The 72,089-nt window shown below is 38.4% G+C and overlaps 1 protein-coding gene across 2 annotated transcripts; it reads right to left on the reverse strand.

Moving 5' to 3' along the window:
• Nucleotides 1-3,607: 3,607 nt before the first annotated feature.
• On the reverse strand, nucleotides 3,608-24,855 carry tmem161b (transmembrane protein 161B). 2 transcript variants are annotated; one of them, XM_081366901.1, is made up of 12 exons: nucleotides 24,410-24,855; nucleotides 18,888-18,991; nucleotides 16,378-16,464; nucleotides 13,447-13,544; nucleotides 13,179-13,335; nucleotides 9,656-9,807; nucleotides 8,740-8,800; nucleotides 8,439-8,579; nucleotides 7,865-7,978; nucleotides 6,624-6,798; nucleotides 5,877-5,973; nucleotides 3,608-5,792 (listed from the first exon to the last, which is right to left on the reverse strand). In XM_081366901.1, the coding sequence occupies exons 1-12, from the start codon at nucleotides 24,410-24,412 to the stop codon at nucleotides 5,527-5,529; spliced, it is 1,455 nt and encodes a 484-aa protein (XP_081223027.1). In that variant the 5' UTR covers nucleotides 24,413-24,855; the 3' UTR covers nucleotides 3,608-5,526. The 2 variants fall into 2 exon arrangements, with proteins under 2 accessions (XP_081223027.1, XP_081223028.1); XM_081366902.1 differs by lacking the exons at nucleotides 3,608-5,792; nucleotides 5,877-5,973 and adding an exon at nucleotides 6,176-6,374 and having other exon boundaries at nucleotides 24,410-24,659.
• Between the last annotated feature and the right edge of the window lie 47,234 nt (nucleotides 24,856-72,089).

Raw genomic sequence — 72,089 nt, forward strand, 5'->3', positions numbered from 1 at the left:
GATTTGAGGGACATGTCAAGTTTAGGCTCACAACCATGGTTAGGTGCTTCTGTTATTCACCTGTAATTTCCCTCTGGCTTTAGGGATAACTTATAGGTAAGGTTAGGTTTAGGAGAAGGGATATGGCTAGGACAAAAATGTAAAAATTTTGTCCTAACTATATTAATAAACTATGTTGATCCAGGAACGTCTCTAACTCGGCAAAATCAGGACGTGCTGCTATTATTGAGGTTTGTTAAATTGAGGTTTGTTAAACGTCTCTGTCAAGTGTATTGTATCCGAAATGGCCAAACATATCACATCAGAGTGAGTAGTTTAAATGATTTGCTGTCCACACAGACTGTTTAAACTAACTATATATGTCAATCTATTTCATGAATATGGTTGCTGAATATTGAAAATATTTGTTTAGTGGTACTGCAGAACAGATATTTTCCACAGTTCTCGTACCATCTACTTGTGCCGTCCTATAAACCACCTACAACTACTGTGTGTTTTCCTAAACTGTAAACTGACAGAAAAATAAATGAATCGCACACCACCGGCAGATGATGAGGTATCTAAAGCATTTGGTTAAAACGAGTTTCTGTCATTCCTGGAGCTTGATCTAAAATTCTCATTCATCACCTTTTTTAGGACAGGAATGTGCCGATGGCGGAACATATTCTTGTTTGATTTGTTGAAACTGACACTCACTATAATTTTGATATAAAGACATAACAATTATGAAATTAATTTATTTTCCATATTGAAATTGTTTCCAGCGGCACTCCCTTATAATGGCAAAGCTTTGTTGAATCATTAGGATAGATACATTTTAAAGTCGCAGAGTACTTGAATGTAAATAAGAAATGTACTAATCAGTTCATGTTAGTTAATGCATTAACTACTGTTAATTAATGGGACCTTACTGTAAAGTGTTACCGCTTTATTTTATAGGTTTTTTTTTTTTATAATAAATAATATTTGATTTTTCCTCTGGCCTGTCCTTCGTTTTTCAAGCTTTAGCAGTGTCCATAGATCACTTCTGCACCCTATTTACGCCTTATTTAATATTCTTATTGGGACACCGAAAAAAATCCTGCATTTAGAGGAAAAGCCCCACCTTGCACATACCATCTTAATTAAATTGTTGCTAGGTAACAGAGGCAATATGTTGGTAAATGGACAGGGTTTCTCAAAGTGAGCAGAGGCCGTTTACACAATGGCGACACATCGCCTCTCTGCCGCACTTGAAATATGTCCATTGCAAACTTGCAGACTATCCCTTATTTCTCTTGTCTTTCAGGCCAGCAAACAGCGGACACAATATGAGTTCCACACCTCCAGTGGTGACCTATGGGGAGTCAGCTCCTATGGCCTTTTGGGATACTATAGGCAGAACATGCCTCCAGCCACTGCCTGGCAACAATTCCCCAATGACAAATACTACTGTATAGGATCATCACTATGGCCACACATATACCAACACCAGCACATGAGAAGGGCAGGAAAGTTGTCAAGACTGTGATTGTGGCGATAAATATGTCTGAATCAACTTCCCGAAGCAAGAAAAAAGTAAAGTTTTTCTTTTTCTGCATAGAGACATTGTATTGATAACACATTCAACTAAGAATATCCTGTGTTTATAACAGTTCTTCACACATTATTTCTCTCTCATTAACCTCCTTAATTATAGTCACTCATTGCATTGGTGTAACAGAAATAATGCTCGCTCATCCTCAGCTAATTACCTTTTCTTTTTTATTACTAGGTTTCTATTCCAGTAGAAGAAAAAATAAATAGAGTATCTTCAGCGATGGTGCTGGTATGCTGGAATCTAAATGCTGGTGTCCCACGAGGGCTTCGGTTGACTGGCTGCTGACCTTTGCTGCCCTCGGACCACTAGCCACAGTTCAAACAAGAGGCACAAGGGACACACCAAGGACAACTATGGGCTAAAGAGGATTATAGATCGGGTCGCTTGACCGAAACTTTGTAAAAATACTGTTTTTTTTTCTTCAAATATATCAACAGACATAGAACATGTTTACTATTGTACTATTTTAGCACATTAAACAGAATGTTTGCTTTTTATTTTTTTCCTGAATGCAATATTAAAGTGACTGATGTGTTCATTATTATTGTATACAACAAAATACACTTAAATTTTTCTTTGACTTTTATGAATTTGTAGGGCAAATCAATATTGCACACTCTCAAGGTTTTAATTAAAAATGTATACTCTTTAAAGGTTCAAAAATACCTTGGATATCTCTTAGATTGTTTTGTTCAGTCCAGCAGCTCTTTCCTTACTCCCATTTTCATTCACTTTCAGTTTTGATGCTCATACCTTCAAGACAGAATTAACGATTTTTAACGAGATATAATAAATTAAAACTAAAACTAAAAATTAATGACAAGGCATACAATAAAAATAAAGCCTCTTTAGAGATCTCATTCATGTTAAGCCTGTCAGTACAAGATGCTTTCACAAGGGGGCAGTCACTTCTGTTCAAATGCCCTCTTGTGAGCGCTTCTGAGTTCAAGTCATTAAGCAGTGTATTTAATTGCATGATTGCACTATACAAATACCATCCATACTCAAATAGCCTACTCCGCTATATAAATAACAACAACAAATACGATATATCATGTGGTAGCTATCTCATTCCCTCGTCCCTCTTCTTAAAACATGTAAAACAATGCATCTGCAACTAACGTGTTCACGCATGTTAACTTACTGTTCCAGTGAGTATTTGCATTATGGGAAATCAAGTAGTCTTAGAAAACAGCTCTAAATAACAACAAATATGATCATGTGGTTGCTCCCCTAGTCCCTCTTCTTAAAACATGCATCCACAAATAGCCTATGTCTGTTCTGCAACTAACGTTCACGCATGTGAACTTACTGTTCCAGTGTGTATGCATTATGGGAAATTAAGTAGTCTTTGAAAACAGCTCTCTGTGGAAAACCAAAGCGCCCAGGGTTCGTTATCTTTCTCAAGCGTTCTTCCTTTCAGTCTATTCATTTCTGGACAAAAAGAACAAGGTTAGGTCACCCATTATTACAAGTTCTCATTATTTATTTTTCTGCACTCAACTGAGCTAACACAATAATGAAACTCTCATTATTTATCACAGACAGTGGATCGGTCATTAAAAAGATACCTTTCGAGAAGATTCGATCGTTCGGGCACTGGGAACGAAGACCCTCAAAAGCACTGTTTGGTGGGCCTCATAAATGGTTTGTGTGAATGGAGTCTTCTTATGAAAAGAAAAGAGCCTCTTCGGCTGTTTGTTTTGGAATTTGTCTCATTGATCCAAGAGCGGCAACTAAAAGAGGAGGCCAGTATCGACAATAGCACTCAGGGCGACGTTGCTCCAGCGTCACTTGAAGGAGCACCATTCATTTTATTCACGATAACTCCGACATTAGACGATTAACAAGACTAAATTGTGTATTTGAGATTTTTGTAAATTGATTTTAAGGGGAAAATCCCCCCAAAACTGTGTAGGCTAACTATGATACCTCAACAAAATACGGAGGAAAATGATTGTGTGAAAATCAAAACAAGAATAGCCTAATGCTAATTCAAAAAATCGAGGGGAAAAAAAGAAGGTAAATCATGTTTTCTTGACAATCATTTATTAAACAAAGTGAAAAGTAATAAATAAAGACAAGTACTTAAAATGTATTAAAGACCAACAGAGCCAGGGTGGGGGTGAATTGTCTTCTCAATTTAATAAATGGATCACTTCTAAACCTCATATACTGTTATTTGGCATTAGGGTTAGAAATGTTTAAAGACATGATTAATGAAAACATCTTAAAAAGGGTGGTACGTTTTTAGTAACATTTTTAATACATTTTGGTCACTTGTTTTGATTTTTAATGGTGGGGGAAATGGGGAGAAAACCCTATAGGTGAGGTAAGACTAAAATGGCTCCGCTTATGATTACCAAAGGTTGTGAATGTTTACAGTTAAAATAAACCCCCCATTGCATCCATCAATCTTCACAGCTTGATAATCAACAACAGGAAGGAGAAAAAAAAAAGAAAAAAAAAGAAAAAACAGTTCTCAAAATTTGAGTTCAGGATTTTACTGCCATGTTATAATAAGAGTGCTGTTGATAACGGACGCACCTTCGCAATATAAATGCCACTGGAAGTCCACAACATACAACATTTATATTTTTAATTTAACTGATATTAGTTAAAAGGCAAGATTATGTCAAATTTGACTGTTTATTAGGGGCCCGAGGGTAGATTTGTTAAAATAAAATTCATCATAACTACAATCAAAAATCAGGCAGGATCAATACATTCATTGTCTGCGTACCCTCCAAAAACTCATAAATGGAGGATGAGAGTAAGACTTTACAGTAGGTTAACACTAAAAAAAGACTAACAAACAAAAAAACTAAAAATTTATTTAAAAAATACTTCAGATATGTCTCTGTGCGGTTTCATGACTGTAGTGCCAAAATGTCACAATATTAAAGTGGACATCATTAAACCCCATGTTTCTTTGTGATCAAGCCACATGTTCTGCCTTTGCATGTGTGCTTTCCGATTTCCAGCAGGAAGAACTGTACACACTCATGGGGGAATACAAGCGTACTTGGCACCTTCACATGAAAGAAATCCTGTTATCCTGTTATTTGATGCATAACAGAAAATCAATAGGCTCCATACAGAAACATGGAGCACTCTTAAAGGATGTGCTTGATGTCACTGGACCCGAAATTCAAAGTGAAACATCTGACCGGTTAAATGACGGGGAAGGGTATCAGAAGAGCGGAGGCCACTGGTTTAGACTTTTTTTTTTTTTAGTTAGCTTTTATACATGATCAAAATGCCCTTTTTAGATTTAGCAGGGGCCACCAGCAGCAGGGGTCACTGGGAGCCTGCAGGCACTGATGTTAACACACGAACCGCCACTCTCACTCACACATGCACACTTAAATTATCTCTCAGTCTCCTACAGTCAAACAAAACTCTCCTCATGAGAAGGCTGGCTTCAGTCTATCTGAAATAAATACACCTTTAATACATACTTTTCTTCTTGATAAATCCCCTCACTATACTCTCCAAGCGTTTCCTCTTCATGTATCAGCAATGAAAACCTCCCCTAGAGCAGAACCCAGTTTCTACTTTGGAGAAGTAAAACATAAAAACACTATTAAAAATCGCTGTTCTTATGAAATTCATCGATCATAATTTTCAACTAAATAATAAAATGTCAAAGACTATGAGTGATCCCTTGCTTTCAACCTTCTGGTGGCTCAAAGATGGCAGAAAGTTGCAGCCCCTTCAAAATCAGCATTATTTTGAGGTCTCCTTCAGACGCCATCCTCCATTCGATGAATATAACAGTGACTGCATTATTAACTATTGTCATTTTTTGAATTTGTTAGGCTAAAACAATGTGTCCATGGGGGAAGCACATCAGAGAAGAACCCGGCTGATATGGTTGCAGGAAAGGGGAATGTTCCAGGGCCTCATCGTGCCGCACAGTTCAGTCGAACAAGCCCTTCCTGATGCTATGCAGCCATCAGATACTGGTGGTAGAAGAGGCCGAAGAGAGAGGTGGTGAACAGGCAGGCGGCGGTCCACCATGTGAAGAAAGACAGGAGCCCTCGAAAAAGCAAGGGGGAGAAAACAGTCCTCAATCCCCCGAGAGCGACCGATAGCTGGGCCACAGTTTGAGAGGCCTGCATCTCGCCTTGCCCCACCTCAGCGGGGCTCGAGTCCTCATTTGATAGACATGGCAAACTCTCTTCAGGGTAAATCGCCCACGAGTATCCACCTGGGGGTGAAACGAGATTATGAAAAATTCAAGAAACCCCACCGAGGCAAATGAGAATGTGTTGAGAATAACCTAATGCCTCACCTAATGTCTTTAGCAGCAAAGTAGTGTGTAACAGCATCACCAGAGGTGCAACATACTGGAGTGCTATTACACACAAGTAGTAAAAGACTCGGGCGACCTGTGTGAGGAAAAACAAATTTGCAGTTAAAACATTTAGGCAAATTTCATTCAAAACAAGCAGCTTGGCTTGGAGAGGAGCTCATCAAACAGACTCGCTGAAGACTCACTGGGAGCTTAAGTACAGAGGGAGGCTGCGAGCGTATGCTTTTGGAGCAGATGTAAGACCAGACACCCCTGCGACTCTACAGCCATTTGCGAATCTCACTTATGGCTTGGAACATCAAACGGGCTCTTTTCCTCAGCTCCAGCTGTGGAGTGCTGTGGGTTTTGATCCTTGCGCTCCACTAAACTCAAATAGCCTCCTCATTTTGGAGCTTTAAGGGCAACAATGCCACGCAGTCCTTTTTCATACAGACATATTTCCACCTTTGAGGAATGTCGACACTGTAATGTAGGCCCCTAGAGTGGATGCCACAAGAGGGTCCCTGAGTGCATTTATTAACCAGTATCAGATCAAACATCACAAGAACAACCTAGTGAAGATGGGATACTTGGGATAGATGGGATATCGGGCAAAATAAAAGGATGGCTTTCCATCACAATAACTTAATTGCATATTATTAGCATTATAACACGACTGCTTATTATCTCAGCGTTTTTTAATGTCAGTAAGAAGACGACATAATAAGAACAAAAAGTGTTAAGCACCATCTTTTGAAGGTCCACAGTACTAATGCGCCCTGCTTCCTTCTTCATCTGCAAGACGCCCTTCTGGGCCAGGTTGAGGTAGGCCTGGAGATGATACCGCATCATGGCTAGTCTCAGCACACACAGAAGCAGGATCACCCACAGACGCAACGTGTCGTATGTCTTCTCAGACATTCTGAAAGCAGATGAAGAGGAGTGACACACCGAATCAGGATGAGTAGAACTTGCCCAAACCTTAGGATGTGACTTGAGCAGAGAAGAATTAACTAAGGTCGCACTGAAATAACATCTCTTTAGGTCAGCAACAAATGGCATTCACAACCCATTTTACAGCCGCAATGTGATGATTTATGAGTAAAACAAATATAGGGCAGGACTAGATTGATTGGATTGTGAAAAGTGGGCATTCCACATGAGAATAAAGCCTGAATGTGAGTTTGAGTGGATTGCCCAAGGATAATTCCCTTTCTGAAATACCATATGAGGCTGAAGGACAACTTCACCCCCAAGAGATCGACTTATCACAATAGTAATGCTTTATACCCCATCCCAAATCTTTATCCTTTATTACTCTACCATTACCTGGCAGTAAATTGCTGTGTTGTTAACTATTGGAATGGTTTTGAAAGACTGCATACAGCAGCCTAATATATATCACCTATATGCCTATTTGATCTCATGAGAAAGCTTAACTATTTTACGAGTTGGAGATTTTGTATGAATTCGTATGATTTGATTTGCATGAAAACGTACGTTTTTTTTTTTTTTTTTTTAGAAAAAAGCATGGCGGTCCACCCCTCAACCTAACCATCAGTGGGGCGTAAGCAGATAGTACAAAAACATACAAATGAGATTATACGAATTCAGCAAGATGTAAAATAGTTACTAAATGTCATAAGAGCATGTGGGCTATTTGTCAACGTAATTTCCACCCTTCATGGCATCGAACAAAGTCATTTCAGAAGCAGAACAAATTGTTAAAAAAAAACAATACTTGAATTTTCTTCTGAATAATTTGTACTGATGAATCATGCACAATAAAACCAGGAATTTGTATTAAGAATCAGGGACAATACAGATTTCATGTTGACATTAAAGTGAATTTCCTTGAGTAAACAAAGGGTCTTGATGAACTCAAAATCAAGTTTTTAATTAATCAAGAACAATTCAACAAACTAGTAATGCAAAATGTCATGTTGACAAAAAACAACACACAACACATTGTAAAATTAGGTACTCACAAAGGCACACCATCTTTCCCAAATGTGGGATTTATTATGCAATCCTTTGTTATGGGCTTCACCCATAGCAGTACCATAATTAAGGGGGCCAAGAAGTTGATATGCAGCAAAATCCTGAAGGATGGACACATAAACCATTAGACATGGCAACACACAAGAGTATCAATGGAGCAGTAAACACCAACTATCACGAAGAACCACTGCTTTAAATGTAGCATTTCACCAGCACAAGAAGCATGGAAGTAATCCAGGCCTTAAAGAGGTCTAACTGTAAGCCTCATAGTGTCATGAGAGCAGAAGAGGATTAGCTATGTGAGATGTGTAATGCCTAACTCTTCTTTTGTAAAACAGTTACCCTAAAGCCCAACGCTGGCTGAAAATGGAGAACAGGTCCATCTGTGGTAATACTGGTCTGCTAACTTGCCGAGGATATAGTCAGACACTGATGCTCCACATGAATTAACATGGGAATATTGATAGTGGCTTCAATATTTCAATACAAATTCAGGTTGACAAATCATATATATAAGGAGGATGAGATGTAATAAATTGTATATTATTTTGAAACATTTACTGTGTGATTTTGCAGTCGTTTAGCGTGAGGGCATCAAGATGCATCTGGGCCAATCGCAGGCCAGGGAAGGTGAGAAAGGCTCCAATGAGAGCGCAGAACAGTGCCAGGATCAGCTTAAAGGTCAGCTTGGATATAGGGCCCCTGTAGAGGCAGAGGAAGAGAGCAAGGCCTGTTCACCGCAGGGAAGCCCAAACCATCACATACACGGTTTAATCCTAACTTACAGAGACATGGTATACTGTATACACACACTCCCCCTGTACTGACAAAGAGGGTGGGGGACACTGGCCATAATACTCACTGGGACTCAAGGCCTTGGTTCTCCAGAAACTGCACGGCACTTTCGGAAAAATTAGCAAAGCCTATGAAAGGAGAAAAACGGGGATAGAAACAGTGTATCGACAGAAATTCTTAAATATAAATAAATGTCACAAAAAATAGTCATAGTAGGGGTGTGCAATATGCATCGCCTATGATAATATCCTCATTAATTCTGTATCGATGTGCGAGCTGACATTAAATGTGAGAATTTGACAAATGGAATGATGCATACATCTAACTAGGATATATGTATATGTATGTATATATGTACACACACAGTACCAGTCAAAAGTTTGGAAACATTACTATTTTTAATGTCTCTTATGCTCATCAAGCCTGCAGTAAAAAAAAAAACGTAATATTTTTTCAGGATTCATTGATGAGTAAAACATAAACAGCATTTATTCATAAAAACAGCATTTATTCAAAATAAAAACATTTCTAACAATATAAATCGTTACCATCACCTTTTATCAATTTAACGCATCCTTGTTGAATTAAAGTACTAATTTCTTAAAAAAAAAAAGTTATTGTTCCCAAACTTTTAAACGGTAGTGTATATTGTTACAAAAGATTTCTATTCTAAATAAATACAGTTCTTTTTAACTTTTTATTCATCAAATAATCCTGAAAAAAGTATCTCAGGTTATAAAAAAAATATTAAGCAGCACAACTGTTTCCAACATTGAGCATAAATAGCTCCCCACGTTTTAGTGAAAGTTTCTTTCATTCCAGGACTGGTTAGTGTATGATGATGTGAGTGATGAAATGGAAATATGCAAGAGAAAATTATTATTATTATTTTAAATAATGTAAAATGGTCTCACATTCAATGTTACTACATACTCTAAAAAAAGAAACCGATACACAAAACACCCAACTTGACACTACTATACCTGTCTCGAGGCCAAATTCCAGGTAGTTCTCTGTGACAATAAGGATAGCCATTGCTTTCACGAAGAAGAAAAAGGCAAAGGTGATGCAGAGGGAACGCTCACCGCCCTCTTCTAGTCTGAAGTAGTGAGCCGTGAGGGAGAAAAGGATCTTCCTGAGAAAAGCTAAAGCTAAGGAACATGGTCACAAAGGGCACTTTTGTACACTATACCTAAAATTGCTCTCCAAAAACATCAGAAAAAGGCATGAATTAATTTTTTGCCTAATTAAAGAAATATTCTAGGTTATAATTAATAATATTATAATTATTGTATACTTGCAGACGTAATTATAATAATTATTGTATACTTATAGACGTCCATTGTAAGAGTATAGGCTAACAAAACACATTTTTACATATTCTTTACATATACATATTCTTTACCTATGCGGTTGATGGATTATGCTGTTGGATTTAGCAGACTTTTCCTTTCAGTGCCATTACTTTGATGGATTCTACATACAACTTTCTGAAAAAAGTTATAAAATCACATTTATTTTTATGAAAAATGCACAAAAATATATATTTTATATGTAATAAATATTTTTTTTTGTATTATACTAATTTGTTTTGCTCTAAAACTGAGGAAAATCAAGAATTGAAGAAAAAGCCATACATCGATACAAGCTGTGTTCCAAATTTGAAGTTGATATCTCAAAAAATGAGCTTTCAGTAAGAATTTGTTTGTGCGCAGAACCAAACGCTTCCAATAGATGAAATTCATCTCCCATTCATTTCAAATGCGCAAATTTTTGACCACGAACAAAAAGTTTGATTCTTTTTTTCAGGGCCATTTAAGTTTTTCGAATCATGTCCATGATTTTGTGTGTGTGTGTGTTCACACAACAAGTGCCAAAACCTTTACCAAGTTTTGCACCATTCCGTAAATGTACAAATTTTCGGTAAAAAAAACTATCGAACAGCACCAGAGGGTTAAAATCGGATTAGATTTTAAAACACTAGGCAATATACACTTGAAGACTTTGTAAAATGGTTCCAGAGAAAACCTGAGCATCGTAGACTAAATAACTGAGGATCATAAACCAAACCGAAAAAACTAAAACAAACTCGAGAATATGAGAATAATGTGCGTTTCAAAATCACCTTAAAAATATCAAACATATTTAATATCCTCCGACTGAATGGGATCAAAGCCTGAAGCTATAAAAAAGTCTGTTTACTGTCTACACTACACAATTTTCTTGTGAAATCTGCCAACCCTGACTGCTCAAAATCTGATGACTAGCATCGGCAAAAATCGATGAAAAAGTCACGGCACCAGTCTTACATTTAGTGTCACAGCAGCAGAGAAACGCATTTAAAACATGCCACATCAAACAGTGTCAAAGCTAATATCCTTACGGTGAGAAACGACAAATTTGAAAAGCGTCAACAGCAGACAGAAAATGTCCATCTGTGCCTCTTTGTTACGACCGCTTGCCTATATGTGCCCGTTTTGATTATACTGGTCTAGGGTCAATCATTCAACTTGTGGCTACGTCGTGCAAAACTGCAAGGCAAGCGGGCGGTCATCTGAGGAAATGTTATAGTGACCATCTCTTTGACAAGGCCATTTTCCCCCACCACACACTCTCCCACTGAGATCAGGAAAAAATGGCTCCCTCCTGTCCACATTCAGCCATTTGCACACATATAGACCTCTCATCATCATCATCTTCATCACCCTACCAGGCACCTTCCTTCGTTCCTCTCTTTTTCCCAGGCAAATCAGTCCGGTGGGCCGTGCAAATTGGGCCTCCAATCTTCTGTGGCAGGCTGAGCTAGGTAAAGGGCAGTGCCGAGCGGAGGGAGATTGATCTTTGTGGACTGTGCCGAGGTTAATGTGTGTGATTTGGTGCGGCACTAGAAGGGGAAAGTAGCAGGTAAAAGGCAACAGGTGCAGCTTTCATCACTCATGGCTAGACTGTCCCTGCATCGAGACGGTGAAAATTGAGCTTCTCCACAAGAGTTGTCTTTTACAAAGGATGTTTTAACATTTAAGGACTATGGACATACTATTGCATAAAGTACTTTAAAAGTTCCTTCTGGAAAGGCTCCCTGTGTAAGTCAAATCATGTTTTGAGAAACGACAATATATTATTGCTAGTGGTGTTTGTTAAGCATCTCCATTACTACTCATGTTTGCGATTGTGGATTTTAAACCCCAAACTGAAGTGTACAGAATGATGATTAAACTTCAAATCTTTTTAGAACTCTCTTTAAAACTATGCTATAGAAACATGGCACATCCAAGCAAACGTATAGCAATACCCTGGCAACTATTAAAACAAATACGTAGTATTGTTGCGTTGATATTTACACAGGCAATAGCAGTCACATTTCCTTAAATGTGTTTAAATGTATACATTATTTTTGATTTATTTGTATTTTTTAATAATGACTGAAAGAGTTGTCGAAGATTGGTGGTGGGGATGTCAAAGTTGAGCGAGTGACCATGGTTTAGTTCGTTTATAGCCTAAGTTTGGCGGTTTCTGGTGATTGTATTTAGGCTTCAAATTTTTGAATGATCTTGATGGACAAAATGTGAAACTTTTGTTGATCACAGAGCTCATTTCTTGCGATAATTCAAGGGTTTGTGTTCACACTTGGTTCGTTTGGCCCAGACAAAAAAAACAAACCCATTTAGTTCTGCTCCGCTTGGCGTTAACATTGGCATTTTTAACACCGAATCTAAGGGCACAGAGATATGTTATTTTATGACGTATATTTCTAGACATAACTGTGCATATGATGGTATTTTGACCAGCTGAGAACTTGTGAAGAGCTTATAAAATGTGTAAAGGAGTCAAAACAGCAGCAGGAATCCCTCCGTCACACACACAAACGAAGATCTACTGCAAAGAGACGCGGTTCTCCTTACCGGACTGTGATGGGCAACCGCGATTATGACGAGAAAAAACTGGTTTGCTTGATAATTCTGTCCTTCTTAGGGTCACATCATGTCCCGTTTTTGGTTTGTTTACATGTCTTTGGTCTGTATTGCTTTTATATTTTACGGAAGCGGACCGAGACCCGTTGTTTGGTGCGCACCAGGGTTCGGAATTCGGATGGTAGCGTTCACACTTATTCAAATAATCCGCACTAACAAAGAGTTTTAATCGAAACAAACATGCCAAGGGTCACACACCCTTAAAAGCCAACGGGAAAAAAATATTAGGTTTTTGTCGAGGGAACCAGTGTTAATGCTGGTCCTATTTTACATCATTAAAAAATTAAATTTTTTAGTGATGTAAAATAGATGTAAAATAGATGTATAATTGATGTACAAAATGTTTTTGTATTGTACATCAATTTTAAAATTAAATCCTGATATAGAAAAGAAGACAATGTTATTTGTCAACTATGCTATTAATAAAATATTTGCAAGAATTAATAGCAATAAAATATGAAAGAGGGAAACCAATGCAAAAGATGAAACGGGAAGAGGAAAAACTCCTTCGGTAGTTCGAGCTCAAAAAGGATACATGACAAAGGCCAAGACCAGCAGGCTCCACACCACACTGATGTTCATCTCTCCACTGGGCTCCGCCACACAGAAGTACAGTTCAGTGATGAGATACACCACTGTGGCGGCCACCGTAAAATCCACCAACCACTGGAATTCAGGAAAATAATGCAGAGCTAGACAAAAAGATAGCCAGACAAAAAGAGAAGCTTTAGAAACCAGACTTTCTAAGAAGATCCTTTAAGCTCCAGGATTCATTGGGCATATAATGACAACAGGTGAGTTACCAAGTGTGTCCACTTCTGCAATGCACTTAGTCTCCAGCTGAAGGTCGATGTCTTTGGGAATAGTCATCGGCTTGTTCTCCAAGTGCCCATTGTACTTCCTGGTAAGTAAAACGTGAACATAGCACATATAATAAATATGCACTGAAAGTGGGCTAAGCTGAAACAAACACACACATATCACAGGGACATTTCAGGCCAAAAACCAAAACCATTCACTTGCCAGTATTACTGAATAAATTGTAATACAGTTGCTTTTTATTTATGCTTTTGAATAAAACTGAATATAAAACATAACAGTTTATTATTTATTTTTCAAAGCGCATTACTCAAAATCTCGGCCATACATAAATAATAATAATTAGCATACTTCATGAATTTGTTTTTTTTTTTTCAAAATGATAACAGTATGTTCTTCCAAGTAGTCGCCGTTATCATCCTCTGCTGCCCAGATAAGACAGAATTTATTCAAGAGCATCTGGGCTACTTTATCCATTCATTTATGATGTTTCAGCACTCTTATAAGTGGCTTCAGTTGTAAGATGATGGGGCTTCTCTGGCATTTAACCTCATTACACAATGCAATGTGTCACATGACTCATATCTTCTTCCTGACGGTGAGAATCCTGGTTGCTACGTGAAGTGGGATGTCATCATCAGGGTGAGAAGTTCAGAAGCTCCCACTTTCAAAAGACATTTGTTTAATTTATTTTGGAACACTCAGCTAACTTTTATTGAATGTCAGAGTTTAAGTTGATTAAACTAATGAAATGATTTCATAAATCTGTCATGTTGACCACTGACCTGCTCTTGAAATTGAATCTACAATACAGACTACAATGAATTAGTAATATTGAGTCTATTCGGATGGGACTAGTTTTCCTAGTTTTCCATCGAGGACATTAGGGAAATTTGTGTTTCACAATTGTACTTTGTGATTTGAATCCCTGTTTTTCTCCCACAAAATTTCAGGGTAAATTAACACGAGATTTCCAGGAAACTCAACAGTCCTCAGAGAAATCTAATCCTGTCCGATTAGAGAGTCCCATATTTTATTAGAAATTATTCTCCTCCATGTGTTTTTTGACATACGTGAGCTACCGTTTGCACACCAATGTTTAATTTCAATAGAGAATCATCTTTAATCATCTTAATATCAGTGTCAGGCAATATACTTTGTTTAGATTTTGCTGCTCATGTATGTGGGTTTATTATAAACAGCTACTTCTATAAACCCATTTGAAGTTAATTTAAATAGGGTTTTGCCCTATTAAAAATGGCAATATAAATTATTCACAGACCTGTACAGCATACGTGATACACGCAACCGCAGCACATGACCTTCTGTAACGCCTACATCTACAAAACACACTTCCACCTTTGTAATAAACAGAGATGTTAGTCCCGTCAGAATCAGTTAATGAAATAACAGTTTAGAAAACTAATCCTGCCCGAATACATTTTTGGAGAACATTGAGTAAAAAGTAAAACACTTTATTATCATTGTATACAGTGCAGTACAATTCATCATCATAACTCATTTGTGAAGTGCTGTGATACGAATTGGTGACCTTTTTTGTAGTCATAATTATGAGCTTTCAAAATAGTTTGGCCAAAAGCTGAAATGTATGTTTTTCCTTAATTTTTTATAAAAGAAATATTTATATTTGACGTAATAACAATAATAGTAATAAAAATTATTTTTTTTTTATGTTTTTGAAAGTCTCTTGTGCTCACCAACTAAAACTAAAAAAAAAGATATATATATAGATATATATATATATATATATATATATTTTTTTTTTTTTTTTTTTCTATTTTAATACATTTTAAAATGTCATTTATTCCTGTGATAAAGCTGACTTTTCATCAACCCTACTCCAGTCTTCAGTGTCACATGACCCTTCAAAAATCATTCTAATATCCTGATTTCTTGCTCATGAAGCATTTCTTATTATAATCAGTGTTGAAAACATTTGTGATGCTTAATATTTTTGTGGCGACTGTGATACATTTGTTTTCAAGATTCATTCGTGAATGGAAAATTTCAATGGTTAATTGAAATAAAATCTTCAGCAACATTAATATAAATGTCTTTACTGTCCTTTTACTGACCAATTTAACTTTTCAGGGCACCTAATTATTATAAATTAAGCTAAATTTAACATAAAGTTTTATGGCGAGCAAGCAAAAGAATAGAAAGAACTGCAAAGTGGGTATCGACGTGTGGGATCGGCAACTTAGTTCAAAGGACAGCAGATTTTCCGCAGACTAACTGAGGGCTCCGTCTCTATTGGAAACCAAACACTAGAGTTTGCACATTTTACTGGGGATTAGAGGAGCCCTCCTCGCTCTTGAAAAAGAGCTAAATCCACACAACGCTCAAATCAAACATATTTCCACCCATCTCCAATGCCGTCTGCATGACAAAGAATAGAGAAATGAATGTCGGGCTCTGCTGGGAGCGGTGGGATATTGGAAAGGGGCACAGGCCTTAGCGTGAACGAGTCTAGTATGCGAGCTTTCTGCCCCGTGGCTCCAAGCCAGCTGAACCTGAGATTCTTGGACTTCTCCTTCGGGTCCCTGTTGTTTACATAGGTCAGTGTGCACAATGGTGTTCAGCACAAAAGCACTGTGGGTACGGTAGTCTCTCTGCGCTGGATTGCTGCATACCTGCCTAACAAAATGGCCCAAGAGCTCCCTGCAGAGCAAAAATGGGCTTTTGTCTGAGAACAGGAGGTAGGTATAATAGAGCTGACTGTCAAAACTAAGCTGCTAGACAAGGGCTAGTCTACCTTTTCAGGGAATTAGCACTGTACGCATAGTCCAAAGCTTTCATCCACAGCAGAACATAGGCAACAAGGCTGCTTGATCTTCACAAGCAGTCAAACAAAAGTCAAATGTGCACAAATCTAGACAAATGCGGTGTTGTACCTGTCCTTTTTGCTCTTTCCTCCTTTCTGCTGCTTTCCAGCCAAAGTCCTCAGCTCATCTTCTGTGGGGTGCTGGTACCAACGCAGACTAGCAAGACAAAGAGAAGCATATCACCACCATCTCTGAAACACACAGAGCTCTAGAAAAACATATGCTACCGTTCAATACACTAGCATTTGGGGTCGGTAAGATTTTACGTTTCTGAAAGAAGTCTCTTAATGCAAGGCTGAACCAAAAATACAGTAAAAAAAAAAATAAGTATAAAAAATATAAAAAAGTATATTTTAAAACGTAATGTAGGCCTATTCCATCCTGTGATGGCATGGCATAGCTGAATTTTCAGCAGTCATTTCTCCAGTTGTCAGTGTCCAGTGGTCCTTTAGAAATCATTCTAATATACTGAATTGGAGTTCAAGAAACATTTCTTATATTAAAAACAATTAAGCTGATAATATTTTTTGTGGATTTTGAAACCATGATGATACATTTTCAAGACTATTTGATTAATAGAAAGTTGAAAAGAACAGCATTTATAAGAAATAATAAAAAAATAACATTGTAATAGTCTTTATAGTCACTTTAGATCAATTTAATGCATCACTGCTGCATTCATTTATTTTTAAAAGTCTTACTGACCCCAGACTTTTGAACGGTGGAGAAAAGAAAATGTTGGTCAGGGGCCGTATTCACAAAGCATTTTATCTTACCACTAGGAGTACTCCTAAATCGCACTAAAATATTTTAGCTAGGAGTTTTCTCTTAAAAAGATATTCACAACGCCTTTCAGACCTACTCTTAGTAAAGAAAAATGACAACTCCTAAACTAAGAGTGAGTCTTCGTTGCTATGGATGACGTCATTATTCATGCACGAGCTTGACTGAAGTGACCACCTTGATTGGCTGATGATTGTAACGCGGGAATGATTCCAAACACCTCCCCTACGATGATGAGTGACAGGTCTGAAAATGCGTGCGCTACACAAGTAGTGCGAAGGATGATGAATAACTGAATAAATAGCCTAAATGAATAGAGAGTAAGGCAAAACAAATAGCCTAGTAGCCTATTGAAACATATGGATTGATGCAATATCTTTGCAACATTATTGAATTAATCTGTCACTATATGCCTCTGCCTACGTTTGCAAAGAGAAGAACATTTTAATTTGATTCACAATGAAATGTTACAATTAGTTAACATGCAATGAGTAGCCTAGTTTTGGTTGTTGGTGGCGTTATTGCATCCCTAGTTATGCCTACAATGCAAAATTGTTCCCTCGCGATTGGAAGCTCCTGTAGCCGCCGCATACGCATTTCAAAACATCGCAACGTGAAATGCCACAAAAAGCGGTTTGTGAATAGGTCTTAGTGAGTTAGGAGTCCTCTCGACTTCTTTTAAGCTGTCCCAGGCTAAGGTGCTACTTTTATGGCTAAAATGCTTCGTGAATTACTCTTTTAGGATTAAAATTAGGAGTCCTAAAGTTACGAGTGACACGCCCATTATTTTTAGGAGTTGCTCCTAAATTCGCTAGTTAGGAGCTACTTTTAGCCTTAAAATTCTTTGTGAATACGGCTCCAGAACTGTTGTTTTAAAGAAGCTTACTAATAAAAAAATGTGTCTGTCATCATTTAGTTTCAAACCATTATGAAAGAACAGATGAAAATATATTTTGAAGAATGTCTGTGTCCATCCAGTGAAAGTCAATGGGGTCTAAAACAACATGCAATTCAACCGATTGACTTTCATTGCATGGACCACTTTCATAATTATTTTATGGTGCCTTTGTGACCTTTTTTGAAAGCTGAAAGCTTCAGTCTGCATTCACTGGAACTGCACGGAAAAGAGCGACAGGCGCAGCCTTCTGAATTTCTGCTTTTATGCCTCACGGTAGACACAAAGATGATCACGTGAATTGAAATTTGTGTGTACACCATTTTTCAAATGAAAAAGGTTGTTTGATGCTAATAAAATTAGCAGATCTTTGGTGGCAAACATTTACCACAACCCCTTCAACTTTGTTTAGAAGCCTGGCCTGTCACGAGCCCTGAGAGGGCTGTACTGCTTTCAGTTTGTTTTTTTGCATGTTTACTTCCTATTGAAAACTTAATTATGAAAGTCTCCTGGGCAACACTTCAAGCCCTGCACTCAAGCCAGAGTTTTCCCAAACTATTTTTACAGCCAAAAACAAGCACAGATGAATTATTGAGCACATTTGGAGGAGCTGTTTACTCTAAACACATATGGCTCTAATTAAGGGGGGAAACAAGCATGGCTTATACTTTCGTTAGCGGTTCTCTTGGGTTGCAGCGCTTTTTGATGATACCCTTTGGTCTTACTGAAACCCCATAATGATGCATTTTTGATGGGCCCTTAATATGAACAATAAAACACGGGATATGCTTGCAGAAGTGGAGCAGGATCTGTGGTTTGTGTTAAGGATTAAGATGCCATTTTAGGTTGACCATCGAGAAGGGATGCCAGAGTGGCACAGTGGGCTGTACTTCCTCATTACCTGCCACTGCAGAGGAGCCATCGTGCAAAGGAATAGTGGGGTATGATCTTCTGAATCATGCTGGCCATTACCATGGTAACCACCAGCTGCACACTGATCACACCCTGAAGGGAAAGAGTGAAATATTAGAACACTTTCTGATCGCACCAGTAAGAACAGAGAACAGCATTCAGAGTAGTTACCAACCTCAATTGCCGTTTTGGTTGGCAAGAACATGGGATTTTGAAACCAAACTAGCAAAATTTGAGGTGAAATTTGCGGTCTTGCAAAATGAGCGTAAAAGGACTCAAAATACTTTGACATTTTCTTGCAGATATGTATTTGAGTAAAATAAAAAGACAGAATTTCTTAAGGCCCCCACACACTATATAATCAGGCCGATTTTGGGCCCAATCCTCCCCTTCTGACAATCCTAGGTAAAGTCCCGATTATTTTGATGGTTCAACAGATTATCTTATCAGATTTTCCTGTGATGCGATTAGGGATGCACCGATATTAAAATTTTGGCCGACCCCGATAACCAATAATTCTTTATATTTGAAAGCCGATAACGACATATTGGACGATAAATCTAAATCCAAATTTTTATATAATTTGAGAGTCTGATTACAAACAAAAAACAAAAGTCTCACTATTAAATCCATGTCCCAAGCACACAATTATAATTATGTTCTCAATTTAATTTTATGCAGCCTATATGACAGACTTGCATTGCACATGTTGCACTTAACTGCAACTTCCTTTTTTGAAGTGATTCCAATCATATTTCAAGCAATAAAAAAACATCATGGCGAACAGTGTGCATCTGAAGTGTTATCAGCTGAAGGATATCGGCCAACGTTAACATGTCTTTAACATATCGGCCGATAACGATAACATTAAAAATGACCATATCGTGTATCCCTAGATGCTATGTGTGTTAAGAGTCACGAAGAACGAATCTGCTCGGAAGAACATCAGGGCCGCATCAATCTCAAATCGTAAATATCCAACATTGAATATTTAGGATCAGATATCCTGTTGTGTGGGGAGAATCTAGCGAGCTGACTGAAGAATGAAGCATCAAACGGCTTCATCCAAATCTTTTTCTAGTGAATTTTCAGTAAAAAGCACACAAACACTATTTCAGTAACTTCTTGTCCTCTGTCTGTCCGCCATGTTTGTTTACTCTAAAGTCACGTTTGAACTTGAGAGATTTTTGCGAGATTTTGCGAGCTGGCCCGTGTTCGCAGTCGGGACTCCAGAGTTTGTGAATGGAATCTGATAGTGTGTGGTTAGCTGTCTTGGTCACATCGTGGCACTCCACACACAAGTCATGTTTGTGGCCTTTCACATTTTGAAAATCTGATTTAGTGTGGGGCAGCCTTTAGGTAAAAAAAAAAAAAAAAGGAAATGGACTAAAAAGTCCACAGAGCAAGGGAAAAGTAATGAATTTAATAACCTGAGGTAATAACCTTTGCAAATGATGCTGACTTCCCCAGTCAAGCACCTCCTCTGTAATTTCCTTAAAAACCCAGGCATCAAACTATACCAGCTACAGCGTGGGAGGACCGCTGGCATCAATGGGCAATCTCACCATCCATGCGTGTAAGGCACAGTGTCCTGACCCTATGTTGAGGATGGTGATGTGCATTCAAATGATCGCTGATCCGCACAAATTGCTATGTGTATAGCTAGCCATTTTCAAACTCACACAAAAGAAATTTACATGGCAACATGGCTGGCGTGTCACTCAGGATCGAAGGAATCATGAATCATATTGTAGAGTAATTCAATCACATGACAGAAAAGCTATGAAATTATCTGCAATATTCAATTTTGAAAGGTTGAAAGGTTGACTTGTTGAGTTCTGTTCCACGACTTTGGAGCCTAATTGTCAAGAGTTGTGGAATGCAATGGTCCCATGTTCTTGAAAATCTAGCAGTTTATTTAGTATACAAGACTTTGCTTTTTGGATGAGCATGAGGGGTACATGAGTGGAGAGCATGGGCCGTGAGCAACTGAGCACACATGCATAGAGTGGAATATTGAGCGGAGCGTCACACCGCAAGAGTGAAACCTGAGCACTGAGAGGCGGCATATATTTTCGGCCGTTTTTTTCTTTCGGACAATTTTCAGCTGACAATTTTCGGCGGTGCATCCCTAAAAAAAGAACTATTGTACATCTTTTTTTCAACTTTTTTTTTTCAAATATACAACTAAAAAAGTTTTTTTTTTATTTGCTCGCTGTATCCGGTTAAATCAGAAAGAAATCAGTTCTTCGAAGCGAATAACCTTTGCTCTATTTGTCTTAAGTTCCTTAGTCAACCACATATTACTCCGTGCTCATTGTAAAAAACCCAGCATCAACTATTCCAGTCAGAGGATCAACAGCTGTGATATTTAAGCACTGCTTCCATTTAATTCACAGTAAAACAATGTGAAAAATGAGCTTCTCGTTATACCTTTCACTATGAAAACCTCACATTGATGTGCAGCACAAATGCAAAGCTTTCCATAACAACTGAAACGTTATATTTCATTTATCCCGCTTTTCACCACTTGACAAATGCCAGTACCTGCACTGAGGTAGAGCCACACAATGGCACAATAGCTATAATGTGCTGGTCTGAAACGCATGAAAGCAGCCACATGCTTATTTTCACTGCTGGTCACAAACATCTCTGAGAGAACACGAGCCAGCCTTCAATGTTTCCCTCACTTTACCGGAAACAGACAGGTATCCCATTGCCATGGTTGAGAATTACATATAGCCCATATGAATGAATGGGAGATTGCCGGGAAAAGTGCTATTAAGTTGAATGAATCAATGAATGATATTAATACGTGGGCTAGCCTAGAATCAAGTGTAGGGTACAATGGGACTAAAGGCACACCATGAGGAAAAAATGTGCCTTTCACTGCTCCCATAGTGTATGATAGCAGAAAAATATTATATATATATATATGATTTTATTGAACATTGATGGAGCAACAGATTTGGTGTGAAAATAAATCATAAATGGTATAAATGTATGAGGTGGCGAGGGAGGCCTTTTACCCTGTGTGTGGGCAAAAGGCACAAAGGATTGATTCAACTAAATAATGTCTTTGATAATGTCTAAGTTAAAACTTGTTCAAAACAATCACTTTATCAAAGTTTGTACTATTTTTGGTTTATTTTGGCTGAAAATCATTAACAAGACCTTTGTCTCAAAATATAGACAATTTTATCGATTCTCATTTGCTACATAAAAAAAAAAAACATTAAATATTACATAAAATTAGTGCAGAATCAACTTTGCGTTGCTGTCCGCGATCGCATTACGGATCAGCCAAATTTCCACGTGCATCCAAGTGCTGAGCTGAGCTAAGCTTAAAAGAGAATAAAGTCAAGTGATATTTTTAGCCCCGTTGTACCCTATATTTTAACATGTTGTTTTATTAAGACACACTGGAATGATAAAAGTGCTCAGGAAATTCAGCAATCAGTTTTATGTGAATAACCCACTTTTTGAAGATATTACAATTTATGGAGAAATAAATATCATTGTATTCATTCAGAAAACATAGAGGAATGAGGATTTTAAAATATGAAGGATTATTTGGGGATATTTCCCGAAGGTAGAGGTGCAAAACTTCCATCCGACTATCAATGTTGAGATGGGTCAGTTTCCAAGCAACTTCCCATTAGTCAACTCAAACCATCAGAAAAGCGTAACACCTTAAGATGCCAGCCTAACATCCTGGACATTCTCTTTAAAAGCGTGACATAAAAAATGTGATGCCTCCCTTGCTGGGGAAGTTTGATCGGTCAGTGTAAGTCACCATGAGAGGTTCGGGCAGAAGAGGTAATTGAAGCAGCATGGGACACTTATCTGCCAGTCTAGCAGTGACCTGGACAGCACAGGGGCCAAATGAGCTCTGAAGGGGGCCACTGAAGATAACCAGCAGGTCTAGAAGCCCAGTCACCATACGAGATAATGGTCAGGAGGAGAGTTGCTCTGGTAAAGTATGGATTTTTTAGCTCTTAAAAAACACCCTGTGGTGACACGTCCAAACACTGCAATTCATTTCCTTCCATTAGCCAAGTTCTCACTGATATGTTGTATATTATAATTTAACCAGTCACAAAGACTAATGCCAGTGTGGAAAGAAACAGACATCAACCTAAAACTGATATAATAGCATTATTATTATTAGATGATATGATATATTAATTACATCACCTTAAAACCACATACATCATATAAAGCAATCTATAATGTACTGCCTCCAGAAGTTCTGCTGAGAGTTAAATATTAATGAAGCATTTACAGAATGTAAAATAACCATACTTGCAGTCTTGGCCTCTAAAGAGTGCGTCCATGTGACAGGAAGTATGTGCGCAAAACTAACTCAGGTCTGAGCGGTATTTGAGGCTAAGCATATTCCATAATTAATAGCATTAAGGTAGCCTACTTGTGTGTCCCGAAATCATACGATTTTGAGGAAAACTTTCCAGTGTAATTCGAAAATAAAACATCAGTACAATGTATTGGTGCAGAGATGACGAGTATGTGTATTTTATAAAATGCTTGCACCTGCTTTTTATCAATAGAAGCAAAACAAAACTGTCACCTGTTACATAGGGGTACTACTTAAACAGTTAAAGTGCAAAGTATTGAAAATATAAATATAGCCTAGCTCTGTAAAAAGTTCTTGAAAAATCTTGAAATTTCACAACACAATGTTTTAAGTGTTTCCCATCATGTAATCAACAGTTTTGCACACACTTGAACACGAACCAAATACAGGAAATACGTCATGAGAGCAGACAAGTGATCATGTATTGGGACAGGCCTATAATTTGTGTCTTTAATTGAGCAGTGACAGGATAGGAGTTTATAGTTAAAGAGATAGTTCTCCTAAACATGAAAATTCAGCCATAATTTCCTCACCCTCTTGTCATTCCAAACCTGTATGACTTTATTTCTTCTGTTGAACATAACATGACATGTTTTGCAGACTGTTTGTAACAGTCTCTGTTCATTTTCATATCACCTTTTCCACACAACATCCTTTCCTGTACAGTAATACATTTTACACCGGTTTGAAACTTCTTGAGGCTGAGTAACAATGATGACAGAATTTTCATTTAGGTTGAACTTGTGGGTCATTTTTTCCGGTTCAGTGGGTAAGAGATCTCCTCTGGTGCCCTTCCATGACGTCACCCAGTGGAGGGCACTCTGAGGTCAAAAGCACCTGCACCAGGTGAGGCACATCCTCCCCCTATGAGCATGTCCTGTCCAGCATTTGCAACTACCATTAAAACGACGCTAAATTATATCATTCTGTTTAAAAACTATGCATACATTTACACCCATACGATGCATTGGCCTCAATCCTAATCTAGATAATGAAATGTCTGCAGTCATGCTTCTAGATCTGGATCATCTATCATCAGAATGAACAAATGAATAAAATATCCTCTTGTTTTATAACTAGCATGCATTAATGGAAACATGACAGTAATAATGCATTCAGATGATGTGCTCACTTACCATATTGATGTTGCAGTGCAGTGATAGATCTCAAAGCCGGTTGACACTCTGAGCACCCCGGAGCGGAGATCCAGCGGCACGGAGCACATAAGCCTGTCTTACGGTGCTGTTATTTGAGAGTACTGTGTTGACAGGTAAAACGAATACCTAAACAAACATCCCACTGATCGAGCCGCGGCTTCACTGTGTTTTCAACTGCAGTAGAGGTCACGCTCAGACTCTCGGCACTGGGCTGTCACCGACAGCCTGCACGGTTCAATGACTGCTAGAACGTTTTAATAATGACAGTCTGTACCACAGTAATGTTCCGGATTGATTATTGACATTTATTTGTGTGTGTATATCCACATTGTTAAGTATATTGGCAATGGCAACGTTTAATTATTCTCATTTTTAAAACAGGCGCCATTTTGGGCGACTTAAGAATCTTGCAGGACCCCTTCAGCGGAAGTAGGGAAAGGAGCACATGTGACGTTTTCCTACCGGTGTTGTTAACCCTGCACGGGACTGAGGAATGTCAGTGCAAAATTACTACCAGAAACCTTTAGCTTTGTGGTGTTAATAAGCGAAATCAGGCGGTGCAATGATAGTAATTAGAGATTCATTGAATTAAATGGTTTTAATGCTAGATTTTTTTTTTTTTTATGTATTATAAATTATTAATTATAGGCCTACATATTTTTCACCTTAGATTTCCCCTTCTTTTTTTCCTTGTTTGTTTATTATTGCATTGTATAATGTTATTCTCTGAATATGTAAGGGGGAAAAAAGCATAGGAACCGAGTCTTTATTTAAAGACAATATGAAGAGCATATTATGCAGCTTCACTATTTTGCATTTCCAAGTAACTTGATTTATTTATAAATGTAAAGCATTAAAACATTGTTCTTATAGATTTCGAAAAGATGTTGAGATTTGAATTCTCTCTTCTAACAAAAAAGGCTACTAAAACTTAGTGTAAATGTAATTTTATGTAATTTATGTATTTGCTGTACGCCTGATATTGTTAATTACTCTTTCTCTATTCACCTAATATTTTATATTTAATTATCTTGAGTTTTAATATCTTCTTTTTCTATACAATGATAATTAGCTATGACAAGTTTCATTTCTGTCTTATGATCATAAAAAAAACTTGATCCAAAGACTTTGAATTTGGACAATTGAAGTGCCAGTCATACATATAAACTTCAATACTGTTTGAAAAGCATCCCAGGAGTCACCTCGTGCGATTTGAGCACATAACAAAAGGTGGTGAACCGGAAGAGTCTAATCTATGGAAAAGTTGTTTAACATTTGATAAATGTAGATAACGGTAATAATAAAGAACGAGGTGTGTCCACACATTTGAGTAGTAGTGTAAATAGCAGTGGGTCATGTATGAATTCACTCTCCCTCCCCTATGTCATTATCATTGTGTACAGTAAACAAGATCTTCTCATCCTCTATTTACAAAAGACTGTTAGTCTAACTGATGTCTATAACTGTCAAATACTAATGGATTTAATGCCTTGTGGAGTGGTCTTATGTTTGCCTTTTGATATTGCAAAGGTTTTTTTTAATGTAAGTTTTAGCACTTTTTTGTTGTTTTGTCTTCCGAGATTATCTGTAAACAGTTGCTTTTAAAACATGAATTTTCCTGCTGATCAAATCACATTTCAGTGCATGATGGTCTTTTTTTCTTTTGTCCAGTAAAAAAAGATAAAGAGCAAACATTCCACTGGTGGATCTGGGTGTAAACAGTGGTTTAGTGGTGAGCATTAACAGACCAACCGGCCTGAAAGCACAATTTAACCTCTACGGTTTCAGAACTGAAATGTTGAGGGGCAGTGCACCCTTTTTTTTTTTTTTTTTGGCCAATGACTAAATGTTTCCTTTTATATAACATATTATGTTGCAAGACATATTTATATGATGTATCACCAAACTATACCTGCAAAAATAATAACATAAAAACATAAATAAATTAACATTTATCTTCAACTATATCCGGATCCGGATGTCACCATGAATTCTGAACAGACTTAACAATGACTATAATAACGGATTGGTAAAATTATTTAACGTTAATTGTTTTGATTAATTACATACTGAAAAAAAAAAATCCTTAATTTACCAAGTGCTAATGATATCTTCGATATATAAAAGGTGGATTCATCTAGTGTGATCTTAATCTAATATGCCCTTTGAAAAAAAATATTTCCTTACAACAATATATTTCCAAATATATTTGTTTAGAAACATGCCTAAGACCAGACATGATAATTCTAAGGAGAAACCTAATGGCAATTAAATAGTTAAAAGTCGGATGTTAATTTAAATACACAAGTGGCGTTAATAAGCGAATCCTTCTCTTTTATTATTTGTACAGTGCAGTGGTGAATTGCCTTCATTACTATATCCCTGCTGCATGTTTTATTTTTGGATGAGACACCATATCTGGGTCATGGGAGATCACAGTCGACTTTCACAGGCATTTCTGCTTTTTATCCAAGCTTTCTCCTTGGTCTGTTCCCTTATTTCCAACTCCCTTGCTCTGCAATAGAAATTCACGCTATGACAATACTACAGCCCAGCCTTTGTATATCCAGTCAAACACCCTTGTTTCGAAATGCCAATCGCTATTTTTACACTGTGTGTTTTTAAAAAAAAATTTAACAAATGGAGACAGCAAGATTTCATCCAGTTTCTATCTTCTATTAATGAAACACGATTTGAAATATGTGCCAGAGGCCCAGCTGCTCTACCCTTGAGAAACACACACACACACACACACACACACACACACACACACACACACACACACACACACACACACACACACACACACACACACAGTTCTGCTGCAGTAGCACACTTGAATTTGACAATTCAAATTCAAAATCCCCCCCCCCCCATTTAATTATTATTATTTTAAACATAAAGGTGCAGGGACTAGACCTTCTCTTATCTTTCACTATATAGCATTCACATTTCTTGTTTAAAAAAAATGCAATTTATATGCCATTGTGATATCCAGTCCACTTAGAAGCATCACACTCGTTCTATCAAATGTCATGCGGTTTTTCTACAGACATAATGTTATTTAAAGGAATTACACTGGAGGTGCTTTTGTTGCATGTACACACTTCTCTCAATGTAAATGTCACCTCCGTGCATTGTTGACATTAGACCCCGGTCGCGAGCCCCAAACATCCCTGGCAGGATGGAATACTATGCATTTTTAGTGAAACCACAGACAAAGAGTGAATATTGTGGCGTGTTCTCACGAACGAACGTATTGAATTCTAAACATGTGAACGATCATCTCTCGTCGAGGCCTTGCGAACTGTAATGCTGCATGCGAGTCATGGTATTTGTAGAGCGAGCACACGGTTAGATTCAATAGGCTTTCTTTACCTATAGTGTCCTCTGAGTGAGGCCTTTTGAACAGACTCCAAGCAGCTCTGAAAGAGGGGTGGACCGTCTCTGAGAGGACCGCTTTGTGGGTCCATTGGGTCAGACAGATCCCCTGCTGTGAACTCCCACACCTTACAATCCATCACTCCCTGATGGTCCCCCCTCTGTTGTCTCAGAGAAGTGCCTATCTAATGGCTAGCGCCCCTTAAACACAAAATGGAGCTGCGGTATTCTTTAAATAAGCCACGTAGAATGACAAACAAAGCAAACACAGTACAATTTCAAAAGGCCATTCCTAAAAATCAAGTCTAAGACATTCCTGGCCAAATGGCCCACTGTGGTTATATGCTGATGGCATTAGTTTGAATAGATTCTGCCACAGCTCTGCAATCCAGAAATGTGATAATTAAAAGAGAGGGGAGGGCGGGCTCTCCGAGAAAGAGAGAGAGAGAGAGAGAGAGAGAGAGAGAGAGAGAGAGAGAGAGAGAGAGAGAGAGAGAGAGAGAGAGAGAGAGAGAGAGAGAGAGAGAGAGAGAGAATATTCTCTTCATCAAGTAATTAGCCAGGCTTTCATACGGAGCCACTCGGCATCCTCATTATTTTGCGTCGGGTTGATGATGGACTTACAGGGAATCACGGACACACGCACCTGAAGTGGCACATCTGAAAAACAGTAAGATCACGGGATGAAAGCTGTCTGGACGCACCATATTCATGCCGTTATTTGCATGTCTGACCGGGTCCGCCCTTCTGTCAAGGTTGCATTGTGAATCTTCTATAGAGCAGTCAGATTCATCATTTTATTTCATGCCACCATTTATGACACCAGAGGATAATATGTACTGACATACTGAATGTTTTTATTCGCATTCTATTCAAGTTATTTTTTTTATTTTTTTTTTAGGTCTTGTCTTGTCTGGTCTTATATTTTCTAATATGTGTCTGTCTGTCTGTATACAGGCCAGTTTTCTGGGTGAAGGCTTTTCATGCACTGTTTGAAACTAAAAAATGTAAAGTTGTTTTCTACATGTTACACATTTTCAGTTTTGATATGGTAGCTGAAATTATTTGACAAAAGACGTTGATTATTCACCACTGTTGACTAATACTGTTAAATGGAGCTGCTGAAGTCTGTAAATAACAACACATGCTTTGGGGATAAAGAGCTTGACCTTTAGGTTAAGGGTGTTTGGCCAGCGTTTGACCTTGACCTCTAGGCATGTTTTCTGCTGACCTCTTCTTGTTGAAGTCATATTGATCACTCTTCCCCAGAGACCCAAGCTTACTGACCGCTCATTATTCTCATTTACTGAAATGAAAATATTTCTAATGTTTGTACTAATATGTAATGCTTTCAAGTGCTTTGAGTAGTGTGTCCTTTTATCCAGTTTTGCTGCAATGTCTGTCCGTCACTGAAAAGAAATAAAATCTTAATAATGAAAAACTCAGCCATTGTTATTTATTGTACATCATTAAATTACATTTTCTTATTCTTCCCAAGAAGTATTTCCCATTCGTTTTTTTTATTTATTTTTTTCTTCCAAAAAAACATGGGCCTGTTTTTCTGTATTTGCATTAGGTAAATGTTCGCTTTATTTGCAATTATATATATCGCCTATAATTATTATATAGTATGGCAATTATTATATTAAGGCTTTTAATCTGCAAGAAAAGCTAACCTATGTTGAACAGTTTTGTTACTCTGTGTTGAATAGTTTTACAGCATGTATAATATAATAACAATAATAATAAATTACATTTAGTTTCCTTTAAAATAACATAAAAATAAAAATGATTTGTATTTGTACATTGCAAAAAACAAATCTTCTGAAAACCTTTAGGGATGATTTCAGGTTGAATGGGACACACTTTTTCCAAGTCATCTTAATGGCAAAAAGAGCCCCAATCACCCTGAATTCACCCTATTTAGACTGTCCCTCTATGATTTACCGTGAATGATTTAGTTAAAATGTAAATAAACTGTTACCATTGTGAAGTGTTACCATGCTTTTACCTGATACTGTGATTTGAAAATCAGGTGTCTTGTAGAACACGTAAAATGGAAGTGAATTGAAATGGAAAATTACATTTAAAATGATCGCATCATACTACATAACTTCACTCATAAAAGAATAACCATAATTCACAGCACGTGAGTTTAACAGCATTGTTCTATGCCTCCTCGTCCAACAGCAGTCACCTCGAATGCTTCTCAGTAAAAAAAGAAATAAAAAAGGGTCTCGGAGGCGCACTGACCGCGCAATGCTGTGACACACCCAGGAGCAACAACCCGCCGGTGAAGTTCTCAAGGAATAGTTTGTGTCTGGCCGTGGAGTGGGGGCTGGACAGGAGCGTTAGCATAACAAAGACCCTGGAGCATGTGAACTTGAGGAACCTTTCGACCCTGCAGCTCCATGTCTGAATGCTGCCAAGGCCTCCTCACAGAGCTCCTCCACCACTCTACTATTCGTGGCTAAATTGTTAATCAGGGTAATTTAATAAACTTTTCAATATGCCCCCATCTCTCATCAGGAGAGGCATTCACAGCCCCTTGTCCTCTTTTTTACACACACACACACAGACAGGCAGCTGTTGCTCATGGTTCTCTGTGCAAATGAAGTGTGTGCGTGTGTGTGTGTGTGTGTGTGTGTGTGTGTGTGTGTGTAGTGCCTCTGTACAATATCTCTGACAATAATAACATCACAATCAATCATTCATGGCCATTACGGCACTGGGAAATTAATCAGGAATATCAAAGTACAATGTATTTTATTTTGATGCTATTTATTTACTCTGAAAAACAAAACAAAAAAACCATTTGAATGATGCATTGTTGATAATGATTTTTGTTTTCCCCTTTCTCTCTATCTAAGGAAAATGTATGACAGTTGCTCTTGTAAAGCAATTCAACGCAGGTCTGACATCTATTTTAACCATCGGCAATGATTCTCACTCTCTATCATGTTAGCTGTGAACGTCCTCCAAACCTCTTCTTGTTTTGATATCATCTCAATTCTTGTCATTTCTTTTACACATTTTGAGGCCTCTCAACTGGACTAGTCATGTTAGCTCAAATGCAAGTGATGTCATGTTTAGGTGTGTTTGTCATGGCAGAGTGATGTCTGTGTGTGTGTGACTCAGAGCGGAGGCTGCTTTATATGAGTAACACTGAAGGTCCAGCTCTGTCCTTCAGACCCCATAAATACAGTAGTGTGTGACTCAATCCTCAAAATGAATCCAGGTGAAATTGTATGTGAGTGTATGTGTGCGTGTACATGAATGTGAGATTGTCCTTTGGACAGCACTTTCAGAAAAGGGCTTTGTGGAGAAGCTGTGTGCAAGTGGAGACCTCTAGGGTTCAGTGCCTCAGCTTTAGGCTAAAGATGCAAAGTCACATCCAACCATAAAGATGCTAACATTTATGTATTTAGTAGATTTTTTTATGTGAGCAGTAATAAATAAATAAATAAATAAATAAATAAATAAATAAATAAATAAATAAATAAATAAATAAATAAATAAATAAATAAATAAATGAATGATAGATTTTATGCTATATATGTGACCCTGGACCACAAAACCAGTCACATGGAGCAATTTTATGAAATTGAGATTTATACATCACATGAAAGCTGAATAAATATGCTTTCGATTGATGTATGATTTGTTAGGATAGGACAATATTTGGCCGAGATACAACGATTTGAAAATCTGGAATCTGAGGGAGCCAAAAAAATCTAAACATTGACAAAATAGCATCCATTTATGTACGCGACAAAACTACATGTTTTATATATTTACAGTAGGGAATTTACTAAATATCTTAATGGAACATGATCTTTACTTAATACCCTAATGATTTTTGGCATAAAAGAAAAATCTATAATTTTGACCCATATAATGTATTGTTGGCTATTGCCACAAATATACCTGTGTGACTTATGACTGGGTTTGTGATCCAGGGTCACATATTAGTTATTTATTTAAATATATTATGTTCTATATATACAATACTGGTCCAAATGGGAAAATTACAGCATATTGTTATGATATTATAAGTCAGAAGCAGATCAATAATTGCACAATGTGTCATAAATAAAAAAATAATAATAACATGAAAAAATGATATATGCCACCATCTCTCATTGGGAGAGGCATTCACTATGGCCATTATGACAAAAATAGATAATGTATGTTTATTAAAGCATTTTCTGTTCAAAATATTGTTGTTAAATAAAATATAATCATAAAAAAAAGTGCATTTTAAATATAATCCAACACAGAAAACAAACAACTTATTGGGGCTTTTTTTTTCCTGTCTTTTCATAGTGCTTCAGGCAAAGCAGACATATGAAGAGGATGGAGGGATATATTATATATACACAGACATATCACCACACACACACACACACACACACACACACACACACACACACACACACACACACACACACACACACACACACACTCTCTCTCTCTCTCTCTCTCTCTCTCTCTCTCTCTCTCTCTCTCTCTCTCTCTCTCTCTCTCTCTCTCTCTCTCTCTCTCTCAATTCAATTCAATTCAATTCAAATGAGCTTTATTGGCATGACTGTGTAAAATAGCACAATATTGCCAAAGCAATAGACATATACAAACATATACAAACATATACGTACATGTTGATACATAAAATTTAACAATAAAAAATAAATAAAACAATTAAAAATATATTTCAATATTATGCATAAATATATAACAATGAAAAAATAAAAATAAATAAAAATAAATATATAAGTACAGAGAGCAGTTTAAGGGAAGAGGGTTCAGCCCTTGTCCCTCATGATGGCAGGAAGACACATACTGCGCTGCTAGGAGAACACACTCTTCTTTCTCTCCCAGAATATAAAACAGTTTGTCTATGGGGCTCGCATGTTGGAATTGGGGTAAAATCTGAGCTATTAGTGTGAAATAAGAGTCTCTGATGTGTTTGTACTTGCTGCACTCGGTGAGGAAGTGCAGCTCGTCCTCTACGACTCCATCAGTGCAGTGTGAACACAGTCTGAGCTCTCTGGCTCTCCAGCTCGGCTTGTGTCGGCCCGTCTCCACACACAGACTGTGGTCACTAATGCGATACCTCGTCAGGAGCTTTCTCTGACCATAATTACTGATCTCGGTCAGGTATGGGGCCAATTTATAATCAGACTTTATTTTGTGGAAGTATTTTAATTTATTTACTTGTGTGACCTTTATCTGCCAGTCTTGTATGTATTCTTCTTTGGTTATGTTCCCTATTTCCTTTACTTTTGAGTGTCTGAACTGAATTGTTGGATTAAGTTGGTGTTTTTCCACTAAATGTGTCATGGGGTCGCTCTCGGGTTGTCCTGCCCTGTGTCTGAGAGCGCAGTGATGGTAACTGTCTGTCTGCGCGTCTGATAGATGGAACCAGAACTTTGCGGCTCTCTTCTGGATCTCAGATAGGAGAGGGAATCTGCCTAATTCTGCCCGGCAACCCAGACTCGGAGCGTTTCTGTGAGTTCCCAGGATGTTCTTGCAGAACTCGAGGTGGAAAGTTTCCACAGGGGTTTTGTCCCAGGAATTGTAATTTAGTTTAAATTTGGGGCCCCAGATTTCACAGCCGTATAGGAGGATGGGTTTGATGATGCTGTCAAAGATTTTCAGCCACAGTTTAATGGGTGGGTTAAATTTGAACAGGGGTTTTCTTATACTATAATAAGCCCTGCGTGCTTTATCAGTCAGATCTTTCATTGCAGTGTCAAACTTTCCAGAAGCTGAGATTGTCAGACCCAAATAATTATAACAGGTGACATGATTAAGAATGGTTCCCCCAAGAGTAAATGTGTATTTGTTGTCAGTAAGGCGAGGTTTCTTCTGGAAGATCATGATTTTGGACTTGTCCATGTTTATGGGTAAGGCCCAGTCGCTGCTGAACTCCTCCAGGAGCGAGAGGCTTTGGTGCAGACCCTCTTCATGAGGAGACAGCAGCAGGAGATCGTCAGCGTACAGGAGGCTTTTGATCTCTCTGTCCTCGAGGGTCAGACCAGGACAAGAGGACTTCTCAAGTGCTGATGCCAATTCATTAATATAGAGATTAAATAGAGTCGGGCTGAGGCTGCAGCCTTGACGGACTCCTTTAGTTTGACTGAAATAATCAGTGCGTTTGTCGTTAATCTTGACGCCGCATTTGTTCCCATTGTAAATGTCCTTTATGATGTCATATGTCCTTCCGCCTATTCCACTTTGAATTAGTTTTAGGAAAAGTCCATTATGCCAAACCGAATCGAAAGCTTTTTTAAAATCAATGAAGCAGCCGAATATTTTCCCTTGTTTTGTTTGTTGGACGTGTTTTTGTATGAGTGTGTGGAGTGTGTAGATGTGATTTGATGTTCTGTGTTTAGGCATAAAGCCAATCTGACAGCTGTTGAGGATCTTGTGTTCCTGAATGAACTGGACTAGTCTGTCGTTGATGATGGAGCAGAAGAGTTTGCCCAGGTTGCTGCTCACTGTGATGCCCCTGTAGTTATTTGGGTCGTACTTCTCACCTTGTTTATGAATTGGTGTAATCAAATTTTCTTTCCAGATCTCAGGAAAGTGTCCTGATTTTAATGAAAGATTGAATAATTTCAGAATTGCCTCTTTCAGTTTGGGGCTGCTGTGTTTCAGCATCTCATTAGATATTAAATCCACACCACAGGATTTTTTATTTTTTAGGGATTTGATCTTGTCTGTCAGTTCGTGTAGTAATATGGGCTGGTCTAACTGGTTGAGCTGGTCTTTTACAGTGCGTTCCAGGGTGTATAGTTGGGAGGTCAGATGTTTTTGGGTGAGGGTTGGTTCGTTTTGTGAATAGAGTTTTCCAAAATGTTCTGTCCAGATGTTTGGATCATAGATGGGAATGTGTTTGGGTTCTTTTGATTTATCTAAATTATTCCATAATTCCCAAAAATAATTCTGATCGACTGCCTCCTCAATCTTATTAAGCTTTGCTTTCATGTGATCAGCTTTTTTCTGTATTAGGAGTGACTTATATGTTTTGAGGGTTTGCTGATATTCGTCTCGTGTTTGTTGGTTTGCAGGGTCTCTGTGTTTTGTATTTGATAAAGATCGTAAATCTTTTCTTAATTTTTGGCATTCCTTATCAAACCAATCATCTTTAGCAATTTCTTTCTTACATCTGTATTTTGTTCTTTTTCTCAGGGCTTTTCTGACCACTGTAGAAAATATTTCATTTAATTGATGAGTGGCTAAATTGATAATTTTCTTCTCTTCGCTAAATGAAGTAAATAGGAATGAATCTATCATGTTCTGAACACGAGTGCTGTGGAGCTGGGCTTCATACTTGGCAGGACTGTCTTTACTCCACATAAATCTGGCAGGGAGGGGGTGCAGTTTAACCTTCTGATCTGAATAAGGCCGGAGATTCCCGGATCTGTTCAGACTGAGGACTGTGTGACTGTGGTCTGATAACGGCAGCTGTGGCATCACTGTGAAATAGTTGATTTTCTTGTTGTCTATATCTGTGATGGCGTAATCTACTGTGCTGCTGCCGAGACATGAGCAGTAGGTGAAGCGACCCAGAGAATCTCCCCTAGTTCTGCCGTTAGCTATGTACAGACCCAGGCTTTTGCAGAGCTGCAGGACTTGTTTTCCGTGCCTGTTTATGGTGTTGTCATAATTCTGACGTGCCTTCGTGAAGTGTTTCTGCTTATATATATGCGAATTGTTGATATATTTGTCTCCATCTGGGGTAATGTAATCTGCTTCCTTCCCTGTTCTAGCGTTCAGATCCCCCATTAACAGAACCGATCCTAGAGATTGAAAGTAAACAATCTCTGACTCTCTCTCTCTCTCTCTCTCTCTCTCTCTCTCTCTCTCTCTCTCTCTCTCTCTCTCTCTCTCTCTCTCTCTCTCTCTCTCTCTCTCTCTCTCTCTCTCTCTCTCTCTCTCTCTCTCTCTCTCTCTCTCTCTCTCTCTCTCTCTCTCTCTCTCTCTCTCTCTCTCTCTCTCTCTCTCTCTCTCTCTCTCAGGGTGATTTGCATCAGAGTTAGCCATGGTCTCCCACATATGAATACAGCCATAATGGAACGGAGCTGGGTGACATGTGCATTCCCTCAAGGGTGAAACAATAAGGATGTGTGTGTGATCTGCAGTTGTATCTCTTCAAATCCACAATCACATGAAACATCATCTGGTGTTGTAAGTATACTGAATGTTATCATAATCAAATAAGCCATTACTCCTTTATTAAATGCAATGATTTTGCAGGAGATTAAGTGTAATGCAGTATAAAGTTTTGACCTGTATTCATTATTGAACCTCATAGCTGGATAGTTTTAAAATAAGTTGTCACTCTAATTACAGTTAACTTCTTCACTAATTATTGTGTTTGCTTTAATACATTATAATATTATGTTTATTTCTTAATTTTAATTTTATTATTTATTATATTTATATTATTTTATACAATAACTATATTTTTTTTAATGAGATGATATTTAACGGTGAAATGTCCCACATGGCCAAAACTCTGCAGTCTCTGATGGTTTATTCTAAACTTTTTTTTTTTTTTTTTGGATAGGGACACATGTCTGAAGTTCAAGTTGAAGGCTTCAGTGAGTTTAGCCACCGACATTTGGTGTCTGACAAGCCAAATAGTGAAAGGCTATGGAAACAAATGACGGATGGGTCTCTAAGGACCTCCACCGTGGTCTGAGCACATGGGTGAGGGGACATTGTCTAGACCAATCCTCTTTTGTGAGTCCCTTGTGACCCCTATGTCCTGTCTCAATAGAGGAACTTGACCCTGGGACATGGGCTAGTGACAGAGACACAGAATCAGCAGTTTCGTTTATTTTTAAATAACTCAAGACCCGGAAAACACAATCTAAAGCATGGATGTACATTAACTTTTTATTTATTTTTATTTTTCTGCACTGGTGCTTCAGAGGTTGAAAGTTTTGTTGCACAGGTCATGTAATTGTAGCACAAAAAACAAACAAGTTGTGAAGTTCATCACTTAACAGCCTCTGAATTGGGACACAGCCATAAAGAGAATAAACACATTGCGACAATAGGCCTATATGGTTTACCTGTGTTCTTCTAGACATCTTGGGTATTTTCATATGAATTAAATATATTGATAATGCAATGCTAATCGACAGGCGGTGTAACATAAAATAATAACCTATCATTTCTGCCTCATTCTACGATATGAAGTCACAAAAGTTATTTCAAGCACTCGACTGACCTTATGAAGTGAGTGTGTCGGCCCAGATCCGGGCCACATCTGGAACATGTAGATTCCACGCGTACAAGATGTGGGCCGGATCTGGGCGACACTATGTTACTGTCTGGGGTAAAAACGTCATTAAATGTTCTCTTTTGTTGGACAACTGATTTGTAAACGCTTCTCATTACAAGTTTGGAGAGATGTTTGGTGCGTGTTGCTTACTTTGGTGCGTTATAACTTACTCAAATCTCAGTGCTTGTAGAAATGGAGCAGCATCACAGTGCTGCGCTTCACCATGAATCACACTGCGCATATATCCATTTAATTCAAATGTTTCAATTTCATAATCACATTGAGCCAAATCTTCTTTATTAACCTCACACAACAAAATACTAATTCACACACACAAGTGGCTTTGTCTCACACATGCAAAACTGTGTTGCACACATGTTACTATGGTAAATTTATTCATCGCGTTGACCGATTTTTCGTAGCACTACGACATAGCCAATGCTATGTTGCACTGTACTGCCATACTTTTAAATTATTTTAAAAATGAATTAAGATTGGTCTCAGATTTATAGTAGTAGAGTTCCTGAAGTTTGGGAGATGTCATTTGGTCTTTGCATTTTAATGTTTGCATCTCATGAATAGAATCAAATAGCTGTTAAATTCAGCGAGACAGCAATAGTCTGCAGTCTGATCCACGGTTATACTAGATAATGGACAGGGACACTCTTGGATAAGTTTGAAGTGGGTTCAGCGAGAGAGGCTTTTGAGGACCAGGTATTGTTTTGGACTGCAATTACACATGAAGTGAATGATGAATTAAATTTAGATGAGTTTGAAGGACAGTGATAGGACATTCAGCATTTTTTTTTTATCATACAAAGGCTAATTAACAAATGTGCCACGGATGTATGACTGTTTTTCTTGAGCAGAAATAAAATACGGAAGCAAATGATAAAGGTATTTTAATTTTCAATTTGATTCAATTTTTTGTCATTGTCCATTTCAATTAATTCCTTTTGTATTTTTGAAATGTTCTAAAATGAACAGTCATCATTTACTCACCCTGTTGTTTCAAACCCAAGTGATTTTCTTTCCATGCTTGTGTTTCTCTTCATGGAAGACACTTTTCTTTTTAATCTTTTAATTTTCAAAAAGTATGCAAAATCACCAAAAAAGTTTTTATTAACTAAAAATGTAGTCATTCGTTCATGAGACAACAAGGAGCAATTCATGAACCAATCAATATTTTGAGTTTGATCTTGATCAATTAATTGGTTTATCCGATTCAAAAGAAATCTTAGTCAAAGATTTGTTCACTAATCCGAGTGAACACACTGTAATTTGAACTCTTACTTTAAATATATTCTTTTAATGCAAATCCTTTCTTTTTTTTTTGGTTGCTCTTCAAATAGAAATAATGATAAGACTCAGTGTTAAGTCTTGCGTAAAGAGTTTCCCCTACTTGTACCATAAAAAAACTGTCCAATTAAAAGGTTTACATACACACACAAAAAAAGTTTCTGTTAGGACCCATAAAACAGTAAAGCTTTGACTGTTGGTTGTGGATCAGTTAAGAAGCAAAAAGCACTCCACTTGTTTAAACCACACTGCCTCAAGGCATGCTGGGAGAAGAAAAGGCTCTCAGAGAAGTGGGATAAGTCCAGTGAGACAGATGCATAATGTCAGCTATATAGGCCTACAGACCAAATTCATTATTAAAAACCACTTTCCTGAGCCATTCACGGTATTTCTGTATAAGTCTGACCTGGGCCTGGCTATTTCTTATTTTTCATTGTGAGAATATGTGAATATGTTAAGTTAAAGTTAGAAACATGATGTCTCAAGATCCTCTCTTTCACAATCATCCTTTCCAGTACTTGTTAAAAAAACGATAATTGGTTGCCTCCTCTTATTACTGCTGTTTTCTCAGAGATTCAACAAGTCAGCTGTAGTTTACTGTTGTTTGTTATTTTGTGTGACTTGTCACAGTCTTCATAAAGACCATGAAAATATGACAGCAGTGAACTCGGCAAATCAGAAATAAATCACAGGATGTGCAAGGCTTCCGCTAGCCTGCTGTTATTGACCAATATAAACATTTTACACTCACCAAATGTGGTTTTGTTGCAATAAACAACCATGTTACCATCAATGCAAACATGCAGAGTGGGGAAGAATTAAACTGTCCTTGTGTCTGAGCTCAGGGGTTTTCTGCATCTCTGAAAACATTTACCTTCAATCAATAGCTACACCAGAGTCTGTACAGAAACATTATAAGGGTGCAGCAGGTCACATTAGCGAAATTCCGTCAAAATGTTGTGGGCAAAAAGCTCCATTTGAAGCATGTATGAAGCACTATTCACACAAGTAGCTTTGTGTTGGTCAATGTGCGAATCTGGATGATCAACTTGAACCCGTCGCAACATCTAGGCCTACATGGGGAAAACTTTCGTCCACATGCGAATTTCAGCCAGTTCCAAACTTATCCGATCAGCGTCTGAAATCGCATACTCTAAGTAGGTAGGCTACATATTTTGAATAAGTAATTACTACTTCACACCGCTAAAAAGTACGTAGGCTACGTTAATATAGTATACATGTGCGTGTAATCTGGACATGTTGTCATTATCATGTGATCTATCAGCGTTACAAATCCTGTTCTGTGCCTCCTGGGGTAATGGTGCGTTCAAGTCATGTCGTAAAGATCGGGTCATTGAGAAACTTGGCGGAATACCACAATAGAGTGGTGCAGGTATGATGTCACTTTGTAGGCTAAAACGAGTTAGCATTTTAGCACTTCCGGTTCCATTGTCTCGAAGTCAATGGGTTTTTTTAATGGGATTTTTGTTGAATGGCAAAAACAAACACAAGCACAAGACACTTTCACGTTTTATTCTACGACATAAAATACATATTACCTCACTCGTGATTTTTTGAAGCTGTTATGTGTCTTGAAAAAGGCGGTTGCTAACAAGTGTCTTAATGGGACTATGAGGCTGTTGGGGAAATTAAACGTTATCACGCGAACAGGTAAACTGAGGTAAAGTCCGCTTTTACAGCCTCATTATGCTTATAATTGTGCTAATAGTGGTGGGACCGTGGTGTAGTTCGTTTAGCTTTTTACTTCAGTTGACTGCATTTAGGCTTCAAAATTCATAAAAGTTGTGTTCTGTGAAAATTATATTGATGGACAAAACGTGTAAACGTGAGAAAGTACACCGCCATCTTACCCCGACGAAAGTGACTTGAATGCACCTGCCGTCGTAAACACGACTTCCCACCTCGTAAATTCGAAGTTACCAGGAGGGCTTGAAAGCACCATAAGTCTTCACTGGATGAATACTTAAGAATCTCGCTGGATGAAGCAGGTAATCCAGATACTTTTTGCCTATTCTTTTACTGTGAATTCGGACATACTTCTTTTGTCACGTACTGTTTTTCACCTATATAGTAGGGAAGTGTGCGATTTCAGATGCAGAATATCAGAGAAGAGATGTTTTTGCAAGAGGGAGGGGAAGGTTATGATGTTTAATGTTGCAAACAGGTATAGGCTATTTGTTATGATATTATTTTAATGTATTAACTAATAATCACACTGGTTTGAAGTGCAGATAGTTTTACCATTTGCACTTTGTTATTAGTTATTTACCTGTAGAGGCTGGAAATCTGTAAATGTGACCGCACCTTACCTCAGAATCGTATATGCTATCTACTTATATGGTAATTTCACTTTGGAAATATAACTTTTTCAAGAATTCCGATTCTGGATTCTTGATTCAGGGGCCAGTTGCATAAACTTAGCCATTGGTGTCTTAAGATCTAGTCTGACCCACTAGCAGTTAGTTAAGGGGCGGTTAGTCTTCCTTTTCGGTATTAAATTAGGCCAATGCATGATGACAACCTTGTTAGACTAGTCTTAGCGGTTTATGCAACCGTCCCCTGACCTTAAAATGCAATGTGCATTGGCGCTCTACCATAATATTAGTACTCGTTCATGAAACAGGAGTGGAATTGAACAGAAATGAATTTCTGTGTAAAAGGTCTGTGAAAACATTTTCATGTAAATCATCATGCCGAATTGATGTATGTTACAGGCGGTTCACGCAGAAACCGAGGCCCGGTTTATACTTCACACGCGGTGCCAGGCTTAAAAAAAAACAAAAAACAAGAACTGAATCCTGCTACAGTTTTAGTGTGGCCCAAAACTTGTCGTTCTCGGTTTGAAGTAAGTGAGAAAAACCTCACAGGCCATTGCAAGCCATCTGTGAAAATCAGTGCGGCATGTGTTCTGTCACAGGGGCCGCTTGCACAGGTAGATCTGTGCTTTGGAGGACATCACCTAGCATGCTTGGGAATTCTGACTGGCAGACAGACACTCTGGGAATATGTCACAGTTCTCTCTTTAAAAGTTCTCTTTGTGTTATACAGCCCGGCTCTGCGAGAGCACATATGCCGCTGCGCGAGGTGTATGCACGCCTGCGCGTGTGCGTTTGCGTATATGCTCGGCTTTTCAGATGTATCCCTCTTTTTGTCTGTAGAGAAATCCAAAAAAGCTCCTTTTTTACAATGCAACTGGCTCTCATCTCCTTTAGCATGAAAGTGTGGAAAGTTTGGAAAGGAAGTGTTTGGTATCTCACCATCCATGGGGAGTGTGTGGTGTATCGCGCCTTGGAGGCTTTTCCCCTCCTTCCCGTTTCTCCCTTCTTTCCAATAAGAATAAGATAACACAAAGACCTGCTATCGGGAGATAAAGGTGAAATACTGCACAGTGCTTTCCTCTTTCTTAAAGCAAGAAAAGAAAGAGAGAAGAGAGAGAGAGAGAGAGAGAGAGAGAGAGAGAGAGAGAGAGAGAGAGAGAGAGAGAGAGAGAGAGAGAGCGAGCAAGTCCTGGAGTTGGTAATGGAGTTTTTAAAGTTACCTCTCACTGGCCTCACCAAGGTCACATTCTTTGGCCTTAAAAGCACTCTCACTTTATTTTATTTTCTCTAAATTTCAAATGTCAACAAAAAATATATTGAGTTTCATTGTTTGCTCTGATTTCGGATCATTCGTAAGTGATTCGAAAGCAAAGCTAGCAGGGGCCTTTTGTGGTTCTATGTGCTTTACAGACAATTGGATTGTGCCGGAGAGTTGAGGCGGCCGTTGCCATTGTTCTGGGAAGATCTACTCTAAAACTGTGTTTCATAACTGAAGATGGAACATCAGTCATCATAGATTTACAATGGACATCAGTTAGTCAATATGCCTAATCAGATTCTGCCACTGCCCGTCATTTGTAATTCTTCATTATTTTCAATCTCTGCGTTATAGATTACGAGCCTGGGACCATCAGTCTGAAGGTTTGGACTGAAACAACTGAGATGGTGAATTCACGTGTTCGTCAGATGAACTTAATGGGGGTCTGTGGAAGTGGAACAACTGCAGGAGAGTTTGTGTACGGTTTCAGTCAGATGCTCAGTTAAAAATGTTCCGAAAAATGCTTTATCTGTGGTTTCATGTGGGCTTGATGTGAAAGATACCACACACACACACACACACGGCTTCCATGTTTTATGGGGACTTTCCATGGACGTAATGATTTTTATATTTATTTTCATAATGATTATACTGTACTGTATATTGTATCCCCTTACACTAACCCAACACCTATACCCATCCCAGAAAACTTTCTGCATTTTTACATTTTCAAAAAAACATCACTTACGTTGTACGATTATAAGCTGTATTCCTTATGGGGGACCAAAAAATGTCTAAACAAGGTCAAAGATTTTGGATATTGGCATTTTTGTGGGGACATTTTGTTCCCATAATGTAGGGTTTACCCTAAAATTAAATTCTTTTTTAATTGAATTTTTTTTTTTTTTTGCTTTAATGACAGCAGTTCTCAAGCTGCAGGAACTATTTTGTAAAACCAGATGATCATGTTCTCCAGCGTGATTTGAGATGATCATCTTGAGCTTTCAGGAACATTTGAGAATTGAATGCTCAATATTACAGATTTAATCAGTGACCTATAAATGCATAATCGTAAATATTTCTACATTTTATATCTTAATGTTTATTTGTATTAAATGTAATAAATAATAATATAATAATAATGTTTATTTTCAGTTTATAATTGTTAAATCCCAGAATTTGCATTCACACTCTTAAAAATATAAATTCTTTATTCATATTGGTGGTTCCATGTAGAACTTTTAACATTCATGGAACTTTTCTATTGCACAAAAGGTTCTTTATAGTGGAAAGAGGTACCAGGCTTGTGCAAAATTCAGAATTTCAGAATTGGCCTCCATTCAATTCATGAATTGGAATTTGAATTGAATTTACTCCGCCCCACAGGACGTTGAATTGAATTTGAATTGGAATGATAGGAAGTGGAATTAAATTCATGGCAATTCAAAGAAATTCCACACTGTCACACAACAGAAAGAATGTGTTGAGTCTCGCATGCATTCGGTGTTAGGAAGGTTGGAAATGTTATTGCTTACTGTTATTAGTTACCCATTATAAATGTGGTTTGGATTACTTTATTTGGATAACTTTATCAATGCAAAGCAATTTCGTTTTAAGTTGATTAGTAACTAATTGAATTAAACATTTTACCTCAGTAATACAACTAAATACAATTACATTCATTTTGTAATTTAATAACAGAAATTTCATTTCACGTAACTATTTACTCCTCAACCCTGCATACATTTTGTTCTAAAATAGATATTGATCAAATTATTGAAATAAATTACCCCCTCAATGTTGTTTAATTAGTTTTGTTTTTAACATTGCTTTTAACATTCATTGCTGGGGGAAAACATATCCTTTTAATGTAATCTGTACAAGTAGTTCAAACTAATACCATTTATAATGCAATCATATCTGACATATACTGTAAAGCTTCATTGTTAAACACTTCACTTAAAATATGTATATGAATTTCTTTGAATTTTTATTGAATTGCAATTCTGCTTCCTATAATTCAAATTCGAATTGTAATTCTAGATCCTGTTTTTGACATCAATTCAAATTCAATTCAAATTCAAAAATTGAATTGGAATTAAGGAGTCATTCTCAATTCAATTCTGAATTGTGCACAAGCCTGGTTCCTACTATTATTTTTAAACGTTGTTCACACTAGGAACAAATGGTTCTTTTAAGAACTGCTCACTGAAATGATTGTTCTATGGCATCGCTGCACAAAAACAAAAGTGCGGTATATCTGTAATTCACTCTCAATGCAATGTTTTTGGTCTTAAGAGCAAAACACCGTTTCTGCTCCAGATACAGGCAACACCTGGCCATAACAGAGTCACATGACACTGAGGTCAGAGCGACACACAATGCCTGGCTTTGTGTTCAGGTGTTCTGGTAGACTCCCATGTGATCAACTCTTTGTGACACATGCAGAAAGAGCAGAATATATGAACTTTCATTTCCAGACCAAAGTAGCTTTATTCGTGCATCTTGACCACATCCTGATGCAATTCAAAGAAAACAGCTTTTTCTGGGACATTAAACAGGAAATTCGTCTTGCTCATTTTACCTCAGTCACATTATTTAGGACTTTTTCAAGAACAAAAAGTGGAGGGTGAGAGCTACTTTGCATTATGCATGTGAAATACTTAGGTGTATAAATCAAATCTAAGCAATAGCATTGAGACTAGACATTATTGTTCTTTCATATTGGGTGCGTGAAATTTTCGAACAATGACAAGCCGGAGAAAACTTAGATACGAGAACGGAAAGAAAGGATAATTGTACATTATAATGGTAGAAATATTGTAGAGGTGACATGTTCAGACTGAAGCAATAATTCCCTGTGCGGCAGTCCTTTAGTACTGATTCAGCCATGTCAACCCTCTCAATGCATCCGAGACTGATCATTTTAATACCCAGGATATTAAATATTTCATCACCCACAGTTCAGCAAATAAATCACAAGACCTGTTCCTTTTTTTTAGAAACATGCACAATTTATTGAATGAATAAAATCTACAAGCATGTTGAAAAGTTGGAGCCTATAGCAGTTTCTTCATAAAAATAATGCACTCCACATAAGGTTCAAAGGGTTTTTCAAGCTACTTTGTATGTCGCTCATAATGTGCTGTCAGACTGTACTGCGACATTAGGTCACAGTGGTCATCTCTCCACGTCGGCAACGCTTCAATGAAATGGGCAGTTCATTGGGTTTGTGACCTGGTGTCTTCAGGTGCTGGACACTAATGAGGGTGGCATGTGCTTGAGAGCTCTCGCAACCTACAGCAGAGACAAGAACATGTTAGAACGGACTCTCTTTTATAGCAGACATACATTACACACAGAAATATGACATTAAACAAGAAAGAATTGCATTAAATTCCTAGAAATTTTTTATTTGCTCTGCATGTCCTAACTATGATTAAAAAAGTCAGGGTGGGCTTAACATGTTGATGACAGAGCAGCACTGTTGAAGCAGTTTAGAAAAATAGGCAGAAGATGATGCATGTGGTAGGGATTTTTTTAATGACAGTAAAAGCATAGTCCATATTAAGACGTTAAGACTGCTCCTCTAAACAATTCCCAATCTAGCTTAGTCTGTAGGCCTAACTGTTGATTATTAACTACACTGTAAAAAATTTGCTGTAATTTTGCAGCTGTTTGCCAGTACCTTACTGTAGATTTAAATTTATGTTATTTACTGGCAACAGTTTGTTCAAAGTTAAATGAACATTATACATTAACAAGTCTTTGTCTTTAAAGAATAAAATTATAAAATAACAATCTAATGCAAAGCATTCTGGGAACCAGAAATCTTCATCAACCTTTTTCTGTTTTTTTCCTTCAGATTTTGGTTCCCAGAATGCTTTGCATGAGGATGTTATTTTAGTTTTATTCTGTAAAGATAAAGACTTGTTAATGTTTAATGTTCATTTAATTTTAAACAAATTATTGCCAGTAAATAACATCAATTTAAATCTACAGTAAGTTACTGGCAAGTAGCTGCCAGTAATACTGTAATTTCTACAGATTTTTCTAACAGTGTAGGGTGATATTAAATCATGAATATGAAAACTGACATGTTTTTATGGTCTTGGTCTCGACTCCTAAAGACTCTGTCTCGACTCGGACTTGCTTCCTCAAAGACTCGGTCTTGACTCGGACTCGACTGAATTTGAAAACCAACGGACCAACGGACTCGGTTTTGACTCGGACTCGATCCTTCAAAGACTCCGTCTTGACTCGGACTCGGCATAGGCGGTCTCGTCCCCATCACTAGTAGATGCTGTTTCATTTTACAAACTTTTTATAAGTTCATACTTATTAAATTATTATTATTTAAATTATTATAATATCTCAGTTTAGTTTGGCTTTTATTCTACAATTAAATACCATAAAACTGAAATATTTTTTTGCGTGTACGTAGGATACTGCAGGCTGTCTGTGATTTCCAGGCGACATATAAACTTTGCACACTCTTTAGTCACTTGTGTGTGTGTGTTTTTTTTTTTTTTTTTTTTTCATTTTAAGCGAATTTAGAGTCAAAACTATCCATTTTATAGTTCTTAAAGGGATAGTTCACCCAAAAATAAAAATGGTGTCATCATTTACTCACCCTCAAGCTGTTCCAAACCTAGGCTATATGAGTTTAAAAGACACAAAATAAGATATTTGTAAGAATGTTGGTAATTAGTCTGGTCTGTCTGGTTACCAACATTCTTCAAAATATGTTCTTTTGTGTTCAGCAGAAAGAAAGAAACAGGTTTGAAACACCTTGAAGGTAAGTAAATGATGACAGGGTTTAAATTTTTGAGTGAACTATTCATTTAATAAAAAAAATTCTTTCATAAAAAAGTATTTCTTTGTTATTCCTCACTCTGGTTTGTGATTCGACACAAAGCACTAATTCTGACATTAAGACCTTGCAAATCCCTTGCTGCTCATTTAGTCCAGCTCAAGCTACCATGATCATTTCAATTATCAAGGAATTAAAAAGAACCTCTCTATCTCTCTCTCTCTCTCTCAATATATCTATCTCTCTCTCCCTACAGTACTAGGGAAGCGTCCTCATAAGCATCACAAAGTTTTCTACACAGCTTGCCAGTTTTATTAAAAGTTGTCTAGAGCTAAGAGGGATTTTGACATTCCCAATATTCCGGGCTGTCTGTCGGCAGGCTTCCAATGTATTATTATACCTCTTTAATATAGATACACACTTAATCCAAGTGTACAGTTTGAGGAGAACAGATCAATGAGAAATATGGAGGATTGTAGCAAAATGAACTGTCTCTATTGCCCTGTCAGACTTAAAGTGCACATTCATAAGCTGAATTCTGAAATGGTTTGGCTCTAATAGACCCGGAATGGCCCTCTGACTGCTGCTCTCAAGATCTTTCTTCTCAAATGAAACCTCATTGTAGGCACTACTTCACGTAGGCGCCATTGTTGAACCATTTGTTTTCCCATTTTCTGTGTTTCAAGCTTGCAATAAAAACAAAACACAATGCTTTGCTTTAAATTTCACTGGCTTTGAGTTCTGACTCGCATCCTGAAACATCATCTTCGATAAAAAAACGGAAGGTATCACTGTGACATTCCACGACTCCTTGCACTGACCTGGCGTTTAACTTCTTAAAAGGCCTTCGATTCTTCAACAAAAGGAAACTATACCCTGCCTCATTATGAAACATGAATCACTTCAAGTCTAAACCATTATCACAGATTGTGAACGACAAAAAGATCACCACGTTCTCAAAAATCTTCATGTACTGTTTGCTAACAAAGAGGAAAACAATAATGGAGTGTCCGACACGTTCTTGTCTTCACTTTTGTTCCTCCTTGTCTTCTCACATGGTTTTTGCTTACACTTCTCCTTATAACCTGATAAGAGTGTTTTTTTATGTATATATTATATTGTTGTGAAGAACACAGGTCTGGGAGGGTCTGCGTTTCTGCCTCCCGTCATTATTTCTTGTTTGCTGTCGGGCAAGAGAATAACTTATCCGATTCCACTTACCGCCTTATAGCTTTCTCTCTCTTTGTGCATTACAGCATTATATTTCTTGAAAACTTTAGAAGACGATAACAAGCATGAGATGTTATTCAGGAGAGGACCATTACGCCAGTACATATATACTGTTAGCCATATCTGAACATTTTTCCAGCTTTCCTTTGAAGTTTTAAAGAGTTACCGCAGGTAGGATATTGTCGTTTACGGTCATGTTTCCAGCATTTTCTTCAGTGGCTTGTTAGATTTGTCTCATCCAGCCATCTCCATTCTAAATCTCTTGTCCCAGAAAGTAAATAATTAAATACCAAAATCAAGACAACAACAAAAAGTACTTCAGCCCAGAGGAATAAATTAAAAGTGCTTGTTACATACAGCGTGCTGCCTCAGGAGAAGCATGTGCCTTTGAAGTGTGGTCCGAGAACGGCACAGATGTGTTTTTCAGCATCACTTTGCTTTTACTGACTCTGCAGAATTCATCATCCTATCTGTGTCAGATTCCTCTCCAACCGCACATTATTTCTCTGAGAAATGAAAGAGCTGCTTGAGCCACTCTTTCCCCAACTGAACCCTGCGACTCAATATGGCGCACACCAACCACTCCTGCTTCCAACCACACTGCTATCCTGAATGAAAAGGGCAACGCCATCTAAGAACTCAAAAGCTATCACCTAGACATCAAATTAAGTGTCCATGTGCACTAAACCCTGAATGCAGGGTAACTAAGAAGTACTTTGCAGTTTAGGGCAATGAACCAGCTATTAAAACAATTGTTGTAGGCTACTTGCTCTGCTGGAAAAAAAAACCCTCTAAAACCATTTTAGAGGGGTTTTGGACACGTTTCGGTCTAGGACAGAGATTCACAATTATTTTAAATGTATGTGCTTTCATTTTACATTTTTATTATTTAATTAATTATTAGCTTTTCATCAACTCATGAACCCCAGTTTGAGAAGGCCAGGCCGAGAGACCAGCTTAAGCCCGAAGTATACTACAGCGGAATTTTCGCCGTCCGCGTTCAGCCCAATTTTTGTGTCTGTGCAGATGCATGTACAACAACACAGTCCACAAGAACAAGTCTTTCCAAAGGAGTATATTGAAAGGCTTGAGCACTCAACTGTGCACATGATACAGAACCTGATTTCACATGTTCATGGATCATCATCAACATCTTAGTTGATCCTAGAACAACATGCCAATCAACTAATCAGATTTGAGGGACAAGTTTACAGTTTATGTCAAGTTTAGGCTTACAACCAGGGTTAGGTGCTTAACATCAGTGTTATTCACCTGTAATTTCCCTCTGATTTTAGGGATAACTTATGGGTAGGGTTAGGTTTATGAATAGGGATAGGGTTATGATTACATTTTCTGACAGGAACGTTGTTCCAGGATCAACAAAATAAGTTGCCCAAGGAATGCTTCCAACTCTGCAAAATCAGGACGTGCCAAGCAAGACGAAAAATGAAATAAATCTGGGACTTTAGGCAGGTTAAATGTTTTTTTGTTTGTTTGTTTTTGTTTTTCATGGTCATCTCAGTTAGTATTAACAAACACTGTTCAAAATGTACAGCGTCCTATACCAAAGGATAAGGAGTTTGCAATGGTTTGTCATGCCTTTGCTTCCTATGAGGCAACTTTATTTCTTTGATGCACCTCAACAAACTTTAACTGTTGAGTTGTTTTTGTCCCTCTGTGACCACCTCTTAACCCCAAATACAACCCTTCATTTTATGTGACATACATAACAGTACAGTACTAACCTTTCTTCCTCACAGCAATGAGCAGCGCACCTCCTCAGAAGCATCACTAGAAGGAAAGAAGAAAAAAAAACAATAATTAGTGTCATGTGTGAATGAACTGCTTCTATACGTCTAGTTGAACCCGTCAAAATCTCTCTGCTCCTTTCTGACCTGAAGAAAATGACGTGACCTACTTCTTCCTCCACCTACAGCTCTTTTGTTGGTGTAGATAAAAGCAACTCCTCACCACATATCTGACAATCCATAAGTAAAGCACATTCCAGTGCACAGTCTCACTCCCAATGAACAGAGGAACACTACAAGAGTTTCAGCTATTATAAATAATTTACAGAATTTTTCATTCGCCCTTTTAACCTCTCTGCAAAAAGCACATTTGGCTCAGGTTAAAAATATATGCTCCACATCCGCTCGGTGTATGAAGGCGGATCATAACCTGGTCCTGGAGAAGCCTGTGGTTTAGTCAAGTCCCATGTTGTCTGTGCTTTCTTGTGCTGATGTGAAAACGAATGAATGTGCGACTATGGGTCGGAGGAATATAAAAATGCTAACCAAATATCGTCCCTGACCAGGACGTCTCAAGGTCAAACTCAACAGTTTCTCCATTCAACTGTGAAAATCCTACTACTACTTAATGTAACTATTAATACACATAATTGCTTTCCTTCCTTGTCCCACTGAATCAAGTGCTTTGCCCTGGGTTTGGTACGGCCCTGGCATGCTGCAGTGTTGCCATGGAGACCAGGATAAACCCTTGCTCTTCCAACAGGCAAGACGGGTGAGGCTAAGCATCCATGTACATACAAACACACCCCCATCTTGGTATCTGACACCAGACAGCACAAATATCTCGGTTCTTTGCCAGGGGCTCCTTCTCCTTTCATATGTGTGCAAATGAATTCGTGGCCATCTAAGAGTGGGCGAGATCAACCCCGTCTTCCAACGGCTAACCCAATGGAGCAGGCCCGTCACAGGGCCTTTCAGAAACTGCGGAATCTGAGATAAATGCATTTAGCACTATGTAAAAAGGGGTGCAATATTTTCCAATTTTTATAATTTTCATAAATCTTTGCAGCTTTGACACTATAATTAGATATTTGGTAGGTCATATTTATCCATTAAATATTGTGTGTGTGTGCGTGTGTGTGTGTGTGTGTCTGTGTATAGATCTCTGCATGCTTTTGTGGGTATCCAGGGACATGTACAGTTTATCCCTCTGTTCATCCTGAAACGATTCTTTTCATTAGCTGTTATCAATAATGTAACAGTGTGCTTGTTCAGTTCTCTTCTCTCTCCAGTACAACATTACATATGCACTACCACATACACGAACCAAGCAGGCATATGTGAGTCCACACAAACACACACATACACACACACACACACACACACACACACACACACACACACACACACACACACACACACACGACCTACAAACGCTGTCTTATGTTTAGATATTAAATTTGTCAGTGTGCTCCCATCACACCATTTGAATTGGTTTTCAATCATTACACGATGGCACTCAAATTGGCTAAAAATAAAAATTAATTAAAAATACCCCAAATATATATATAAATAATAATAATTATTATTGAATTATTATTATTATTGTTTTTATTATTATGTACTGCATTGTTAAATAATAAATAAATACAAAATAATAATAAATTGAAAATACCAAATAATAATAATAATAATAATAATAATAATGTTGCAGGTTTAATATCTTAGCTATACAAAATTGCTAAAACATAATTTCTCTCCCCAGGATGGAAGAGCCTCTACTTACTTACCCATACAATAAAGATAATCCTTTGTGATTGCAGGGCTAATTTGAAGTGTCAATTATTCTTATGCAAATGCATATGTTCTTTCTCACATTTCAAAAGAGGCTGAGCACAGATGGCTTCCCACAAATCATGCCACGCAAGGCAAAGCAGCCCGCCAGACAATAAGATCTTGTATAATGTGATGATGGTGTCTGCATGTCTGTCCTCCCTCATGCTTGTGGGTGCAAACTAGCTCTTGTTTACCACCAACACAGCGATAACAAACAAATCGCCTGATATAGATATATATCCATGACCATTTATCAAAAGTCTAATAAAATGGGGGAAAAACAAGCGGTTAATATAGTTTAAAGTAACATTAATATATATGTATGTTCTACATTTACTGTATGTTGCATTTTATGGACGGCGACTTTAAACTGTATTGCAGCAAAAAGGAGAAGAAAGAAAGAAAAAGGATAGTTAAACAGAAAGAAAGAGACAGTAAGGAACAAGAGGCTGCTCTCTCAGCGTGACCTGAACAAGCCTCTAAAACGTGATTTCTGACAGTTTGCTAGCACTCAGACTGAGAGACAGCGGCCTCTCTGCTTTCACACTAAAGACCATGATTTTGCCTCAGAGAAGTCGGCTGACAGACACACCTGCTTCGAAACCAAGCAACTCCCAGACAAATATGTGGATAGGCTTCAACAAACTAGCATTGTAATTGCACTTTAAGAGCTGCAGAGGAAAGACAACTTGGTCATGTGGAAAAATTAGTTAATATTTTGAACGCAATATATACCAATTTATTCCTTTTTAAAAGGAAGATACCGGAAGAGACTGCACAACAAAAGACAGTGTTCCTTGACCTTCTCAGCTGATCCATCGCTTAACAAAAAGGAAGTGAAAAGAAGACCCCAAAGAAAACTTTTCAGAAGAGTGGATCAAACAACCAGCTCTGGCGTCTTGTTACAACACAACAATGGAGCCATTGAAACCAAGACTGAACATGGCAACCGGGTCCACAGGTTTTGATTGTCTCACAAAGGGTCAAGAGGGAGAGGAGAAGCTGAGTGTTGAGATATTTTAGACGATAATGGTGCTCCAGAAATGAGACGGTTTCAGTTTGCCAAGTTTGTTTTGACTTATCTACCTCAGAGGCTAAAGTTGTTAAACCTGGACGGCTAAAGAACTGTCCAGACTTTAATACCTCATGTCCATGTGGACAACGGATTGGCTAACAAGATACAGGAGTGTGTAGAGAGTGAATAAAGTGATCCTTTACACAAACACTGTTCCTGAATAATGTTAATTGGGGCATAAAAGCTGAACCCTTTCAACTCCACACCCTAATGCCAGTTAAGTTAGCCGCCACACAAAGCCAAACCGAGATGTTTGCTTACATACAATAGACAAAAAGGGCTTCAGACCTAATTGTACTTTGATTCACATACTCTAAATAGCATTCACCCTTCATTGCTACCAACAAAAACTAAACTGGAAGATGTTGTACCCAAAACATCTAAGTGCATTGCGGCGGACAGCCCCCCTGAGGGGAGCACCTGTCTATCGGTTATCCAAACCCTATTGATTAGCCCACATGGGTAAGAAGAACAGACAAATCTGATTAGAAGAAATGCTCAGTCGAAATTTCTGTCAATCATTACTAGCAAATTTCGGCCTTCCTCAAGTCCCTGTAACTCAAAGTACTGCATCACTGTATCAAGTGTTTAATCATAATTTGCATCTTAAAGGGGTCATGAATTGAGAAATAAATGTTTTTTCTCTGATCTTTTGACATATAAGAGGTCATTGTATTATACAAATATCCTGTAAGTTTCAGAACTTAAAACTTGTAAGTCCAAAAACAGCTTTTATTAAAACCAAGCTCATGAAAACAAATAATTTCGGATTTTGTCACATTATTACATCATAGCGCACCGAAAGACCAACCCGATCTCACAGCAATTCATATGTATTTTACGAGGTGGCTACAAATTCATACCACTTCTGCAGAAGATCAACGCCTATTCTACATCATTGCCTCTTTAGCCCCTCCCACCGACGCATGTCGTAGTACTAAATACGAGGATTGTGCCAAGTTGTGGAAAAACAGTCTTTACATTGCCCTCCTTGTGATTCTAACATTAAGAATGCATGGATCAGGTCATGTCAGTAAGACACTGTTCGCTTGTTCGCTTCATTTTGCTGCAGATCTGTTTTTAAACAAGACACAGTTCGACCCAAGCTTTTCAGAGAGACTGAAAATAAAAGATGATGCAGTGCCAAGTACATTGGATCCAACAGTAATGTCGCAACACACAAGTGTGAGTAACAGTGTTTTTACCATGTGCCACTATTGCTTTGTCTGTTTGTGGCGGATGTTAGTCGAGCCTCAGTCAGGTCAGTCTTGAAACATCCGCCACACACTGTTACAGATCGTTTGATATGTACTGAGTATTTATGCTGTCGTGCCGCAGTCAGACTGAATAGTTGTGATTTGCAGTTCTTTCCTTTGCCACGTAGAGAACGCTGCTTTTGTTATTGTTTTGATCTAAGCCATTCGCTGTAATCCTGAATACAAGCTTCAGTGAGTGACATCTTCCGTTTCATCATTAGTAAGACATTAAAACACGACACTGCACTTTATTTGCCACAACCGAGACTTATAAAGCACATGTAATATGCATAAATGTTTCACATTGTTGGTAAATGTTTCAACTATGTTACAATAATTTACAACATCCCCGCCATTACATGTATGAAATTGTTTTGAAAGCTTCCTATGTTGAAATGATACATGTAGGACGTATTCAAAACAATTCTATACATGGTGGGGACGTTGAAAATGATAATATGCAATATAATAATAATATGCAAAACGGTTACCCGATCACAGCAGTGGGCGTTTACTTCCAAGTCTTGAATGCGGCACGCCTATCAAAATGGAGCGTTCGAAAGAGGATAGAAAATAGTGTATTACTACTAAATTAGAATGCTTTTTGATGTAAACATCTTGATAACATTATAAGTGGACCTCAGAGAACATGATAATTAAAAAAAAATGCAGTTCATGACTGTTGCTGCAAAACTGGAAACTACACATTAGTAGTCCACTCATCACCTCTATAGAGACCAGTTTATGTCTAGACTACAAGTAATGAACAGATGCAATGGAAAAATGGTTTCCTAATGTCTCTGAGAGATTGTTTACTAAAATAATGGTTCCCCAAATGACCAACTACAATTAAAGAAACTCTAAAACTAATCTTATAGTAGCAGTAAAGGTTTACTTCCAGCAGAATTCTGAAACCCTCCAGTACAAAATGGTGGCTCACTTCACACCAAAAGCTAAGTCCAGACAAGCAACCATGATACTGTCACAAACACTGTCACTGTGAGGGCGGACATGCCTATTCACACAGCTCACACTAGTCTCTCCATGTGCCAGTGTTTTTCCTTTTCACCTATCTCCCCCAAAAAAGTGTGTGTGTGTGTGTCATACACATCAAAACGGTAAGGTGAATCCTTTTGAGCTGGCGGTGCAGTTGGCCACAGAATGAATAAACATCCATGTCAGGAGAAACTGATACACTCCCCTTTTCAAGCAGACGGGCCTCTCGTGGGAAATCCAGCACTAACACAATGGATAGAGACTGCCTTTTGTTGAGTCTCTCAGCTATGGGCTACTTCTTCTCTCGAGTCTGTAGGCTGAACAGACCACTCCCCTCGGTTCCTATTCCCCTTCTCGCACACAATTAACTTGAACCTTTTTCACACTTATCCATACTAGAATGTGTTTCTAATATGTCACTTCAGAGAGTTGGAAATCAGAAATGATGTACGCTGGCTCTCAACATGGGATGCTGGTGTGTCCCTACCAGGCTTAAAAACAGCTAGTTTAGCTACCAGCCTAAAACAGCTAAAATACCTGTTGTATATTCATACTAGTCTAAGCTGGTCTTTTCAACTCCTTCCTCAACCCATAGTTAATGAACTCATGGTGAAGATTTTTAATTCTGGCTCCAAATCCTCTGAATAGTAACAACATGATGTTCATCCAACACAAACTCTAAGGAAGAGCTCCCGACAGGTCAAACTGAGGGGGATTTACATGAAGTTTATCCGTATAACTCCCTAGTCTCTATTGGCTAGCTGAGTGATTTTCCCTTTTTCAGGGATGTTCAACACTAAATTTGAAATTAGACTTGAACTTGAAATATTACATACTTTACATGTACCCATATCACATACAATAACTATGGCAGCTGACAGGTCACCACTATGTCTTCAACATTCAAATGGAAAGCAATTTCCATAAAAATAAAAAAAATCCATTTGATATTTCCTTAATATTTATATTTATATCTTAAGGGGTCTTGCATCAGCCTGAAGGGGTTTATTCTGAGAGAACAACCGACTGGATGTACATTATCCCGCTTATTACATGGCTACTACACATAAGTAAATAACTAGACAAAATGTTGATATATTTTTTAATTTATTAAAATATTGAGTCAAAATGTTTTTTTGTACAGCCATACCACTTATTACACACATCATTTTGCCACATAAATATTATGGTGAGGAGAGATATTGATTTAAAATGAAATTGTTTTAAATTTAAAACTTTGAATCTTATATTTTAAATTTTAAATCTTATAATCCAACAGAGTACAAAACAATAGTCGCAAAATGGCAGCAGCTGCGTTTTTATGAAACAAGAGAGAGCGAGTCCATGATACTGGTGGATGACAATTAAACAACTGTACACAAAATATTGATTTGACTCATTATTTTAATATTTTATTAGCTCACCAGACGCAAAACTTCCACGAAGAAAATACTTTCCTAGCAAGCATATAGCGCTGCTGACTTCAGTAACCCGGATGGGCCGGTGTTATCCGTTTTCAGTGGTTGTTATCGGGGAATAACTTAACGCTCGGTGGTGCGATTGACCAGACAGAATCAAGTATTCCACATAGTCGTGTAATAATATTCTATAATAGAACAAAACCCAATTACCAATTAAATAAGGCTGCAATATTCCATACAATTGCATGTCAACTACACTGATGTGACAATGTCTCAGTGTTAGTCAACACTGAAAACAAGATTTGGATATCTTGAGCTCAGTTTACATACCCTGATCTGCCCTTTTCCAGTCATGCTTTAAGAGAAGATTTCTCTCACTCCCCTCATCTTTCATTCCCTTGCCCTATTCTTTGCTTTCAGCTCCCATTTGTGTCACAATAAAGTTGTTATGCATGACAGTTTGGTAAGCAGAATAGGTACTGCCCGAGCCTGCTGTGTGGCTACAAAGTGGGCCCATTCTCTTCGGCCGGGCTCAGTTACGGGGCCCTGGGCAGTGGGACAAGGACAACATTGCTGGGACATTCCCAGACTGACGGAAACAATTAGACTCAAAACCACAGTGAATCTTGGATCCCCTTGTCCTTTAAGCGAGGACATCTTGATACAGTCCAACTCTCAGTGAACCAAGTATCTTCTACAGTTGAATGGGGATCTAACCAAAGACACAGGTGCGCACAAATTGAAGGCTTATTTCACTTGCTGCTTAAAGAGATTGTTAAACCCAAAAATGAACAATTTGTCATCATTTAATCACCGTCATGCCATTCCAAACCAGTATGACTTTCTTTCATGTGCAGAACACAAAAGAAGAAATCGTTTTGGTGACCATTGACTTCCATTGTACAGACAAAACCAGTGGGTTATTCTGATAATCTTGATATTACAAATATAGGCTTTGTTAGAAGAGAAAAATTAAGTCCTTTTAGGTTCTTTGAAGTACCAGTACACAGATGGTTATCTAAAGAACAATAGAGGTTCTCGACTGGCATCAGGCTGCAAAACATGTTTGCAATCTTTGCTTTTAAAAGAGTGCCTTTTCCAATGCTTATGAATAAATAGAGAGGGATTTATCTTTATAAGGTAAAAGTAAAAAGGGTTTTACTCTGTAAAAGTAAGAAGAGTGTTTCTTTGCAGGGATGGAGGCTTGTCGTCAAATTGAAAGAGGGCAGGGACAATGCAACGCAAATCTAAAAGGCCTCCAATCCACAAGGACTCGCACAGCAACCATGGGAATGAAGGCTACTGGGGTTCAAGGTCAAGGCTAGAATAGAGGCCTGCAGATGTATTGTCTGCTTTGCCCTCACACATTCCTCACACACATATGCAAACATACACACCACTACCAACAGAAGTCATCAGCACCCCCACTAGCACAGGTCTGTTTGTGTGTGACACAAAACCAACAAAAGCAGCAGTTCCGCCTGTATGTACGTGCGTGTGTGTGTGTGTGGGCGCATTCACATGTGCATACTCACTCGTCCTATAGACCCAACAGCTGTACACATACACAGAGGATAAATTTCCCACAGCTTTGTTTGTCCGTCCAGACAAGCTTGGAGCTAGCTGGCCAGCTAGCTGTGAGAAATGATCTAAGACCTAGTGAAAAGAAAGACTTTGGCCAAAGCTGAGGAGAGAGTCTGTGATTAGCTCCTTTGTTGGAGGTCTTTTGAGCTTCATTGGCTCCAAAGAAAGACCGTCTAATGAATCCATCCAAGCTTGGCCCAAACTTTGTGTGGACGACAAACTAAGTTATGGTGGTCTCCCGGTGCACCGCCGCACAGCATAATGATACAGAACGTTTGCACATATGGTCCCCTGATTTCAGGACCCCATGTAAGCACTTTCTCATATGCCTGGTCATCCGTTCGCTCCAAGACACCAGGGGCACTGAGCCAGGAGGACGAGTTTACTAGGCCTGGTGTGATTGAAATTTGTTTGAAAGTCTTTACCTCTGTACGTCTGTATGAAAATGCACATAATAAGTAAATATGCCTTAAACCATATTATATTTTGCAGTTCTTTATAAAGTTACCAGCCACTGGCAAATGTTCAATTTATATGCTAAAGTCAATTTTTACTTGTATTTGGCAATTGGCGAGTGTTAATATAGGACCCGGCAAATTATTAGATTTAGACTATTAGAAGTATTCACTGGAACACATCTATGGGAATGAGAGACAGCCGTTTATGTATTTTACTTATTTTTATGTAAAAGCACTTTTGATTGTTGCATTGAAGCAGTGCAAGAGATCTCCTATTTTATCACAGCACATGCCATTTTCTCAAATAACAACCTCGGAGAAAAGAGGGAAAAGTGCACTGACACGGGGTATTCCTCAGTTGCAGTGAGGGGCTGCACGCACCCCCCGCCCTTTCGCTTCTCAGAGGCACCCACAGAAGGCAGAAAGGCTTTCTGACATTGCCCTACATTCAGCTGACTGATCCCACACACACAGTCTTCTGTCACAAATAATCATTACAGCCGCACACCCTCTTTCTCTCCCACTGTATTAAATATTGAAGATTTCAACTTTCAACTGGGAGCATGTTCAAGCACCCTCCCATCAAAACACAGAGACGTGCACACACGCGCACGCACACATGCACGCACACACACACACACACTGCCCTAGCTGCAATACAAACCACCTCTATTAGAGTGTCAATCGCATTCAGATCTTTCTTTTCTTGCCAGCGCTGACTGTCAGAATATATGGAAGCCCTACATCCTCAGACGTGACTGTGCCCACGCCCATCCATCCATCCCCACACATTTATATGCTTTCTTTCTTTCCGTTTCCCTTTGTTCCTCTCAACACATCAAGGTGCCCTGCATTTCTTCCTAATGTTGGCTAATGCTTTCGAAAGAATACCACCCGAGTGCTGCTGCCCGCCTCTGTTGCGAGTACCCATGTCACCGGATCGTCATTAATTATTCCCTCACTTACAACATGCTGTTGCCACGGTAATGTGCCATTAAGGAAGAACCAAGCGAATGGCAGTCTCTATGCAAATGAGGCTGCCACAAAGACCCTGGGCGCGGATTTGCAAATCGGAGGATGCTGCGATGGACACACTCTGTATTAGAATTGAATAAAGGGACGATAATGTACCTGGGCTTCCTTTTTAAACACAACGAGTGCAGGAAGGAGCAGAGAAGGAAAGGTTTGGAGGAAGCACCTGGCATTTTAGAAAATACAGGGGTGTGTGTGTGTGTGTGTGGTATTTGACAGTCATTTGAGGGACGAGTTGGCAGGGACCATCAGATTAACAGCAGATGCCTCTGCGACAAATCCGCAAGTCTTCGATTTAGTTGTAACTCGCATGTAAAATAAAGAGGTTTGAAATACATTTAGAATTTGTCCTTGTCGTCCTGACGAGTTTGCTGGGATTGCGGTGCCGCCGGTAGCGGTGGACATAGTCACGCACAGCTTTAGATAATAATCAGAAAATTATTTTTGCCTGTGATGTCTCAAAATGAGAAGAGTAAAAGTATGTGGGAAGGGGAGAATGAGAAATGCAAAGATGAAGATTTGTGCCCCGCTGAACATTATGCTGTTTTGGCATGTAAACCCTGAGCCAATCAAAAATGGTCTTCTTGAAGCATTTAGGGATGGCAGACCAAATCAGCATGAAATCACAAGGCTGCATTACTTACACACTGTAATATCATAAATAAACCATATTCACGTTTAAAAAAAAAAAAAAATAAGCCAACAAATCGGTTCATTTTTTTGTTATTTAATTGTTCAATGTGTGCAATATTTGATTGACATCCAAATGGTCTCTGCACTGTTAATGAGAGCAATATTAAAAATCATATTAATCACACATTTTAGTATTACTGTAATGCCCAAATTACAATGCAACCATAACACATTCAATTCAAAAAACAAATTCACTTACTGAAATGCATTTACAGCACAATTCTTATTTTAAAGGAAAGCCAGTGCACTGTGGAACAAATATTGTTTAAGCTTTTTACAAATATTATATAAGCTTTACAATTTGAATTGTAAAGTCATCAGTTCCGCTCATAATTTCCCATCAGAGTGATCAGTGATGGATTGACTGATTCCCCTCAAGTAGGAATTCCAGACGGAAGTCATCGCAGGTTGCCGGAGAGGGAACTGTCCCCTGCCTTTTGGATACAGATTGCAGCCATTATCAGGACAATTTCCCAGGTGGAGAAAAGCATCAGAGGAGTCTGGGATAACGTTGAATAAGAATCACAGATGGGGATGTGTTTGTTGGGGTGGGGTGGTGGGATCTTCAATTTTATATGCAATTGTCATTGTCTGCTGCAGACTTTCCCTTTCTGCAACTTTTATTTCGTAAAAGCCATCACTGCCAGGATCCGAAACAGGTCATTGTGTGCCTTCACAATTTAGAGGGCATTCTTGTGTGTTACTTCTAATATGTGACATATGATTTAACAAATCCACAGATGGAGAGGAAATTCCAGGTATCAGACATATTTGATATAAAGTAAATAGAGTACAGAGAGTAGGAGGAAATAACAACAAAACAAGCTCAGAGGGGGTTTGATGACACATACAAATCTGCCGTTGTGTTTCTACACACATACTTTACACTAAGCTATATTTTCATAAGGTATAGTTTGTGCCTTTGACAATCATGTATGGACGTTCTACCTCTCTCTGTCTCTCTCTCTTTATCACACACACACACACACACACACACGCACACACACACACACACACACACACACACAAAAAAATGGGCAAACACTGTCACTTGCTGCTGAGAGTCCAATCAAGCATTTGAATGCAGTGACACATTCAGTTTTTTTGGAAATGACAACATTTATTCATCAGGGAGAGAGAAATTTCATTCAAAGACCCCACACTGCTCTGCCGGGGTCGGTCTGGCCCTGTTAATTGATTGCTTCTCACTAACAAGGCTGTAAAGTCCTCCATTGTGCACCTCTTCCTCTATGCTAATGAAGTCCAAACACAACACGCTCTTTCTTTCGTTTCCTCTCCGCATCCCCCTTCCTCTCTTTCTCTCTCCAATAGGAGGTTTTGATGTGAAGATGCTATGACAGGCTTGCTCTCTTTCTCTCTCTGCAGCTGGCACGAAAGATGTGATAGGAGCCAGGACCAGGAAGCAGTAATGGGATCATGGGAGAGTGATTGCAAACACATACACACCTCCAAGTTTCCCCTCACACTCCCCCTAATGAGGGGTAAAGGGACAATATCGTCATTGTTCCCCCCGTGTTTGGGAACCTCGGGCCAAGAACAATTGCTGTTTACCCAAGCAGTAGCGAAAGTCCTCGCTGTGTCCGTTAATTAATCGGAGGGCTCCTGATTAAGTCTGCTCTAAACACCCAACTCAAAACTACCTTTCACATCCAGCCATTAGAGATGAGGGATTATCGGTGGCGCTTCCTGCTGCTTTCATTTAGTTTTTACACCATCCACCGTTTTCTATTCCTATTTGTAGCGCACGCACGCACACACACCTGTACTCTCATTGTCTATGTAAGAGCACTCATTTCCTTGATTTATCAGCAAAATACAAAGGCTGAGGCAGAGATACAAAAGTGAAAAAGGGATAAATTATTAAATTAATAAATAAATCAGCAGAAATAATAATAAAATGTATTACTATTATTACTAATACTAATTATTATTAATGTCAATTTTGCTATGAAATATTTTTTTGGTGAATTAGTAAGGTCGGAAAATTGCAATAATTATCATTTAATTAAAACACAAGTAAATGTACATGTTTTTATTGAAATTGCATTCACAGCAATTAAATGCCATTACAAAAGATGTGGAAGTCCCACCGTAACATCTCCTCCATGCACATTTGTATTGGTGAAGTCACCCTCTCGTTTACCATCAGATATCTCGATGCTACAATCGATAAGCAAAGCACCATCATGAATATGTGCAATTAGGCAGGGCTGGTGAGATTTTTCCGACGTATGGGATGTGACATTTGTAGGGCAGAAGCACAGTTCAGCATAAGCGAGAGTGACAAATGCCTAATCCCTTCCTCCACATTTCAACATTTTTCAGGTCTATCGGAATACGCTCTTACATACACACACCTACACTGCATATTCACACATTTGAATTCCCGGATAGACGAATTCAAACACGCCTCAGCTGTGGTCATACGGTGTCATGGATATGAACAACACCACCAGAGCAAGAACAAGAGGAGACTTCTTAATGGATCGTGAAGATTTGTCAGAGTGCTCTATACAAAGGCCGTTCTGTATGGAAATCACACAATTTTTGAAACACTTTGTGTGACAGAGTGAGTCTCAAGGATAATCAATTTGTGAGTTATTGAGAGGAAAAAAACATACAATGCGTATACAGTTATATTCACACACCACAAAGAAAAAAAGCTAAATGATAGACAAAACCATCCTTGGAGCTTTTTCCCTAAAGCCATGTGAATCCAGTGAAAATAGATTATGTGTTCACTATACTTTTAGCTGTCAAATCACTGGCAATCCTCGCCAATTCATCACATACCTACTTCAGTTGAAGTCTGCCACCAGGCATTTTACATGAAAACATGCAAAAGAAAATTCGATTTTATTTCTCAAAGTAAGCAATACAATATTGCCAGGAAATTACTGTTCGCTGCAGTGCACTTAAATAAATATATATCTTAGGAAATGGCCACATATGACTACATAAATATGCGCTTTATACACGTATATCTCAATCACACACATGCACTCTCAGGCAGACTGGTTTTATTCAGGTGTGGGTGTTTAATTTAGCTGAGAGACGTCTGTGAACCCTATAATACGGTTCAGGTCTGAATCCTCTTGGAAAATCATCAACCCATAATCCTTTACATTGTGTCGCATTCAAATGAGGTGCTGGAACTCCCACTAACGCAGTGTAGCAGCGACGGTGAATTTACACGCGCACATACACTGAAACAGAAATTGTTATAACCCCCACACACATACTGTATATAGTAACAAAATATGAGTAAAACACACACACACACACACACACCTGCATGTAACGTGGCACATTGCACGAGCTCCTCCTTGCAAACCTCTTCCCCCAACTAGCTACCACACACATCATGTCACACACACACACGCACACGGCGCATGGCGAGGCGTCGCTCACACCACCCAGGAAATTAACTTGACATTTTATGGCGACCACAGAGGAAAAAAAATATGGAAGGAAAGAAGAAAGAAAACAAAGCGTACCAAAGGCACAGATAACATAAACCCTCTCCCGAGCCTCGCCATCATATTCGCCAGGATTTTCACCGATCTGCAATGCAGACGGCACGGGGTGGCCACAGAAAATGAGCTTTTCCGTCCTCGCCCGCCTTCCTCCGGAGACGACGGCTGTCTCTCTCTCTCACTCTTTCTCTCCCTCGACAAATGCTTCCTGTCTATTTTCATATCCAATTCAGTTGGTCCCATTGGCACGGTTCTGCCTGATGTGAGGTTAACAAAATGAAATAAATAGAAACGGGACAATCTCACCTCAGTCTAAGCTCCCAATTAAAATGATACAGCCGCCCATGTCAGAGAACGAGAGCGCATTGAAATGAGGAAGGAGAGTTGCTTTGTGGCCGCTTGGATTTATTTTTTCGTATATGCGTGTGCATGCTGGACGGAGCCATATTGTCATTGCGACTCTTCCTGCATGCACACACACACACTTTTCTTTTCCATTTCTTTGACACAATAAATCTCTGCTAAAGCATTGCTATTGTACAAAATAGCAAAATATTGCAGAAAAAAAAAAAAAAAAAGTGTATATTTGCATCCTCGCACATGACATACATATGAAAGTGTGTTTCTAAGAGGTGCAACGGCTTAAAGCCGTTGGGCCAGCGTTCGCTGTCATAACCTCAAAGAAAAGATTCAAACACACCCTTGCATAAAGAGTCCAAATTAATGTATCTCAGGATGCTGAGTGCATGGACAGACAAACCTGTGCACACACACACACACACGTGCTTGTCTGATTTCGGTGCATCTCTCTGTGGCTGGGTCCTGCTCTATTAGACATGCAGGAATGTTAACATCATTATGCATTATTCTGAGTGTCTGTCTGTGCCTTCACACCCCCCCTCCTCTCTCTCTTTCTCTCTCTCTCTCTCCATTCGCCATATTGTGTCTGAGGAGAGGCCCAGACATGTGTGTGCCACAGACTAACGCAGTATTGTGTCTCCTGTCTGGGGATGGGCATTATTTTAACGGCCTTTCATGTGCTGGTGCACACAAATCACTGATCTTTTCGGAAATGGAAGAAGTGGCAAACACACCCATACGTACACCCACTCACACACGTACAGAAATTGTATTAATGCTCCACAGATGCCTTGCAAATAACGCCCAGGTTAGGTTGCCGCATATCTAAACTAAAGCACAACGTGTGCATGTGATATAACCTACAAAAACTGTGTAGGTAGGTAGGTAGGTAGGTAGGTAGGTAGGTAGGTAGGTAGGTAGGTAGGTAGGTAAGAAAGAAAGAAAGAAAGAAAGAAAGAAAGAAAGAAAGAAAGAAAGAAAGAAAGAAAGAAAGAAAGAAAGAAAGAAAGAAAGAAAGAAAGAAAGAAAGAAAGAAAGAAAGAAAGAAAGAAAGAAAGAAAGAAAGAAAGAAAGAAAGAAAGAAAGAAAGAAAGAAAGAAAGAAAGAAAGAAAGAAAGAAAGAATAATATTGAATTATATAATTTTGAATGCTATATTTGCTAAATGTGGAGCTGAGCGGCTAAAGTGATATTACTGTCAAGAGAGTGTTTACTTATTATGCAGCTTCATACAAAATGTAATCAGTTGTGACTATCGTCAAGTCCCATTTTCAGACTGTAATGGGGAGGGGCAGTTATATTTGCAAAATATCTCTTTGGCAATAATGAAAAGCCATTGAGACACTTATAAAATGTCATTAATTCTGATCAAGCTGAAGCACTGACCTCATTTTTTTCTTTTTAACCCAATATTTTATTATGCTGAAAAAAGGCATTTTGAAATTCCACAGCCTAGATTTTAGGGGAAGAAATAAATTATTTATTAATAATTTCTTCAATGAAATCTCTGTACCTCTATTTTCATCCTAATAACGAATGGTCTCGGGTTACGTTATCTAACACCTCTATGGATTATGCAAACTTATTTCATTGATATATTTTATAGTTAAATTGTCTGAAAATGCTACAGTGATATTTGATCATAATTTCTAAAGCATTGTGGTAAAAAAAAGAACAATACAACGGTGAAGTAGGTGATGAAGGTAGCAATAAGCAAAACTTATAGCTGAGAGCAACTCTCAGTTGATAAAACAGATCTCTCGTGGGTGTGTGGGCGCAGTAGAATATATGTAGATTGAATAAAAAACAGGTTGGAGTGTTTATGCAAAGCATTTAAATTAATATGCATTATTTTTTGGGGTCTTTTAACCTCAAATCTGGCATTCCGGAGAAATTCTTAAAACATTGTGCCCTGAGAATATATATATGTAAACATTCGGTGTATTTGCAGTGAAACTAGACTATAGCCTTTCCTCTGCCTCCCCTCTCAACTCCTCCCTCTTGCTTTGAAATCTGCATACATTTGCATGTCATTACCATGCGCATATTCTTTGTTCTGAGAGGGAAAGGAGGATGCGGTTTACAGCCGCGTCGCACACCTCTGTTATGCGATCCGCTTGAAGATGCTTGTATATTTAATGAATGCAAAAATGCTTCATCATCTGTTGTCACGAAAGGCTAACTAGCATTTTAAAAATGAGACCCCCCCCACACCAAAAATTTTTTTTTTTCAAAAAAAAAAGGTTATATAACAAACTGAGCGCTGTAAATTGTGGCATGTGGGGATTGTTGAATAAAATATTAAATTACTTTTCAAATGTAAAATATTTCTATTATTAATAAGACCTAAATCATTCAATGACATGCATGAATGTTTATTTTCACAAACTACACCCGGCTATAGTGAAATGCACTTAAATTGCGTCCGAAGCGGATTTAATTTTACGACACCATATGCATTCAAACGTGTCACATAAAACACAGTGATACAGGACGTTTGATAAACAGCATAAGCATGGGCTGGCATGCTGTAAACTGACATCTATTGTCCTTGTGGGCTCTTCGCTTTGTGCCGCAGCCAACTGTAATCATGCAAACGCAGGCGCCAGACTTCATTAGCTCCTCAGGGCCAACGCTAATCACACCACAGCAAGGCAAAAGAGAGGAGGGGTCACAGAGTATGCAGAAAACAGCCGGGCATTGCCTGCGTGCTGCTGATATACATGTATAGGGTACTGATAGCATGCATGCTAGCACTGACTGCTTTTTTTTTTCTAGCGTTTTCTTATATCTGCAAACTTTGCTAGTCAGCTTTCCAGGTATGCAAATTCACAGTTTATAAAGTGAAATGTTCAAATATGTAGTGGCTGGCTTTGAACCCTGCTTTGCTGGTCACCAGCATATGGTATGTTTTGATTGTTGGGACCAGCATGGGTTGCTGGTTTGCTGGTCACCAGGAGTGCTAGTGGAGAAGCTACAACAGCTCAGTATTGTTTGAGAATGGCATGACTATGCTGGTCCACCAGCTAGACCAGCACTATACAGGTTCTAACCAGCCTGGACCAACATGGATTTCGTGCTGGTTTACGTTGGAATTTTCAGCAGGGAAGACATTTTATAATGCAATGAAATAGTCTGGAAAGTAAAGGTGCATCTGAAAAAGTAAGATAATAAAGTGCACGCTGTTAATGTTTAAGTGCGTATTAAAGACTGTCTGTTCTGACAGAAATGATGAGAATCAAGACTTCTTGAGGCCAGCATGCTATGTTGCAGGTAAAATAACACCAATAATTGTACAAATATATTTACGGGCTGATGCAGCCAGATTTGTATTTGTTTTTACATTTGGATTCATCGGTGCACTCACCTCATGTTGGTTTATCATTTGATAACATTGATGTCAGGGCCCACATGCTCAATTCAAGTGGGTCAAGTAATGGTCACATTTTCCTTCAGCCCTGCAACACAAAGAAAAAAAAAAAGGAAATTTTGACTTTAAAAATCACTAAACATACTCAATTTCTTTTACAGCGATTCAAGCAAATTTCCACCTGTTTTGATGACATAAATGAAGTAAGAATGTGCCATAAACGATGGTGCATGCGGTTTAATATTTAGCAGACAGTTCACTGAAAAAAACAAAACAAAACGATAAATGCCAAATTGGACACAAAAAAAATAACATTATACAACTGAGAAATATGTTGTGAAGTGAGTCTGTGTGAGGGAATTGCTACAGCATAGTTATGCTATAGGTGCATGTGTGTGTGTGTGTGTGTGTGTGTGTGTGTGTGTGTGTGTGTTCTACTGGTATTCTCTACATTATGAGGACCAAATGTCCCCACAAGAATAGTATACTACCCGTAAATTTTGACCTTGTGGGGACAGTTTTTTGGGTTCCCAATAGGAAAAGAGCTTATAAATCATACTAAGTGATGTTTTTTGAAAATGTAAAAATGCAGAAAGTTTTCTGTGATGAGGAGGCTTAGGGATAGGGTTAGTGTAAGGGGGATGTAATATACAGTATACTTTAAAAATCATTATGTCTATGGAAAGTTCCCATGGAACATAGAAACCCAATGTGTTTGTGTGTGTGTGTGTGTGTGTGTGTGTGTGTGTGTGTACAGGTATATGTGATTTATGAGGACAGAAATGTGTATAATGACATGGGTATTACAACGTAAACATAGATTATGAGGACATTTCCTGTGTCCTAGTAAACCATATGGCTTAAAAACATACTAAACTGTTTTTTTGAAATGCAAAAAATGCTGAACGTTTTCTGTGATGGTTTAGTGTAAGGGGATAGAAGATACAGTTTGTACAGTAAAAAATAAATAAATATCAGTACGTCTATGTAGAGTCCCCCTAAACCACATATTCAAGAATGTGCGCGTGTGTATTAGTCCAGTACTGTGATGTTGCTGTGTCTATGGCATATGTGAATATGTGTTCATTTGAATGATAGTGAAGGAGGACAGAGTTAAAGCCAGGATGAAATCAAGTCTGCCCTCCACAGCTGTATAGGATATGATCTTTGGATGTCCAGAAAGACACTCTGCCCATGAGTTGCTGCAGCTGGTGTAACCAGCATTGCAGTTACCTTGAGGGGGTTCACCACTGGTGACTTTTCAGATGAAATGACTCTTTCTGTTTCAAACCATCCCTGTGTATGGGAGAATACTGGCAGAGGCTGCCTGTCACCTCAAAGTATGTCTCTGGCCAGCAGAGCCCGAGATCTCTGCAGCTATGCATTCCCTAGTGAAACACACACAAACACACACAACTGCTCTGCTCTACTGTCGCACTGATCCAGAGCATAACATTATATTTATTTTTGCACATATTTAAGCATATACATTCTTGTGTGCGAACAGCTCTGTAGTTTGCAGATGCTGAAAGCTTAACATGAAGCTTTTGAATGGTTTTCTGATATGTGTAGCAAGAGGTAAACATGCAAAGTAACACATCGTCTACAGATACTGCCGGAGGGCTGCAGCTTTTCAAGCCAAATGTGTATATGTATCAGTAGCTGTAGATTTTATGCAATTGAAATGCATAATATGCATTTTTAGCATATATTCCTTAGCCTGAGAGATTGTTGTTTTTTATTACACTACAACACATTAAGGAAGACTCCCCTGAACCTATAGGTTTCAAAAGAGCTTCTTCTTTTTTTTTTTTTTTTTTTAAACCTGTGCAGTGTGTGTTATCTCCAGAAACTCTCAAAGAGCGGTGTAGGGCCATGTCCACATAAAGGTAGTATCCTCCTGACACATGTCAGAGGCAGAGTGACAGCTGTCAGCTTTTATTAAGCCTCTGTGTTCGTATGGCTTGAGCTTTTGACTTAGTCACTGCTGCTACAATGCACAATGCATTTTTTTTCACATGGGCTAATAATATTTTATTACATTTTCTGTTGGTACCTATGAGTAACAGTGGTTTTTGAGACTTTTAATCCCATCTCATTATATGCCTTTACAAGACTTAAAAGATGTTTATTAGCACATAAAAAAATAAACCTCTCACATCATAAACCCTTAGAGGACTTAGATGTTAATTATAGCATTACAATATCTCATGGTTCAACCACATGACCGTTGTTTGGCTATTATATTATATGAGTCAGTCTTGACAGCTTATGTGCTGAAAAGCAAATGTATAAGGCAAAAACAAAAAGCAAATTCCAATCAGAAAATAGAAATTTATTAAAAAAGAAAAAAAAAAACAAAGAAAAACACATCAATCATTGCTTTCGCAAAATACAATACAATAAAAGAAATGACAGCATTTTGTTTCATTTGTGAGGATGTTATCTCTTAGATCCCCAAATGGTATAGTTTCTATATACAATAACAAAATATAAGCTTCAAATCGATCACATAATAGCACATTTCATGTAAAGGAAAGTTACTGTATATATACATTTTGAATATCACAAGCTGTTGTTTTTCAAAGCATTTTGAAAACGAACACCTTCTGGTTCAAGAGAGCAGATAGCAGTAATTAAGCCGAGCAGCTACGCTAAAAAGCTAAGAGTCTCTATGTGCTTGTATCGCCTGCAGTACAGGGAAACCAAGGTCCATTTTAGCGCTTGATGTTGGCAGTGTTTGAGTCGTCCCCATCCCCCACACCCCCTCTCTCCACACCCTCAGCGTCTGCACTCACTGGATCCCTCTGCCAACACCTCAGTCCTGACAATCAGTGGCTACTGGACTATATATGAAGGCCGACTGCTCTAGCATGGAGCCAGGTATGATTCCCCAGCTGACAGTCTGCATCACATCTGATGGCTGAGAAGCAAGAGCTCTCTCTCTAACACACACACACACACACACACACACCCCATAGCCGTATATGGATCATGACCAGCTACAAACAAAAACACTTAGGAACGATCATGCATACAGGCGTTCACAAACACAGTCCACACATTCTAGTGTTTGGTTAAAAATACGTCTATGGGGAAAAACTCAGGATATTTTTGTGGTTGTACAGACAATCTAGATGTTCTAGACACTGTTTACACCCGCCATTAAGATATGTTTTGGTCAATCCATTCACAATTGGACGATGCTAAATATAGCTGTAAACAGGGCCTTAAAATGTTTTAAGCTTGGCCACTTTCGACCACTTCCAGAGGTAGATGAAACCACATTAAACTGGATTGCTTGTATAGTTTAGACGTTCAGGTAGTCGAATGCGTTCGAACAGCCAAAAATACCCAATATTATGTGAGCATTGAGGGACTTGTTGTGAGAAGGCACTGCATTGTACCAAAACACACAGGTTATGTTCGAAATCGTTGCTGCTTTCTTTATCCTTTTCAGTCATTCAGTGTTCGGCACTCCAGCAAAAGTGATGTAGAACGTGATAAAATAAGAGGGGAGTGTCTCCAGGAAACCTGAACGGAAGTAGTTACAGGAGATGAATTTGAAACGCATCCTAACACCAGATGGAAACAGGGCCTTAGAGTCTCAAACGACATTTCAATTGAAAAAAAAAAGAAAAAAAAAAAAAACATCAGTCCAGCTGTGGATAATGCTTTGTTCGGCCATGTGGCACAAAACGGTTGAGACTATGTGAATGATTGTTGCCTATTGTCTTTATTGTTGTCCTTTTCTCGTCTACGCCACCAACCTTTACACTTTCTTATCTCATTTCTCAACACGTTTAGTACAGGAGATACTCTCGTTTCCTCCCATTAACCACTGACAGGCTGAATCTAAAACATGCAGGAATTTAATTAAATCCGGCCGGCTCTCATAACGGCGGTCTAGAAGTGGGGGGGGGGGGGGGGGGTTGAGGTGGAGGTAGGTTGCACACATCAGGTATAAGTGTGTACTTGTGGGTGGGTGCGAGAGGGAGGGAGTTTTGCTGACACCTCTGTTGCCCACTTTCACGCTAATTAACACTTCTCAGATATACCCGCTGACGGTAGTCTACATGACAGGCTCAAGAGGACATTTGCGCGGACCTTTCGTCTCTGAACAATCCGAGCAGATAAAGGTGCGCGCAATACTTGCAACAAACGTGTGTGCGGGAGTATAATATATACACATGCACAAATACCTAACTGACAGCAACAAATGCACATGAAACGGATCTTCACCGATGCCGCCTCATTATACCACCCCATCTGTAGAAGTCATGCAGTAACTCTATCCGAACCAGGATAACATAGGACCATGGCGGTGTGATTCATGTAACTGTCCGTTCTCCATGAGAATGCCTCACTGCCACTCGGCACTATAATATCATGTCTTTTTGATACTTTCCTCCACACTAAATTCAAAGGACTCTAAAGAAGCCCATCACTCTATGACACCCGATGTCAGTCGTGCTGATGGATGCACGTAGCACATTGACATATTCTTAGCTTGGCCTTCTATTATTAGTATTTATTTTACCCCGTTGGATGGTTGATCACCATAAATGGGAAGCGCAATATTCTCTAAGTAAACCTATATCTAATTTCAGATTGAATATTTGCAGGTGGAACACGCATGCGGCATTATGCAAGGCTTCTATGCCAGCGTTCTATATGTTTTTGTGCTTCTATAAGGGGGTGATATACAAAAGAGGT

The sequence above is a fragment of the Scardinius erythrophthalmus genome, assembly GCF_964197995.2.
Source record: "Scardinius erythrophthalmus genome assembly, chromosome: 5".
In the NCBI taxonomy this organism is placed as follows: Eukaryota; Metazoa; Chordata; class Actinopteri; order Cypriniformes; family Leuciscidae; genus Scardinius; species Scardinius erythrophthalmus.

Bases quoted from the DNA above. Each gene is read 5' to 3' on its own strand.
- tmem161b (XM_081366901.1), bottom strand. The intron at 16,465-18,887 runs GTAATGAGGAAG...TTGTCTTGCTAG, and splicing joins TGGCTCCTCTGCAGTGGCAG to TCTGCGTTGGTACCAGCACC. The intron at 13,336-13,446 runs GTAACTCACCTG...CTTTTTGTCTAG, and splicing joins TGCAGAAGTGGACACACTTG to CTCTGCATTATTTTCCTGAA.